The 72089-nt window shown below is 48.8% G+C and overlaps 1 long non-coding RNA gene across 1 annotated transcript; it reads right to left on the bottom strand.

The window, feature by feature from the left end:
- Window positions 1–35051: 35051 nt before the first annotated feature.
- Window positions 35052–56303, bottom strand: LOC309653610. Its single transcript, XR_014259274.1, has 3 exons — window positions 56272–56303; window positions 53233–53272; window positions 35052–35080 (listed from the first exon to the last, which is right to left on the bottom strand). It is a non-coding gene; the product is annotated as an uncharacterized lncRNA (long non-coding RNA).
- Window positions 56304–72089: the final 15786 nt, after the last annotated feature.

Raw genomic sequence — 72089 nt, 5'->3', positions numbered from 1 at the left:
CATGTTCGAAGGCCACAGGTTTCAACAATCAAACCTAAGTCATGTTCCCAGGACCCAGGTGTGCAGAATCAAACCTCAGTCATGTTCCCAGGGAACAGGCTTCCAGAAACAAACCTCAGTCATGTTCCCAGGCCAGAGGGGTCCAGTATCCAACAGATGTCATGTTCCCACTACACAAGTTTCCAGAAGCAAACCTCAGTCTTGTTCCCATGACACAGGTTTCCAGAATCAACCCGATATCATGTTCCCTGGCAACAGTCTTCCAGAATCAAACCTCAGTCATGTTACAAGGCCACAGGTTTCACAATCAAACCGCAGACATGTTCCAAAGGCCACAGGGTTAAAGAATCAAACCGTTCTCATGTTCCCAGGACACAGGGTTGCAGAATCCACCGAGGTCATGTTCCCAGGCCATAGCGTTCCAGAATCAATCCTCAGTTATGTGCCCAGGCTACAGGGTTGCAAAATAAAACCTCAGTCATGTTCCCAGTCCACAGGGTTCCAGAACCAAGGCTCAGTCAGGATCCCAGGGCACAGTATTCCACTATCTAAACAGATGTCATGTTTCCAGGCCACAGTTTTCCAGAATCACTCCTCAGTCATGTTCCCAGGCCACAGGGATCCAGAATCAAAACTCACTCTTGTTGCCAGGCCATAGGATACCACCATCAAACCTCAGTCATATACCCAGGCCACAGGTTTCCAGAATCAAACCGATTTCATGTTCCCAGGCAACAGGATTCCACAATCAAACATCAGTCATGTTCCCAGGCCAATGGTTTCCAGAATCAAACCTCAGTCATATTCCCAAGACACATGGTTCCAGAATCAAACCTCAGTCATATTCACAGGCCACAGGTTTCAACAATCAAACCGCAGTCTTGTTCCTAGGACACAGGTGTCCAGAATCAAATCTCTGTCATGTTCCCAGGCCACAGGGTTCCACAATCAAACCTCATTCATGTTCCCAGGCGACAGGGTTCCAGAATCAAGCCTCAGTCATGTTGCCAGTCCACAGGTTTCTGCAATCAAACCTCAGTCAAGTTCTCAGGCCACAGGGTTCCAGAATCAAGCCTTAGTCATTTTGCCAGGCCAGAGTGTTCCGCCATCAAACCACACACATGATTCCAGGACACATGTTTCCACAATGAAACCTCAGTCATTTTCCCAGGCCACAGGTTTCCAGAATCAAACCTCAGTCATATTCCCAGGACACATGGTTCCAGAATCAAACCTCAGTCATGTTCGCAGGCCACAGGTTTCAACAATCAAACCTCAGTCATGTTCCCAGGACACAGGTGTGCAGAATCAAAACTCAGTCATGTTCTCAGGGAACAGGGTTCCAGAAGCAAACCTCAGTCTTGTTCCCCGGACACAGGGTTCCAGAATCAACCCGATATCATATTCCCTGGCCACAGTCTTCCAGAATCAAACCTCAGTCTTGTTGCCAGGACATAGGGTACCACGGTCAAACCTCAGTCATATTCCCAGGCCACGGGTTTCCAGAATCAAAATGATTTCATGTTCCCAGGCAACAGGGTACCAAAATCCAAACCGATGTCATGTTCCCAGGCCACAGGATTCCACAATCTAACATCAGTCATGTTCCCAGGCCAATGGTTTCCATAATCAAATTTCAGTCATATTCCCAGGGCACATGGTTCCAGAATCAAACCTCAGTCATGTTCCCAGGCCATAGGTTTCAAAAATCAGACCTCAGTCATGTTCCCAAGAGACAGGTGTCCAGAATCAAACCTCAGTCATGTTCCCAGGGAACAGGCATCCAGAAAGAAACCTCAGTCATGTTCCCAGGCCAAAGGGTTCCAGAAGCAAACCTCAGTCTTGTTCCCAGGACACAGGTTTCCACAATCAACCCGATATCATGTTCCGTGGCAAGAGTCTTCCAGGATCAAACGTCAGTCATGTTGCCAGGCCACAAGTTTCCACCATCAAACCTCAGACATGTTCCCAGGCCACAGGGTTAAAGAATCAAACCGTTCTCATGTTTCCAGGCCACAGGGTTCCAGAATCCACCGATGTCATGTTCCCAGGCCACAGGATTCCACAATCTAACATCAGTCATGTTCCCAGGCCAATGGTTTCCAGAATCAAACCTCAGTCATATTCCCAGGACACATGGTTCCAGAATCAAACCTCAGTCATGTTCCCAGGGAACAGGCTTCCAGAAACAAACCTCAGTCATGTTCCCAGGCCACAGGGTTCCAGAATCCAACCGATGTCATGTTCCCAGCCCACAGGCGTCCAGAAGCAAACCTCAGTCTTGTTCCCAGGACACAGGGTTCCAGAATCAAACCGATATCATGTTCCTTGGCCACAGTCTTCCAGAATCAAACCTCAGTCATGTTACCAGGCCACAGGTTTCCACCATCAAACGCAGACATGTTCCAAAGGCCACAGGTTTGCAGAATCAAACCGTTCTCATGTTCCCAGGACACAGGGTTCCACCATCAAGCCTCAGTCATGTTCCCAGGCCTGAGTGTTCCACAATCAAACCTAAGTCATCTTGCCAGGCCATAGGGTACCACCATCAAACCTCAGTCATATTTCCAGGCCACAGGTTTCCAGAATCAAACCGATTTCATATTCCCAGGCAACAGGGTACCAGAATCCAAACCGATGTCATGTTCCCAGGCCACAGTATTCCACAATCTAACATCAGTCATGTTCACAGGTCAATGGTTTCCATAATCAAACCTCAGTCATATTCCCAGGACACAGGGTTCCAGAATAAAACCTCAGTCATGTTCCCTAGACACAGGTTTCAAAAATATATCCCAGTCATGTTCACAGCCCACAGGTTCCACAATTAAAGCTCAGTCATATTCCCAGGCCAGAGGGATCCACAATCAAACCTCAGTCCTATTGCCATGCCACGGTTTCACCATAAAGCCTCAGTCATGTTCCCAGTCCAGAGTGTTCCACAATCAAACCTAAGTCATCTTGCCAGGCAACAGGGTTCCACCATCAAACCTCAGTCCTGTTGCCAGGCCACAGGGTTCCACCATCAAGCCTCAGTCATGTTCCCTGCACACAGGGTTCCTCCATCAAACCTCAATCATGTTCCTAGGACACAGGGTTCCAGAATCAAACCAATGTCAAGTTCCCAGGCCATGGTTTTCAAGTACCAGACCACAGTCATGTTTCCAGGACACAGGGTTCCACAGTCAATCCTCAGTCATGTTGCCAGTCCACAGGTTTCTGCCATCAAACCTCAGTCAAGTTCCCAGGCCATAGGGTTCCAGAATCAAGCCTCAGTCATTTTGCCAGGCCAGGGTTTTCCACCATCAAACCTCAGTCATGATCCCAGGCCAAATGTTTCGACAATGAATCCTAAGTGATTTTCCCAGGCCACAGGTTTCCAGAATCAAACCTCAGTCATATTCCCAGGACACATGGATCCAGAATCAAACCTCAGTCATGTTCGCAGGCCAAAGGTTTCAACAATCAAACCTCAGACATATTCCCAGGCCACAGGTGTCCAGAATCAAACCTCAGTCATGTTCTCAGGGAACAGGCTTCCAGAAACAAATCTCTGTCATGTTCCCAGGCAACAGGGTTCCACAATGAAACCTCAGTCATATTCCCCGGCCAGAGGGTTCCACAATCAAGCCTCAGTCCTATTGCCAGGTCACGGTTCCACCATCAAGCCTCAGTCATGTTCCCAGGCCAGAGTGTTCCAGAATCAAACTTAAGTCATCTTGCCAGGCCACAGGGTTCCACCATCAAACCTCAGTCATGTTGCCAGGCCACAGGGTTCAACCATCAAACCTCAATCATGTTCCCAGGAAACAGGGTTCAAGAATCAAACCTCAGTCATGTTAGCAGGCCCAGGTTTCTACAATCAAACCTCAGTCATATTCCCAGGACACAGGTAACCAGAATCAAACCTAAGTCATTTTCTCAGGGAACAGGCTTTAAGAAACAAACCTCAGTCATGTTGCCAGGCCACAGGGTTCCACGATCAAGCCTCACTCATGTTCCCAAGCCTGAGGTTTCCACAGTGAAACCTCAATCATGTTGCCAGGCCACAGGGTTCAACCATCAAACCTCAGTCATATTCCCAGGAAAACCGATTCCAGAATCAAACCAATGACATGTTCCCACACCACGGGTTTCCACTCTCAGGCTCAGTCATGTTCCCACTGAACAGGGTTCCACCATCAAGCCTCAGTCATGTTGCCAGGCCACAGGATACCACCATCAAACCTCAGTCACGTTCCCAGGCCACAGGGTTCCTCCATCAAACCTCAATCATGTTCCCAGGACACAGGGTTCCAGAATCAAACCAATGTTAAGTTCCCAGACCATGGGTTTCCAGTACCAGGCCACAGTCATGTTTCCAGGGTACAGGGTTCAACAATCAACCCTCATTCATGTTGCCAATCCACAGGTTTCTGCCATCAAACCTCAGGCAAGTGCCCAGGCCACATGGTTCCAGAATCAATCTTCAGTCGTGTTCCCAGGACACAGGGTTCCAGAATAAAAAATCAGACATGTTCCCTGGACACAGGTTTCAAATATAAAATCCCAGTCATGTTCCCAGCTCACAGGTTTCCACAATTAAACCTCAGTCATATTCCCAGGCCAGAGGGTTCCACAATCAAACCTCAGTCCTATTGCCAGGCCACGGTTCCACCATCAAGCCTCAGTCATGTTCCCAGGCCAGAGTGTTCCACAATCAAACCTATGTCATCTTGCCAGGCAACAGGGTTCCACCATCAAACCTCAGTCATCTTCCCAGGCCACAGGGTTCCACCATCAAGCCTCAGTCATGTTCCCAAACCTGAGGGTTCCACAATCAAACCTCAATCATGTTGCCAGGCCACAGGGTTCAACCATCAAACCTCAGTCATGTTCCCAGGAAACAGGGTTCCAGAATCAAACCAATGGCATGTTCCCACGCCACGGGGTTCCAGTATCAGGCCTAAGTCATGTTCCCAGTGCACAGGGTTCCACCATCAAACCTCATTCATGTTGCCAGTCCACAGGTTTGTGCGATTAAACCACATTCAAGTTCCCAGGTCACAGGGTTCCAGATTCAAGCCTCAGTCATATTGCCAGGCCACAGGGTTCCTCCATCAAACCTCAGTCATGTTCCCAGGCCACAGGGTTCTTCCATCAAACCTCAATCATGTTCCCAGGACACAGGGTTCCAGAATCAAACCAATGTCAAGTTCCCAGGCCATGGTTTTCCAGTACCAGGCCACAGTCATGTTTCCAGGGCACAGGGTTCCACAATCAAACCTCACCCATGTTCCCAGGCCACAGGGTCCCAGAATACAATCGATGTCATGTTCCCAGGGCACAGGGTTCCAGAAGCAAACCTCAGTCATTTTGCCAGGCCACAGGTGTCCAGAATCAAACCTCAGTCATGTTTCCAGGGAACAGGCTTCCAGAAATAAATCTCTGTCATGTTCCCAGGCAACAGGGTTCCAGAATCCAAGCGAAGTCATGTTCCCAGGCCACAGGGCTCCACAATCAAACCTCAGTCATGTTCCCAGGCCACAGGCTTCCAGAATCCAACAGATGTCATGTTCACAGGCCACAGGTTTCCAGATTCAAACCACAGTCATGTTCAAAGGCCAGAGGTTTCCACAATCAAACCTCAGTTATGTTCCCAGGCAACAGGGATGCAGAACCAAACCTCAGGCATGTTGCCAGGCCATGGGGTACCACCATCAAACCTCAGTCATGTTGCCAGTCCACAGGTTTCTGCCGTCAAACCTCAGTCAAGTTCCCTGGCCACAGGGTTCCAGAATCAAGCCTCAGTCATTTTGCCAGGCCAGAGTGTTCTGCCATCAAACCTCAGTCATGATCCCAGGCCACATGTTTCCACAATGAAACCTCAGTCATTTTCCCAGGCCACAGGTTTCCAGAATCAAACCTCAGTCATATTCCCAGGACATATGGTTCCAGAATCAAACCTCAGTCATGTTCGAAGGCCACAGGTTTCAACAATCAAACCTAAGTCATGTTCCCAGGACCCAGGTGTGCAGAATCAAACCTCAGTCATGTTCCCAGGGAACAGGCTTCCAGAAACAAACCTCAGTCATGTTCCCAGGCCAGAGGGGTCCAGTATCCAACAGATGTCATGTTCCCACTACACAAGTTTCCAGAAGCAAACCTCAGTCTTGTTCCCATGACACAGGTTTCCAGAATCAACCCGATATCATGTTCCCTGGCAACAGTCTTCCAGAATCAAACCTCAGTCATGTTACAAGGCCACAGGTTTCACAATCAAACCGCAGACATGTTCCAAAGGCCACAGGGTTAAAGAATCAAACCGTTCTCATGTTCCCAGGACACAGGGTTGCAGAATCCACCGAGGTCATGTTCCCAGGCCATAGCGTTCCAGAATCAATCCTCAGTTATGTGCCCAGGCTACAGGGTTGCAAAATAAAACCTCAGTCATGTTCCCAGTCCACAGGGTTCCAGAACCAAGGCTCAGTCAGGATCCCAGGGCACAGTATTCCACTATCTAAACAGATGTCATGTTTCCAGGCCACAGTTTTCCAGAATCACTCCTCAGTCATGTTCCCAGGCCACAGGGATCCAGAATCAAAACTCACTCTTGTTGCCAGGCCATAGGATACCACCATCAAACCTCAGTCATATACCCAGGCCACAGGTTTCCAGAATCAAACCGATTTCATGTTCCCAGGCAACAGGATTCCACAATCAAACATCAGTCATGTTCCCAGGCCAATGGTTTCCAGAATCAAACCTCAGTCATATTCCCAAGACACATGGTTCCAGAATCAAACCTCAGTCATATTCACAGGCCACAGGTTTCAACAATCAAACCGCAGTCTTGTTCCTAGGACACAGGTGTCCAGAATCAAATCTCTGTCATGTTCCCAGGCCACAGGGTTCCACAATCAAACCTCATTCATGTTCCCAGGCGACAGGGTTCCAGAATCAAGCCTCAGTCATGTTGCCAGTCCACAGGTTTCTGCAATCAAACCTCAGTCAAGTTCTCAGGCCACAGGGTTCCAGAATCAAGCCTTAGTCATTTTGCCAGGCCAGAGTGTTCCGCCATCAAACCACACACATGATTCCAGGACACATGTTTCCACAATGAAACCTCAGTCATTTTCCCAGGCCACAGGTTTCCAGAATCAAACCTCAGTCATATTCCCAGGACACATGGTTCCAGAATCAAACCTCAGTCATGTTCGCAGGCCACAGGTTTCAACAATCAAACCTCAGTCATGTTCCCAGGACACAGGTGTGCAGAATCAAAACTCAGTCATGTTCCCAGGGAACAGGGTTCCAGAAGCAAACCTCAGTCTTGTTCCCCGGACACAGGGTTCCAGAATCAACCCGATATCATATTCCCTGGCCACAGTCTTCCAGAATCAAACCTCAGTCTTGTTGCCAGGACATAGGGTACCACGGTCAAACCTCAGTCATATTCCCAGGCCACGGGTTTCCAGAATCAAAATGATTTCATGTTCCCAGGCAACAGGGTACCAAAATCCAAACCGATGTCATGTTCCCAGGCCACAGGATTCCACAATCTAACATCAGTCATGTTCCCAGGCCAATGGTTTCCATAATCAAATTTCAGTCATATTCCCAGGGCACATGGTTCCAGAATCAAACCTCAGTCATGTTCCCAGGCCATAGGTTTCAAAAATCAGACCTCAGTCATGTTCCCAAGAGACAGGTGTCCAGAATCAAACCTCAGTCATGTTCCCAGGGAACAGGCATCCAGAAAGAAACCTCAGTCATGTTCCCAGGCCAAAGGGTTCCAGAAGCAAACCTCAGTCTTGTTCCCAGGACACAGGTTTCCACAATCAACCCGATATCATGTTCCGTGGCAAGAGTCTTCCAGGATCAAACGTCAGTCATGTTGCCAGGCCACAAGTTTCCACCATCAAACCTCAGACATGTTCCCAGGCCACAGGGTTAAAGAATCAAACCGTTCTCATGTTTCCAGGCCACAGGGTTCCAGAATCCACCGATGTCATGTTCCCAGGCCACAGGATTCCACAATCTAACATCAGTCATGTTCCCAGGCCAATGGTTTCCAGAATCAAACCTCAGTCATATTCCCAGGCAACATGGTTCCAGAATCAAACCTCAGTCATGTTCCCAGGGAACAGGCTTCCAGAAACAAACCTCAGTCATGTTCCCAGGCCACAGGGTTCCAGAATCCAACCGATGTCATGTTCCCAGCCCACAGGCGTCCAGAAGCAAACCTCAGTCTTGTTCCCAGGACACAGGGTTCCAGAATCAAACCGATATCATGTTCCTTGGCCACAGTCTTCCAGAATCAAACCTCAGTCATGTTACCAGGCCACAGGTTTCCACCATCAAACGCAGACATGTTCCAAAGGCCACAGGTTTGCAGAATCAAACCGTTCTCATGTTCCCAGGACACAGGGTTCCACCATCAAGCCTCAGTCATGTTCCCAGGCCTGAGTGTTCCACAATCAAACCTAAGTCATCTTGCCAGGCCATAGGGTACCACCATCAAACCTCAGTCATATTTCCAGGCCACAGGTTTCCAGAATCAAACCGATTTCATATTCCCAGGCAACAGGGTACCAGAATCCAAACCGATGTCATGTTCCCAGGCCACAGTATTCCACAATCTAACATCAGTCATGTTCACAGGTCAATGGTTTCCATAATCAAACCTCAGTCATATTCCCAGGACACAGGGTTCCAGAATAAAACCTCAGTCATGTTCCCTAGACACAGGTTTCAAAAATATATCCCAGTCATGTTCACAGCCCACAGGTTCCACAATTAAAGCTCAGTCATATTCCCAGGCCAGAGGGATCCACAATCAAACCTCAGTCCTATTGCCATGCCACGGTTTCACCATAAAGCCTCAGTCATGTTCCCAGTCCAGAGTGTTCCACAATCAAACCTAAGTCATCTTGCCAGGCAACAGGGTTCCACCATCAAACCTCAGTCCTGTTGCCAGGCCACAGGGTTCCACCATCAAGCCTCAGTCATGTTCCCTGCACACAGGGTTCCTCCATCAAACCTCAATCATGTTCCTAGGACACAGGGTTCCAGAATCAAACCAATGTCAAGTTCCCAGGCCATGGTTTTCAAGTACCAGACCACAGTCATGTTTCCAGGACACAGGGTTCCACAGTCAATCCTCAGTCATGTTGCCAGTCCACAGGTTTCTGCCATCAAACCTCAGTCAAGTTCCCAGGCCATAGGGTTCCAGAATCAAGCCTCAGTCATTTTGCCAGGCCAGGGTTTTCCACCATCAAACCTCAGTCATGATCCCAGGCCAAATGTTTCGACAATGAATCCTAAGTGATTTTCCCAGGCCACAGGTTTCCAGAATCAAACCTCAGTCATATTCCCAGGACACATGGATCCAGAATCAAACCTCAGTCATGTTCGCAGGCCAAAGGTTTCAACAATCAAACCTCAGACATATTCCCAGGCCACAGGTGTCCAGAATCAAACCTCAGTCATGTTCTCAGGGAACAGGCTTCCAGAAACAAATCTCTGTCATGTTCCCAGGCAACAGGGTTCCACAATGAAACCTCAGTCATATTCCCCGGCCAGAGGGTTCCACAATCAAGCCTCAGTCCTATTGCCAGGTCACGGTTCCACCATCAAGCCTCAGTCATGTTCCCAGGCCAGAGTGTTCCAGAATCAAACTTAAGTCATCTTGCCAGGCCACAGGGTTCCACCATCAAACCTCAGTCATGTTGCCAGGCCACAGGGTTCAACCATCAAACCTCAATCATGTTCCCAGGAAACAGGGTTCAAGAATCAAACCTCAGTCATGTTAGCAGGCCCAGGTTTCTACAATCAAACCTCAGTCATATTCCCAGGACACAGGTAACCAGAATCAAACCTAAGTCATTTTCTCAGGGAACAGGCTTTAAGAAACAAACCTCAGTCATGTTGCCAGGCCACAGGGTTCCACGATCAAGCCTCACTCATGTTCCCAAGCCTGAGGTTTCCACAGTGAAACCTCAATCATGTTGCCAGGCCACAGGGTTCAACCATCAAACCTCAGTCATATTCCCAGGAAAACCGATTCCAGAATCAAACCAATGACATGTTCCCACACCACGGGTTTCCACTCTCAGGCTCAGTCATGTTCCCACTGAACAGGGTTCCACCATCAAGCCTCAGTCATGTTGCCAGGCCACAGGATACCACCATCAAACCTCAGTCACGTTCCCAGGCCACAGGGTTCCTCCATCAAACCTCAATCATGTTCCCAGGACACAGGGTTCCAGAATCAAACCAATGTTAAGTTCCCAGACCATGGGTTTCCAGTACCAGGCCACAGTCATGTTTCCAGGGTACAGGGTTCAACAATCAACCCTCATTCATGTTGCCAATCCACAGGTTTCTGCCATCAAACCTCAGGCAAGTGCCCAGGCCACATGGTTCCAGAATCAATCTTCAGTCGTGTTCCCAGGACACAGGGTTCCAGAATAAAAAATCAGACATGTTCCCTGGACACAGGTTTCAAATATAAAATCCCAGTCATGTTCCCAGCTCACAGGTTTCCACAATTAAACCTCAGTCATATTCCCAGGCCAGAGGGTTCCACAATCAAACCTCAGTCCTATTGCCAGGCCACGGTTCCACCATCAAGCCTCAGTCATGTTCCCAGGCCAGAGTGTTCCACAATCAAACCTATGTCATCTTGCCAGGCAACAGGGTTCCACCATCAAACCTCAGTCATCTTCCCAGGCCACAGGGTTCCACCATCAAGCCTCAGTCATGTTCCCAAACCTGAGGGTTCCACAATCAAACCTCAATCATGTTGCCAGGCCACAGGGTTCAACCATCAAACCTCAGTCATGTTCCCAGGAAACAGGGTTCCAGAATCAAACCAATGGCATGTTCCCACGCCACGGGGTTCCAGTATCAGGCCTAAGTCATGTTCCCAGTGCACAGGGTTCCACCATCAAACCTCATTCATGTTGCCAGTCCACAGGTTTGTGCGATTAAACCACATTCAAGTTCCCAGGTCACAGGGTTCCAGATTCAAGCCTCAGTCATATTGCCAGGCCACAGGGTTCCTCCATCAAACCTCAGTCATGTTCCCAGGCCACAGGGTTCTTCCATCAAACCTCAATCATGTTCCCAGGACACAGGGTTCCAGAATCAAACCAATGTCAAGTTCCCAGGCCATGGTTTTCCAGTACCAGGCCACAGTCATGTTTCCAGGGCACAGGGTTCCACAATCAAACCTCACCCATGTTCCCAGGCCACAGGGTCCCAGAATACAATCGATGTCATGTTCCCAGGGCACAGGGTTCCAGAAGCAAACCTCAGTCATTTTGCCAGGCCACAGGTGTCCAGAATCAAACCTCAGTCATGTTTCCAGGGAACAGGCTTCCAGAAATAAATCTCTGTCATGTTCCCAGGCAACAGGGTTCCAGAATCCAAGCGAAGTCATGTTCCCAGGCCACAGGGCTCCACAATCAAACCTCAGTCATGTTCCCAGGCCACAGGCTTCCAGAATCCAACAGATGTCATGTTCACAGGCCACAGGTTTCCAGATTCAAACCACAGTCATGTTCAAAGGCCAGAGGTTTCCACAATCAAACCTCAGTTATGTTCCCAGGCAACAGGGATGCAGAACCAAACCTCAGGCATGTTGCCAGGCCATGGGGTACCACCATCAAACCTCAGTCATGTTGCCAGTCCACAGGTTTCTGCCGTCAAACCTCAGTCAAGTTCCCTGGCCACAGGGTTCCAGAATCAAGCCTCAGTCATTTTGCCAGGCCAGAGTGTTCTGCCATCAAACCTCAGTCATGATCCCAGGCCACATGTTTCCACAATGAAACCTCAGTCATTTTCCCAGGCCACAGGTTTCCAGAATCAAACCTCAGTCATATTCCCAGGACATATGGTTCCAGAATCAAACCTCAGTCATGTTCGAAGGCCACAGGTTTCAACAATCAAACCTAAGTCATGTTCCCAGGACCCAGGTGTGCAGAATCAAACCTCAGTCATGTTCCCAGGGAACAGGCTTCCAGAAACAAACCTCAGTCATGTTCCCAGGCCAGAGGGGTCCAGTATCCAACAGATGTCATGTTCCCACTCCACAAGTTTCCAGAAGCAAACCTCAGTCTTGTTCCCATGACACAGGTTTCCAGAATCAACCCGATATCATGTTCCCTGGCAACAGTCTTCCAGAATCAAACCTCAGTCATGTTACAAGGCCATAGGTTTCACAATCAAACCGCAGACATGTTCCAAAGGCCACAGGGTTAAAGAATCAAACCGTTCTCATGTTCCCAGGACACAGGGTTGCAGAATCCACCGAGGTCATGTTCCCAGGCCATAGCGTTCCAGAATCAATCCTCAGTTATGTGCCCAGGCTACAGGGTTGCAAAATAAAACCTCAGTCATGTTCCCAGTCCACAGGGTTCCAGAACCAAGGCTCAGTCAGGATCCCAGGGCACAGTATTCCACTATCTAAACAGATGTCATGTTTCCAGGCCACAGTTTTCCAGAATCACTCCTCAGTCATGTTCCCAGGCCACAGGGATCCAGAATCAAAACTCACTCTTGTTGCCAGGCCATAGGGTACCACCATCAAACCTCAGTCATATACCCAGGCCACAGGTTTCCAGAATCAAACCGATTTCATGTTCCCAGGCAACAGGATTCCACAATCAAACATCAGTCATGTTCCCAGGCCAATGGTTTCCAGAATCAAACCTCAGTCATATTCCCAAGACACATGGTTCCAGAATCAAACCTCAGTCATATTCACAGGCCACAGGTTTCAACAATCAAACCTCAGTCTTGTTCCTAGGACACAGGTGTCCAGAATGAAATCTCTGTCATGTTCCCAGGCCACAGGGTTCCACAATCAAACCTCATTCATGTTCCCAGGCGACAGGGTTCCAGAATCAAGCCTCAGTCATGTTGCCAGTCCACAGGTTTCTGCAATCAAACCTCAGTCAAGTTCTCAGGCCACAGGGTTCCAGAATCAAGCCTTAGTCATTTTGCCAGGCCAGAGTGTTCCGCCATCAAACCACACACATGATTCCAGGACACATGTTTCCACAATGAAACCTCAGTCATTTTCCCAGGCCACAGGTTTCCAGAATCAAACCTCAGTCATATTCCCAGGACACATGGTTCCAGAATCAAACCTCAGTCATGTTCGCAGGCCACAGGTTTCAACAATCAAACCTCAGTCATGTTCCCAGGACACAGGTGTGCAGAATCAAAACTCAGTCATGTTCCCAGGGAACAGGGTTCCAGAAGCAAACCTCAGTCTTGTTCCCCGGACACAGGGTTCCAGAATCAACCCGATATCATATTCCCTGGCCACAGTCTTCCAGAATCAAACCTCAGTCTTGTTGCCAGGACATAGGGTACCACGGTCAAACCTCAGTCATATTCCCAGGCCACGGGTTTCCAGAATCAAAATGATTTCATGTTCCCAGGCAACAGGGTACCAAAATCCAAACCGATGTCATGTTCCCAGGCCACAGGATTCCACAATCTAACATCAGTCATGTTCCCAGGCCAATGGTTTCCATAATCAAATTTCAGTCATATTCCCAGGGCACATGGTTCCAGAATCAAACCTCAGTCATGTTCCCAGGCCATAGGTTTCAAAAATCAGACCTCAGTCATGTTCCCAAGAGACAGGTGTCCAGAATCAAACCTCAGTCATGTTCCCAGGGAACAGGCATCCAGAAAGAAACCTCAGTCATGTTCCCAGGCCAAAGGGCTCCAGAAGCAAACCTCAGTCTTGTTCCCAGGACACAGGTTTCCACAATCAACCCGATATCATGTTCCGTGGCAAGAGTCTTCCAGGATCAAACGTCAGTCATGTTGCCAGGCCACAAGTTTCCACCCTCAAACCTCAGACATGTTCCCAGGCCACAGGGTTAAAGAATCAAACCGTTCTCATGTTTCCAGGCCACAGGGTTCCAGAATCCACCGATGTCATGTTCCCAGGCCACAGGATTCCACAATCTAACATCAGTCATGTTCCCAGGCCAATGGTTTCCAGAATCAAACCTCAGTCATATTCCCAGGCAACATGGTTCCAGAATCAAACCTCAGTCATGTTCCCAGGGAACAGGCTTCCAGAAACAAACCTCAGTCATGTTCCCAGGCCACAGGGTTCCAGAATCCAACCGATGTCATGTTCCCAGCCCACAGGCGTCCAGAAGCAAACCTCAGTCTTGTTCCCAGGACACAGGGTTCCAGAATCAAACCGATATCATGTTCCTTGGCCACAGTCTTCCAGACTCAAACCTCAGTCATCTTACCAGGCCACAGGTTTCCACCATCAAACCGCAGACATGTTCCAAAGGCCACAGGTTTCCAGAATCAAACCGTTCTCATGTTCGCAGGACACAGGGTTCCACCATCAAGCCTCAGTCATGTTCCCAGGCCTGAGTGTTCCACAATCAAACCTAAGTCATCTTGCCAGGCCATAGGGTACCACCATCAAACCTCAGTCATATTTCCAGGCCACAGGTTTCCAGAATCAAACCGATTTCATATTCCCAGGCAACAGGGTACCAGAATCCAAACCGATGTCATGTTCCCAGGCCACAGTATTCCACAATCTAACATCAGTCATGTTCACAGGTCAATGGTTTCCGTAATCAAACCTCAGTCATATTCCCAGGACACAGGGTTCCAGAATAAAACCTCAGTCATGTTCCCTAGTCACAGGTTTCAAAAATATATCCCAGTCATGTTCACAGCCCACAGGTTCCACAATTAAAGCTCAGTCATATTCCCAGGCCAGAGGGATCCACAATCAAACCTCAGTCCTATTGCCATGCCACGGTTTCACCATAAAGCCTCAGTCATGTTCCCAGGCCAGAGTGTTCCACAATCAAACCTAAGTCATCTTGCCAGGCAACAGGGTTCCACCATCAAACCTCAGTCCTGTTGCCAGGCCACAGGGTTCCACCATCAAGCCTCAGTCATGTTCCCTGCACACAGGGTTCCTCCATCAAACCTCAATCATGTTCCTAGGACACAGGGTTCCAGAATCAAACCAATGTCAAGTTCCCAGGCCATGGTTTTCAAGTACCAGACCACAGTCATGTTTCCAGGACACAGGGTTCCACAGTCAATCCTCAGTCATGTTGCCAGTCCACAGGTTTCTGCCATCAAACCTCAGTCATGTTCCCAGGCCATAGGGTTCCAGAATCAAGCCTCAGTCATTTTGCCAGGCCAGGGTTTTCCACCATCAAACCTCAGTCATGATCCCAGGCCAAATGTTTCGACAATGAATCCTAAGTGATTTTCCCAGGCCACAGGTTTCCAGAATCAAACCTCAGTCATATTCCCAGGACACATGGTTCCAGAATCAAACCTCAGTCATGTTCCCAGGCCATAGGTTTCAAAAATCAGACCTCAGTCATGTTCCCAAGAGACAGGTGTCCAGAATCAAACCTCAGTCATGTTCCCAGGGAACAGGCATCCAGAAAGAAACCTCAGTCATGTTCCCAGGCCAAAGGGCTCCAGAAGCAAACCTCAGTCTTGTTCCCAGGACACAGGTTTCCACAATCAACCCGATATCATGTTCCGTGGCAAGAGTCTTCCAGGATCAAACGTCAGTCATGTTGCCAGGCCACAAGTTTCCACCCTCAAACCTCAGACATGTTCCCAGGCCACAGGGTTAAAGAATCAAACCGTTCTCATGTTTCCAGGCCACAGGGTTCCAGAATCCACCGATGTCATGTTCCCAGGCCACAGGATTCCACAATCTAACATCAGTCATGTTCCCAGGCCAATGGTTTCCAGAATCAAACCTCAGTCATATTCCCAGGCAACATGGTTCCAGAATCAAACCTCAGTCATGTTCCCAGGGAACAGGCTTCCAGAAACAAACCTCAGTCATGTTCCCAGGCCACAGGGTTCCAGAATCCAACCGATGTCATGTTCCCAGCCCACAGGCGTCCAGAAGCAAACCTCAGTCTTGTTCCCAGGACACAGGGTTCCAGAATCAAACCGATATCATGTTCCTTGGCCACAGTCTTCCAGAATCAAACCTCAGTCATGTTACCAGGCCACAGGTTTCCACCATCAAACGCAGACATGTTCCAAAGGCCACAGGTTTCCAGAATCAAACCGTTCTCATGTTCCCAGGACACAGGGTTCCACCATCAAGCCTCAGTCATGTTCCCAGTCCTGAGTGTTCCACAATCAAACCTAAGTCATCTTTTCAGGCCATAGGGTACCACCATCAAACCTCAGTCATATTTCCAGGCCACAGGTTTCCAGAATCAAACCGATTTCATATTCCCAGGCAACAGGGTACCAGAATCCAAACCGATGTCATGTTCCCAGGCCACAGTTTTCCACAATCTAACATCAGTCATGTTCACAGGTCAATGGTTTCCATAATCAAACCTCAGTCATATTCCCAGGACACAGGGTTCCAGAATAAAACCTCAGTCATGTTCCCTAGACACAGGTTTCAAAAATATATCCCAGTCATGTTCACAGCCCACAGGTTCCACAATTAAAGCTCAGTCATATTCCCAGGCCAGAGGGATCCACAATCAAACCTCAGTCCTATTGCCATGCCACGGTTTCACCATAAAGCCTCAGTCATGTTCCCAGGCCAGAGTGTTCCACAATCAAACCTAAGTCATCTTGCCAGGCAACAGGGTTCCACCATCAAACCTCAGTCCTGTTGCCAGGCCACAGGGTTCCACCATCAAGCCTCAGTCATGTTCCCTGCACACAGGGTTCCTCCATCAAACCTCAATCATGTTCCTAGGACACAGGGTTCCAGAATCAAACCAATGTCAAGTTCCCAGGCCATGGTTTTCAAGTACCAGACCACAGTCATGTTTCCAGGACACAGGGTTCCACAGTCAATCCTCAGTCATGTTGCCAGTCCACAGGTTTCTGCCATCAAACCTCAGTCAAGTTCCCAGGCCATAGGGTTCCAGAATCAAGCCTCAGTCATTTTGCCAGGCCAGGGTTTTCCACCATCAAACCTCAGTCATGATCCCAGGCCAAATGTTTCGACAATGAATCCTAAGTGATTTTCCCAGGCCACAGGTTTCCAGAATCAAACCTCAGTCATATTCCCAGGACACATGGATCCAGAATCAAACCTCAGTCATGTTCGCAGGCCAAAGGTTTCAACAATCAAACCTCAGACATATTCCCAGGCCACAGGTGTCCAGAATCAAACCTCAGTCATGTTCTCAGGGAACAGGCTTCCAGAAACAAATCTCTGTCATATTCCCAGGCAACAGGGTTCCACAATCAAACCTCAGTCATGTTCCCACGTTACAGGGTTCCAAAATCCAACCGATGTCATGTTCCGAGGCCACAGAGTTCCACAAGCAAACCTCAGTCTTGTTCCCAGGATAAAGGTTTCCAGAATCAACCCAATATCATGTTCCCTGGCCACAGTCTTCCAGACTCAAACCTCAGTCATGTTGCCAGCCCACAGGTTTCCACCATCAAACCTCAGACATGTTCGCAGGCCACAGGGTTCCAGAGTCAAACCGTTCTCATGTTCCCAGGCCACAGGATTCCAGAATCCACCGAGGTCATGTTCCCAGGCCATAGCGTTCCAGAATCAATCCTCAGTTATGTTCCCAGGCTACAGGGTTCCAAAATAAAACCTCAGTCATGTTCCCAGTCCACAGGGTTCCAGAACCAAGGCTCAGTCAGGATCCCAGGGCACAGTATTCCACTATCTAAACAGATGTCATGTTTCCAGGCCACAGTTTTCCAGAATCACGCCTCAGTCATGTTCCCAGGCCACAGGGATCCAGAATCAAAACTCACTCTTGTTGCCAGGCCATAGGGTACCACCATCAAACCTCAGTCATATACCAAGGCCACAGGTTTCCAAAATCAAACCGATTTCATGTTCCCAGGCAACAGGGTACCAGGATCCAAACCGATGTCATGTTCCAAGGCCACAGGATTCCACAATCTAACATCAGTCATGTTCCCAGGCCAATGGTTTCCAGAATCAAACCTCAGTCATATTCCCAAGACACATGGTTCCAGAATCAAACCTCAGTCATATTCGCAGGCCACAGGTTTCAACAATCAAACCTCAGTCTTGTTCCTAGGACACAGGTGTCCAGAATCAAATCTCTGTCATGTTCCCAGGCCACAGGGTTCCACAATCAAACCTCAGTCTTTTTCCTAGGACACAGGTGTCCAGAATCAAATCTCTGTCATGTTCCCAGGCCACAGGGTTCCACAATCAAACCTCATTCATGTTCCCAGGCGACAGGGTTCCAGATTCAAGCCTCAGTCATGTTGCCAGTCCACAGGTTTCTGCAATCAAACCTCAGTCAAGTTCTCAGGCCACAGGGTTCCAGAATGAAGCCTTAGTCATTTTGCCAGGCCAGAGTGTTCCGCCACCAAACCACACACATGATTCCAGGACACATGTTTCCACAATGAAACCTCAGTCATTTTCCCAGGCCACAGGTTTCCAGAATCAAACCTCAGTCATATTCCCAGGACACATGGTTCCAGAATCAAACCTCAGTCATGTTCGCAGGCCACAGGTTTCAACAATCAAACCTCAGTCATGTTCCCAGGACACAGGTGTGCAGAATCAAAACTCAGTCATGTTCCCAGGGAACAGGGTTCCAGAAGCAAACCTCAGTCTTGTTCCCCGGACACAGGGTTCCAGAATCAACCCGATATCATATTCCCTGGCCACAGTCTTCCAGAATCAAACCTCAGTCTTGTTGCCAGGACATAGGGTACCACGGTCAAACCTCAGTCATATTCCCAGGCCACGGGTTTCCAGAATCAAAACGATTTCATGTTCCCAGGCAACAGGGTACCAAAATCCAAACCAATGTCATGTTCCCAGGCCACAGGATTCCACAATCTAACATCAGTCATGTTCCCAGGCCAATGGTTTCCATAATCAAATTTCAGTCATATTCCCAGGGCACATGGTTCCAGAATCAAACCTCAGTCATGTTCCCAGGCCATAGGTTTCAAAAATCAGACCTCAGTCATGCTGCCAAGAGACAGGTGTCCAGAATCAAACCTCAGTCATGTTCCCAGGGAACAGGCATCCAGAAAGAAACCTCAGTCATGTTCCCAGGCCACAGGGTTCCAGAAGCAAACCTCAGTCTTGTTCCCAGGACACAGGTTTCCACAATCAACCCGATATCATGTTCCGTGGCAAGAGTCTTCCAGGATCAAACGTCAGTCATGTTGCCAGGCCACAAGTTTCCACCATCAAACCTCAGACATGTTCCCAGGCCACAGGCTTAAAGAATCAAACCGTTCTCATGTTTCCAGGCCACAGGGTTCCAGAATCCACCGATGTCATGTTCCCAGGCCACAGGATTCCACAATCTAACATCAGTCATGTTCCCAGGCCAATGGTTTCCAGAATCAAACCTCAGTCATATTCCCAGGACACATGGTTCCAGAATCAAACCTCAGTCATGTTCCCAGGGAACAGACTTCCAGAAACAAACCTCAGTCATGTTCCCAGGCCACAGGGTTCCAGAATCCAACCGATGTCATGTTCCCAGCCCACAGGCGTCCAGAAGCAAACCTCAGTCTTGTTCCCAGGACACAGGGTTCCAGAATCAAACCGATATCATGTTCCTTGGCCACAGTCTTCCAGACTCAAACCTCAGTCATCTTACCAGGCCACAGGTTTCCACCATCAAACCGCAGACATGTTCCAAAGGCCACAGGTTTCCAGAATCAAACCGTTCTCATGTTCGCAGGACACAGGGTTCCACCATCAAGCCTCAGTCATGTTCCCAGGCCTGAGTGTTCCACAATCAAACCTAAGTCATCTTGCCAGGCCATAGGGTACCACCATCAAACCTCAGTCATATTTCCAGGCCACAGGTTTCCAGAATCAAACCGATTTCATATTCCCAGGCAACAGGGTACCAGAATCCAAACCGATGTCATGTTCCCAGGCCACAGTATTCCACAATCTAACATCAGTCATGTTCACAGGTCAATGGTTTCCGTAATCAAACCTCAGTCATATTCCCAGGACACAGGGTTCCAGAATAAAACCTCAGTCATGTTCCCTAGTCACAGGTTTCAAAAATATATCCCAGTCATGTTCACAGCCCACAGGTTCCACAATTAAAGCTCAGTCATATTCCCAGGCCAGAGGGATCCACAATCAAACCTCAGTCCTATTGCCATGCCACGGTTTCACCATAAAGCCTCAGTCATGTTCCCAGGCCAGAGTGTTCCACAATCAAACCTAAGTCATCTTGCCAGGCAACAGGGTTCCACCATCAAACCTCAGTCCTGTTGCCAGGCCACAGGGTTCCACCATCAAGCCTCAGTCATGTTCCCTGCACACAGGGTTCCTCCATCAAACCTCAATCATGTTCCTAGGACACAGGGTTCCAGAATCAAACCAATGTCAAGTTCCCAGGCCATGGTTTTCAAGTACCAGACCACAGTCATGTTTCCAGGACACAGGGTTCCACAGTCAATCCTCAGTCATGTTGCCAGTCCACAGGTTTCTGCCATCAAACCTCAGTCATGTTCCCAGGCCATAGGGTTCCAGAATCAAGCCTCAGTCATTTTGCCAGGCCAGGGTTTTCCACCATCAAACCTCAGTCATGATCCCAGGCCAAATGTTTCGACAATGAATCCTAAGTGATTTTCCCAGGCCACAGGTTTCCAGAATCAAACCTCAGTCATATTCCCAGGACACATGGTTCCAGAATCAAACCTCAGTCATGTTCCCAGGCCATAGGTTTCAAAAATCAGACCTCAGTCATGTTCCCAAGAGACAGGTGTCCAGAATCAAACCTCAGTCATGTTCCCAGGGAACAGGCATCCAGAAAGAAACCTCAGTCATGTTCCCAGGCCAAAGGGCTCCAGAAGCAAACCTCAGTCTTGTTCCCAGGACACAGGTTTCCACAATCAACCCGATATCATGTTCCGTGGCAAGAGTCTTCCAGGATCAAACGTCAGTCATGTTGCCAGGCCACAAGTTTCCACCCTCAAACCTCAGACATGTTCCCAGGCCACAGGGTTAAAGAATCAAACCGTTCTCATGTTTCCAGGCCACAGGGTTCCAGAATCCACCGATGTCATGTTCCCAGGCCACAGGATTCCACAATCTAACATCAGTCATGTTCCCAGGCCAATGGTTTCCAGAATCAAACCTCAGTCATATTCCCAGGCAACATGGTTCCAGAATCAAACCTCAGTCATGTTCCCAGGGAACAGGCTTCCAGAAACAAACCTCAGTCATGTTCCCAGGCCACAGGGTTCCAGAATCCAACCGATGTCATGTTCCCAGCCCACAGGCGTCCAGAAGCAAACCTCAGTCTTGTTCCCAGGACACAGGGTTCCAGAATCAAACCGATATCATGTTCCTTGGCCACAGTCTTCCAGAATCAAACCTCAGTCATGTTACCAGGCCACAGGTTTCCACCATCAAACGCAGACATGTTCCAAAGGCCACAGGTTTCCAGAATCAAACCGTTCTCATGTTCCCAGGACACAGGGTTCCACCATCAAGCCTCAGTCATGTTCCCAGTCCTGAGTGTTCCACAATCAAACCTAAGTCATCTTTTCAGGCCATAGGGTACCACCATCAAACCTCAGTCATATTTCCAGGCCACAGGTTTCCAGAATCAAACCGATTTCATATTCCCAGGCAACAGGGTACCAGAATCCAAACCGATGTCATGTTCCCAGGCCACAGTTTTCCACAATCTAACATCAGTCATGTTCACAGGTCAATGGTTTCCATAATCAAACCTCAGTCATATTCCCAGGACACAGGGTTCCAGAATAAAACCTCAGTCATGTTCCCTAGACACAGGTTTCAAAAATATATCCCAGTCATGTTCACAGCCCACAGGTTCCACAATTAAAGCTCAGTCATATTCCCAGGCCAGAGGGATCCACAATCAAACCTCAGTCCTATTGCCATGCCACGGTTTCACCATAAAGCCTCAGTCATGTTCCCAGGCCAGAGTGTTCCACAATCAAACCTAAGTCATCTTGCCAGGCAACAGGGTTCCACCATCAAACCTCAGTCCTGTTGCCAGGCCACAGGGTTCCACCATCAAGCCTCAGTCATGTTCCCTGCACACAGGGTTCCTCCATCAAACCTCAATCATGTTCCTAGGACACAGGGTTCCAGAATCAAACCAATGTCAAGTTCCCAGGCCATGGTTTTCAAGTACCAGACCACAGTCATGTTTCCAGGACACAGGGTTCCACAGTCAATCCTCAGTCATGTTGCCAGTCCACAGGTTTCTGCCATCAAACCTCAGTCATGTTCCCAGGCCATAGGGTTCCAGAATCAAGCCTCAGTCATTTTGCCAGGCCAGGGTTTTCCACCATCAAACCTCAGTCATGATCCCAGGCCAAATGTTTCGACAATGAATCCTAAGTGATTTTCCCAGGCCACAGGTTTCCAGAATCAAACCTCAGTCATATTCCCAGGACACATGGATCCAGAATCAAACCTCAGTCATGTTCGCAGGCCAAAGGTTTCAACAATCAAACCTCAGACATATTCCCAGGCCACAGGTGTCCAGAATCAAACCTCAGTCATGTTCTCAGGGAACAGGCTTCCAGAAACAAATCTCTGTCATATTCCCAGGCAACAGGGTTCCACAATCAAACCTCAGTCATGTTCCCAGGCTACAGGGTTCCAAAATCCAACCGATGTCATGTTCCGAGGCCACAGGGTTCCACCAGCAAACCTCAGTCTTGTTCCCAGGATACAGGTTTCCAGAATCAACCCAATATCATGTTCCCTGGCCACAGTCTTCCAGACTCAAACCTCAGTCATGTTGCCAGCCCACAGGTTTCCACCAACAAACCTCAGACATGTTCCCAGGCCACAGGGTTCCAGAGTCAAACCGTTCTCATGTTCCCAGGCCACAGGATTCCAGAATCCACCGAGGTCATGTTCCCAGGCCATAGCGTTCCAGAATCAATCCTCAGTTATGTTCCCAGGCTACAGGGTTCCAAAATAAAACCTCAGTCATGTTCCCAGTCCACAGGGTTCCAGAACCAAGGCTCAGTCAGGATCCCAGGGCACAGTATTCCACTATCTAAACAGATGTCATGTTTCCAGGCCACAGTTTTCCAGAATCACGCCTCAGTCATGTTCCCAGGCCACAGGGATCCAGAATCAAAACTCACTCTTGTTCCCAGGCCATAGGGTACCACCATCAAACCTCAGTCATATACCCAGGCCACAGGTTTCCAGAATCAAACCGATTTCATGTTCCCAGGCAACAGGGTACCAGGATCCAAACCGATGTCATGTTCCAAGGCCACAGGATTCCACAACCTAACATCAGTCATGTTCCCAGGCCAATGGTTTCCAGAATCAAACCTCAGTCATATTCCCAAGACACATGGTTCCAGAATCAAACCTCAGTCATATTCGCAGGCCACAGGTTTCAACAATCAAACCTCAGTCTTGTTCCTAGGACACAGGTGTCCAGAATCAAATATCTGTCATGTTCCCAGGCCACAGGGTTCCACAATCAAACCTCATTCATGTTCCAAGGCGACAGGGTTCCAGAATCAAGCCTCAGTCATGTTGCCAGTCCACAGGTTTCTGCAATCAAACCTCAGTCAAGTTCTCAGGCCACAGGGTTCCAGAATCAAGCCTTAGTCATTTTGCCAGGCCAGAGTGTTCCGCCATCAAACCACACACATGATTCCAGGACACATGTTTCCACAATGAAACCTCAGTCATTTTCCCAGGCCACAGGTTTCCAGAATCAAACCTCAGTCATATTCCCAGGACACATGTTCCAGAATCAAACCTCAGTCATGTTCGCAGGCCACAGGTTTCAACAATCAAACCTCAGTCATGTTCCCAGGACACAGGTGTGCAGAATCAAAACTCAGTCATGTTCCCAGGGAACAGGGTTCCAGAAGCAAACCTCAGTCTTGTTCCCCGGACACAGGGTTCCAGAATCAACCCGATATCATATTCCCTGGCCACAGTCTTCCAGAATCAAACCTCAGTCTTGTTGCCAGGACATAGGGTACCACGGTCAAACCTCAGTCATATTCCCAGGCCACGGGTTTCCAGAATCAAAACGATTTCATGTTCCCAGGCAACAGGGTACCAAAATCCAAACCAATGTCATGTTCCCAGGCCACAGGATTCCACAATCTAACATCAGTCATGTTCCCAGGCCAATGGTTTCCATAATCAAATTTCAGTCATATTCCCAGGGCACATGGTTCCAGAATCAAACCTCAGTCATGTTCCCAGGCCATAGGTTTCAAAAATCAGACCTCAGTCATGCTGCCAAGAGACAGGTGTCCAGAATCAAACCTCAGTCATGTTCCCAGGGAACAGGCATCCAGAAAGAAACCTCAGTCATGTTCCCAGGCCACAGGGTTCCAGAAGCAAACCTCAGTCTTGTTCCCAGGACACAGGTTTCCACAATCAACCCGATATCATGTTCCGTGGCAAGAGTCTTCCAGGATCAAACGTCAGTCATGTTGCCAGGCCACAAGTTTCCACCCTCAAACCTCAGACATGTTCCCAGGCTACAGGGTTAAAGAATCAAACCGTTCTCATGTTTCCAGGCCACAGGGTTCCAGAATCCACCGATGTCATGTTCCCAGGCCACAGGATTCCACAATCTAACATCCGTCATATTCCCAGGCCAATGGTTTCCAGAATCAAACCTCAGTCATATTCCCAGGACACATGGTTCCAGAATCAAACCTCAGTCATGTTCCCAGGGAACAGGCTTCCAGAAACAAACCTCAGTCATGTTCCCAGGCCACAGGGTTCCAGAATCCAACCGATGTCATGTTCCCAGCCCACAGGCGTCCAGAAGCAAACCTCAGTCTTGTTCCCAGGACACAGGGTTCCAGAATCAAACCGATATCATGTTCCTTGGCCACAGTCTTCCAGACTCAAACCTCAGTCATGTTACCAGGCCACAGGTTTCCACCATCAAACCGCAGACATGTTCCAAAGGCCACAGGTTTCCAGAATCAAACCGTTCTCATGTTCCCAGGACACAGGGTTCCACCATCAAGCCTCAGTCATGTTCCCAGGCCTGAGTGTTCCACAATCAAACCTAAGTCATCTTGCCAGGCCATAGGGTACCACCATCAAACCTCAGTCATATTTCCAGGCCACAGGTTTCCAGAATCAAACCGATTTCATATTCCCAGGCAACAGGGTACCAGAATCCAAACCGATGTCATGTTCCCAGGCCACAGTATTCCACAATCTAACATCAGTCATGTTCACAGGTCAATGGTTTCCGTAATCAAACCTCAGTCATATTCCCAGGACACAGGGTTCCAGAATAAAACCTCAGTCATGTTCCCTAGTCACAGGTTTCAAAAATATATCCCAGTCATGTTCACAGCCCACAGGTTCCACAATTAAAGCTCAGTCATATTCCCAGGCCAGAGGGATCCACAATCAAACCTCAGTCCTATTGCCATGCCACGGTTTCACCATAAAGCCTCAGTCATGTTCCCAGGCCAGAGTGTTCCACAATCAAACCTAAGTCATCTTGCCAGGCAACAGGGTTCCACCATCAAACCTCAGTCCTGTTGCCAGGCCACAGGGTTCCACCATCAAGCCTCAGTCATGTTCCCTGCACACAGGGTTCCTCCATCAAACCTCAATCATGTTCCTAGGACACAGGGTTCCAGAATCAAACCAATGTCAAGTTCCCAGGCCATGGTTTTCAAGTACCAGACCACAGTCATGTTTCCAGGACACAGGGTTCCACAGTCAATCCTCAGTCATGTTGCCAGTCCACAGGTTTCTGCCATCAAACCTCAGTCAAGTTCCCAGGCCATAGGGTTCCAGAATCAAGCCTCAGTCATTTTGCCAGGCCAGGGTTTTCCACCATCAAACCTCAGTCATGATCCCAGGCCAAATGTTTCGACAATGAATCCTAAGTGATTTTCCCAGGCCACAGGTTTCCAGAATCAAACCTCAGTCATATTCCCAGGACACATGGATCCAGAATCAAACCTCAGTCATGTTCGCAGGCCAAAGGTTTCAACAATCAAACCTCAGACATATTCCCAGGCCACAGGTGTCCAGAATCAAACCTCAGTCATGTTCTCAGGGAACAGGCTTCCAGAAACAAATCTCTGTCATGTTCCCAGGCAACAGGGTTCCACAATCAAACCTCAGTCATGTTCCCAGGCTACAGGGTTCCAAAATCCAACCGATGTCATGTTCCGAGGCCACAGGGTTCCACCAGCAAACCTCAGTCTTGTTCCCAGGATACAGGTTTCCAGAATCAACCCAATATCATGTTCCCTGGACACAGTCTTCCAGACTCAAACCTCAGTCATGTTGCCAGCCCACAGGTTTCCACCAACAAACCTCAGACATGTTCCCAGGCCACAGGGTTCCAGAGTCAAACCGTTCTCATGTTCCCAGGCCACAGGATTCCAGAATCCACCGAGGTCATGTTCCCAGGCCATAGCGTTCCAGAATCAATCCTCAGTTATGTTCCCAGGCTACAGGGTTCCAAAATAAAACCTCAGTCATGTTCCCAGTCCACAGGGTTCCAGAACCAAGGCTCAGTCAGGATCCCAGGGCACAGTATTCCACTATCTAAACAGATGTCATGTTTCCAGGCCACAGTTTTCCAGAATCACGCCTCAGTCATGTTCCCAGGCCACAGGGATCCAGAATCAAAACTCACTCTTTTTCCCAGGCCATAGGGTACCACCATCAAACCTCAGTCATATACCCAGGCCACAGGTTTCCAGAATCAAACCGATTTCATGTTCCCAGGCAACAGGGTACCAGGATCCAAACCGATGTCATGTTCCAAGGCCACAGGATTCCACAATCTAACATCAGTCATGTTCCCAGGCCAATGGTTTCCAGAATCAAACCTCAGTCATATTCCCAAGACAAATGGTTACAGAATCAAACCTCAGTCATATTCGCAGGCCACAGGTTTCAACAATCAAACCTCAGTCTTGTTCCTAGGACACAGGTGTCCAGAATCAAATATCTGTCATGTTCCCAGGCCACAGGGTTCCACAATCAAACCTCATTCATGTTCCCAGGCGACAGGGTTCCAGAATCAAGCCTCAGTCATGTTGCCAGTCCACAGGTTTCTGCTATCAAACCTCAGTCAAGTTCTCAGGCCACAGGGTTCCAGAATCAAGCCTTAGTCATTTTGCCAGGCCAGAGTGTTCCGCCATCAAACCACACACATGATTCCAGGACACATGTTTCCACAATGAAACCTCAGTCATTTTCCCAGGCCACAGGTTTCCAGAATCAAACCTCAGTCATATTCCCAGGACACATGGTTCCAGAATCAAACCTCAGTCATGTTCGCAGGCCACAGGTTTCAACAATCAAACCTCAGTCATGTTCCCAGGACACAGGTGTGCAGAATCAAAACTCAGTCATGTTCCCAGGGAACAGGGTTCCAGAAGCAAACCTCAGTCTTGTTCCCCGGACACAGGGTTCCAGAATCAACCCGATATCATATTCCCTGGCCACAGTCTTCCAGAATCAAACCTCAGTCTTGTTGCCAGGACATAGGGTACCACGGTCAAACCTCAGTCATATTCCCAGGCCACGGGTTTCCAGAATCAAAACGATTTCATGTTCCCAGGCAACAGGGTACCAAAATCCAAACCAATGTCATGTTCCCAGGCCACAGGATTCCACAATCTAACATCAGTCATGTTCCCAGGCCAATGGTTTCCATAATCAAATTTCAGTCATATTCCCAGGGCACATGGTTCCAGAATCAAACCTCAGTCATGTTCCCAGGCCATAGGTTTCAAAAATCAGACCTCAGTCATGCTGCCAAGAGACAGGTGTCCAGAATCAAACCTCAGTCATGTTCCCAGGGAACAGGCATCCAGAAAGAAACCTCAGTCATGTTCCCAGGCCACAGGGTTCCAGAAGCAAACCTCAGTCTTGTTCCCAGGACACAGGTTTCCACAATCAACCCGATATCATGTTCCGTGGCAAGAGTCTTCCAGGATCAAACGTCAGTCATGTTGCCAGGCCACAAGTTTCCACCATCAAACCTCAGACATGTTCCCAGGCCACAGGGTTAAAGAATCAAACCGTTCTCTTGTTCCCAGGACACAGTTTTCCACAATCAACCCGATATCATGTTCCGTGGCAAGAGTCTTCCAGGATCAAACGTCAGTCATGTTGCCAGGCCACAAGTTTCCACCATCAAACCTCAGACATGTTCCCAGGCCACAGGGTTAAAGAATCAAACCGTTCTCATGTTTCCAGGCCACAGGCTTCCAGAATCCACCGATGTCATGTTCCCAGGCCACAGGATTCCACAATCTAACATCAGTCATGTTCCCAGGCCAATGGTTTCCAGAATCAAACCTCAGTCATATTCCCAGGACACATGGTTCCAGAATCAAACCTCAGTCATGTTCCCAGGGAACAGGCTTCCAGAAACAAACCTCAGTCATGTTCCCAGGCCACAGGGTTCCAGAATCCAACCGATGTCATGTTCCCAGCCCACAGGCGTCCAGAAGCAAACCTCAGTCTTGTTCCCAGGACACAGGGTTCCAGAATCAAACCGATATCATGTTCCTTGGCCACAGTCTTCCAGACTCAAACCTCAGTCATCTTACCAGGCCACAGGTTTCCACCATCAAACCGCAGACATATTCCAAAGGCCACAGGTTTCCAGAATCAAACCGTTCTCATGTTCCCAGGACACAGGGTTCCACCATCAAGCCTCAGTCATGTTCCCAGGCCTGAGTGTTCCACAATCAAACCTAAGTCATCTTGCCAGGCCATAGGGTACCACCATCAAACCTCAGTCATATTTCCAGGCCACAGGTTTCCAGAATCAAACCGATTTCATATTCCCAGGCAACAGGGTACCAGAATCCAAACCGATGTCATGTTCCCAGGCCACAGTATTCCACAATCTAACATCAGTCATGTTCACAGGTCAATGGTTTCCGTAATCAAACCTCAGTCATATTCCCAGGACACAGGGTTCCAGAATAAAACCTCAGTCATGTTCCCTAGTCACAGGTTTCAAAAATATATCCCAGTCATGTTCACAGCCCACAGGTTCCACAATTAAAGCTCAGTCATATTCCCAGGCCAGAGGGATCCACAATCAAACCTCAGTCCTATTGCCATGCCACGGTTTCACCATAAAGCCTCAGTCATGTTCCCAGGCCAGAGTGTTCCACAATCAAACCTAAGTCATCTTGCCAGGCAACAGGGTTCCACCATCAAACCTCAGTCCTGTTGCCAGGCCACAGGGTTCCACCATCAAGCCTCAGTCATGTTCCCTGCACACAGGGTTCCTCCATCAAACCTCAATCATGTTCCTAGGACACAGGGTTCCAGAATCAAACCAATGTCAAGTTCCCAGGCCATGGTTTTCAAGTACCAGACCACAGTCATGTTTCCAGGACACAGGGTTCCACAGTCAATCCTCAGTCATGTTGCCAGTCCACAGGTTTCTGCCATCAAACCTCAGTCAAGTTCCCAGGCCATAGGGTTCCAGAATCAAGCCTCAGTCATTTTGCCAGGCCAGGGTTTTCCACCATCAAACCTCAGTCATGATCCCAGGCCAAATGTTTCGACAATGAATCCTAAGTGATTTTCCCAGGCCACAGGTTTCCAGAATCAAACCTCAGTCATATTCCCAGGACACATGGATCCAGAATCAAACCTCAGTCATGTTCGCAGGCCAAAGGTTTCAACAATCAAACCTCAGACATATTCCCAGGCCACAGGTGTCCAGAATCAAACCTCAGTCATGTTCTCAGGGAACAGGCTTCCAGAAACAAATCTCTGTCATGTTCCCAGGCAACAGGGTTCCACAATCAAACCTCAGTCATGTTCCCAGGCTACAGGGTTCCAAAATCCAACCGATGTCATGTTCCGAGGCCACAGGGTTCCACCAGCAAACCTCAGTCTTGTTCCCAGGATACAGGTTTCCAGAATCAACCCAATATCATGTTCCCTGGACACAGTCTTCCAGACTCAAACCTCAGTCATGTTGCCAGCCCACAGGTTTCCACCAACAAACCTCAGACATGTTCCCAGGCCACAGGGTTCCAGAGTCAAACCGTTCTCATGTTCCCAGGCCACAGGATTCCAGAATCCACCGAGGTCATGTTCCCAGGCCATAGCGTTCCAGAATCAATCCTCAGTTATGTTCCCAGGCTACAGGGTTCCAAAATAAAACCTCAGTCATGTTCCCAGTCCACAGGGTTCCAGAACCAAGGCTCAGTCAGGATCCCAGGGCACAGTATTCCACTATCTAAACAGATGTCATGTTTCCAGGCCACAGTTTTCCAGAATCACGCCTCAGTCATGTTCCCAGGCCACAGGGATCCAGAATCAAAACTCACTCTTGTTCCCAGGCCATAGGGTACCACCATCAAACCTCAGTCATATACCCAGGCCACAGGTTTCCAGAATCAAACCGATTTCATGTTCCCAGGCAACAGGGTACCAGGATCCAAACCGATGTCATGTTCCAAGGCCACAGGATTCCACAATCTAACATCAGTCATGTTCCCAGGCCAATGGTTTCCAGAATCAAACCTCAGTCATATTCCCAAGACAAATGGTTACAGAATCAAACCTCAGTCATATTCGCAGGCCACAGGTTTCAACAATCAAACCTCAGTCTTGTTCCTAGGACACAGGTGTCCAGAATCAAATATCTGTCATGTTCCCAGGCCACAGGGTTCCACAATCAAACCTCATTCATGTTCCCAGGCGACAGGGTTCCAGAATCAAGCCTCAGTCATGTTGCCAGTCCACAGGTTTCTGCAATCAAACCTCAGTCAAGTTCTCAGGCCACAGGGTTCCAGAATCAAGCCTTAGTCATTTTGCCAGGCCAGAGTGTTCCGCCATCAAACCACACACATGATTCCAGGACACATGTTTCCACAATGAAACCTCAGTCATTTTCCCAGGCCACAGGTTTCCAGAATCAAACCTCAGTCATATTCCCAGGACACATGTTCCAGAATCAAACCTCAGTCATGTTCGCAGGCCACAGGTTTCAACAATCAAACCTCAGTCATGTTCCCAGGACACAGGTGTGCAGAATCAAAACTCAGTCATGTTCCCAGGGAACAGGGTTCCAGAAGCAAACCTCAGTCTTGTTCCCCGGACACAGGGTTCCAGAATCAACCCGATATCATATTCTCTGGCCCCAGTCTTCCAGAATCAAACCTCAGTCTTGTTGCCAGGACATAGGGTACCACGGTCAAACCTCAGTCATATTCCCAGGCCACGGGTTTCCAGAATCAAAACGATTTCATGTTCCCAGGCAACAGGGTACCAAAATCCAAACCAATGTCATGTTCCCAGGCCACAGGATTCCACAATCTAACATCAGTCATGTTCCCAGGCCAATGGTTTCCATAATCAAATTTCAGTCATATTCCCAGGGCACATGGTTCCAGAATCAAACCTCAGTCATGTTCCCAGGCCATAGGTTTCAAAAATCAGACCTCAGTCATGCTGCCAAGAGACAGGTGTCCAGAATCAAACCTCAGTCATGTTCCCAGGGAACAGGCATCCAGAAAGAAACCTCAGTCATGTTCCCAGGCCACAGGGTTCCAGAAGCAAACCTCAGTCTTGTTCCCAGGACACAGGTTTCCACAATCAACCCGATATCATGTTCCGTGGCAAGAGTCTTCCAGGATCAAACGTCAGTCATGTTGCCAGGCCACAAGTTTCCACCATCAAACCTCAGACATGTTCCCAGGCCACAGGGTTAAAGAATCAAACCGTTCTCATGTTTCCAGGCCACAGGCTTCCAGAATCCACCGATGTCATGTTCCCAGGCCACAGGATTCCACAATCTAACATCAGTCATGTTCCCAGGCCAATGGTTTCCAGAATCAAACCTCAGTCATATTCCCAGGACACATGGTTCCAGAATCAAACCTCAGTCATGTTCCCAGGGAACAGGCTTCCAGAAACAAACCTCAGTCATGTTCCCAGGCCACAGGGTTCCAGAATCCAACCGATGTCATGTTCCCAGCCCACAGGCGTCCAGAAGCAAACCTCAGTCTTGTTCCCAGGACACAGGGTTCCAGAATCAAACCGATATCATGTTCCTTGGCCACAGTCTTCCAGACTCAAACCTCAGTCATCTTACCAGGCCACAGGTTTCCACCATCAAACCGCAGACATATTCCAAAGGCCACAGGTTTCCAGAATCAAACCGTTCTCATGTTCCCAGGACACAGGGTTCCACCATCAAGCCTCAGTCATGTTCCCAGGCCTGAGTGTTCCACAATCAAACCTAAGTCATCTTGCCAGGCCATAGGGTACCACCATCAAACCTCAGTCATATTTCCAGGCCACAGGTTTCCAGAATCAAACCGATTTCATATTCCCAGGCAACAGGGTACCAGAATCCAAACCGATGTCATGTTCCCAGGCCACAGTATTCCACAATCTAACATCAGTCATGTTCACAGGTCAATGGTTTCCATAATCAAACCTCAGTCATATTCCCAGGACACAGGGTTCCAGAATAAAACCTCAGTCATGTTCCCTAGACACAGGTTTCAAAAATATATCCCAGTCATGTTCACAGCCCACAGGTTCCACAATTAAAGCTCAGTCATATTCCCAGGCCAGAGGGATCCACAATCAAACCTCAGTCCTATTGCCATGCCACGGTTTCACCATAAAGCCTCAGTCATGTTCCCAGGCCAGAGTGTTCCACAATCAAACCTAAGTCATCTTGCCAGGCAACAGGGTTCCACCATCAAACCTCAGTCCTGTTGCCAGGCCACAGGGTTCCACCATCAAGCCTCAGTCATGTTCTCTGCACACAGGGTTCCTCCATCAAACCTCAATCATGTTCCTAGGACACAGGGTTCCAGAATCAAACCAATGTCAAGTTCCCAGGCCATGGTTTTCAAGTACCAGACCACAGTCATGTTTCCAGGACACAGGGTTCCACAGTCAATCCTCAGTCATGTTGCCAGTCCACAGGTTTCTGCCATCAAACCTCAGTCATGTTCCCAGGCCATAGGGTTCCAGAATCAAGCCTCAGTCATTTTGCCAGGCCAGGGTTTTCCACCATCAAACCTCAGTCATGATCCCAGGCCAAATGTTTCGACAATGAATCCTAAGTGATTTTCCCAGGCCACAGGTTTCCAGAATCAAACCTCAGTCATATTCCCAGGACACATGGATCCAGAATCAAACCTCAGTCATGTTCGCAGGCCAAAGGTTTCAACAATCAAACCTCAGACATATTCCCAGGCCACAGGTGTCCAGAATCAAACCTCAGTCATGTTCTCAGGGAACAGGCTTTCAGAAACAAATCTCTGTCATGTTCCCAGGCAACAGGGTTCCACAATCAAACCTCAGTCATGTTCCCAGGCTACAGGGTTCCAAAATCCAACCGATGTCATGTTCCGAGGCCACAGGGTTCCACCAGCAAACCTCAGTCTTGTTCCCCGGACACAGGGTTCCAGAATCAACCCGATATCATATTCCCTGGCCACAGTCTTCCAGAATCAAACCTCAGTCTTGTTGCCAGGACATAGGGTACCACGGTCAAACCTCAGTCATATTCCCAGGCCACGGGTTTCCAGAATCAAAACGATTTCATGTTCCCAGGCAACAGGGTACCAAAATCCAAACCGATGTCATGTTCCCAGGCCACAGGATTCCACAATCTAACATCAGTCATGTTCCCAGGCCAATGGTTTCCATAATCAAATTTCAGTCATATTCCCAGTGCACATGGTTCCAGAATCAAACCTCAGTCATGTTCCCAGGCCATAGGTTTCAAAAATCAGACCTCAGTCATGCTCCCAAGAGACAGGTGTCCAGAATCAAACCTCAGTCATGTTCCCAGGGAACAGGCATCCAGAAAGAAACCTCAGTCATGTTCCCAGGCCACAGGGTTCCAGAAGCAAACCTCAGTCTTGTTCCCAGGACACAGGTTTCCACAATCAACCCGATATCATGTTCCGTGGCAAGAGTCTTCCAGGATCAAACGTCAGTCATGTTGCCAGCCCACAGGTTTCCACCAACAAACCTCAGACATGTTCCCAGGCCACAGGGTTCCAGAGTCAAACCGTTCTCATGTTCCCAGGCCACAGGATTCCAGAATCCACCGAGGTCATGTTCCCAGGCCATAGCGTTCCAGAATCAATCCTCAGTTATGTTCCCAGGCTACAGGGTTCCAAAATAAAACCTCAGTCATGTTCCCAGTCCACAGGGTTCCAGAACCAAGGCTCAGTCAGGATCCCAGGGCACAGTATTCCACTATCTAAACAGATGTCATGTTTCCAGGCCACAGTTTTCCAGAATCACGCTTCAGTCATGTTCCCAGGCCACAGGGATCCAGAATCAAAACTCACTCTTGTTGCCAGGCCATAGGGTACCACCATCAAACCTCAGTCATATACCCAGGCCACAGGTTTCCAGAATCAAACCGATTTCATGTTCCCAGGCAACAGGGTACCAGGATCCAAACCGATGTCATGTTCCAAGGCCACATGTTTCCACAATGAAACCTCAGTCATGTTCCCAGGCCACAGGTTTCCAGAATCAAACCTCAGTCATATTCCCAAGACACATGGTTCCAGAATCAAACCTCAGTCATATTCGCAGGCCACAGGTTTCAACAATCAAACCTCAGTCTTGTTCCTAGGACACAGGTGTCCAGAATCAAATCTGTCATGTTCCCAGGCCACAGGGTTCCACAATCAAACCTCATTCATGTTCCCAGGCGACAGGGTTCCAGAATCAAGCCTCAGTCATGTTGCCAGTCCACAGGTTTCTGCAATCAAACCTCAGTCAAGTTCTCAGGCCACAGGGTTCCAGAATCAAGCCTTAGTCATTTTGCCAGGCCAGAGTGTTCCGCCATCAAACCACACACATGATTCCAGGACACATGTTTCCACAATGAAACCTCAGTCATTTTCCCAGGCCACAGGTTTCCAGAATCAAACCTCAGTCATATTCCCAGGACACATGGTTCCAGAATCAAACCTCAGTCATGTTCGCAGGCCACAGGTTTCAACAATCAAACCTCAGTCATGTTCCCAGGACACAGGTGTGCAGAATCAAAACTCAGTAATGTTCCCAGGGAACAGGGTTCCAGAATCAAACCTCAGTCATGTTCCCAGGCCATAGGTTTCAAAAATCAGACCTCAGTCATGCTCCCAAGAGACAGGTGTCCAGAATCAAACCTCAGTCATGTTCCCAGGGAACAGGCATCCAGAAAGAAACCTCAGTCATGTTCCCAGGCCACAGGGTTCCAGAAGGAAACCTCAGTCTTGTTCCCAGGACACAGGTTTCCACAATCAACCCGATATCATGTTCCGTGGCAAGAGTCTTCCAGGATCAAACGTCAGTCATGTTGCCAGGCCACAAGTTTCCACCATCAAACCTCAGACATGTTCCCAGGCCACAGGGTTAAAGAATCAAACCGTTCTCATGTTTCCAGGCCACAGGGTTCCAGAATCTACCGATGTCATGTTCCCAGGCCACAGGATTCCACAATCTAACATCAGTCATGTTCCCAGGCCAATGGTTTCCAGAATCAAACCTCAGTCATATTCCCAGGACACATGGTTCCAGAATCAAACCTCAGTCATGTTCCCAGGGAACAGGCTTCCAGAAACAAACCTCAGTCATATTCCCAGGCCACAGGGTTCCAGAATCCAACCGATGTCATGTTCCCAGCCCACAGGCGTCCAGAAGCAAACCTCAGTCTTGTTCCCAGGACACAGGGTTCCAGAATCAAACCGATATCATGTTCCTTGGCCACAGTCTTCCAGAATCAAACCTCAGTCATGTTACCAGGCCACAGGTTTCCACCATCAAACCGCAGACATGTTCCAAAGGCCACAGGTTTCCAGAATCAAACCGTTCTCATGTTCCCAGGACACAGGGTTCCACCATCAAGCCTCAGTCATGTTCCCAGGCCTGAGTGTTCCACAATCAAACCTAAGTCATCTTGCCAGGCCATAGGGTACCACCATCAAACCTCAGTCATATTTCCAGGCCACAGGTTTCCAGAATCAAACCGATTTCATATTCCCAGGCAACAGGGTACCAGAATCCAAACCGATGTCATGTTCCCAGGCCACAGTATTCCACAATCTAACATCAGTCATGTTCACAGGTCAATGGTTTCCTTAATCAAACCTCAGTCATATTCCCAGGACACAGGGTTCCAGAATAAAACCTCAGTCATGTTCCCTAGTCACAGGTTTCAAAAATATATCCCAGTCATGTTCACAGCCCACAGGTTCCACAATTAAAGCTCAGTCATATTCCCAGGCCAGAGGGATCCACAATCAAACCTCAGTCCTATTGCCATGCCACGGTTTCACCATAAAGCCTCAGTCATGTTCCCAGGCCAGAGTGTTCCACAATCAAACCTAAGTCATCTTGCCAGGCAACAGGGTTCCACCATCAAACCTCAGTCCTGTTGCCAGGCCACAGGGTTCCACCATCAAGCCTCAGTCATGTTCCCTGCACACAGGGTTCCTCCATCAAACCTCAATCATGTTCCTAGGACACAGGGTTCCAGAATCAAACCAATGTCAAGTTCCCAGGCCATGGTTTTCAAGTACCAGACCACAGTCATGTTTCCAGGACACAGGGTTCCACAGTCAATCCTCAGTCATGTTGCCAGTCCACAGGTTTCTGCCATCAAACCTCAGTCATGTTCCCAGGCCATAGGGTTCCAGAATCAAGCCTCAGTCATTTTGCCAGGCCAGGGTTTTCCACCATCAAACCTCAGTCATGATCCCAGGCCAAATGTTTCGACAATGAATCCTAAGTGATTTTCCCAGGCCACAGGTTTCCAGAATCAAACCTCAGTCATATTCCCAGGACACATGGATCCAGAATCAAACCTCAGTCATGTTCGCAGGCCAAAGGTTTCAACAATCAAACCTCAGACATATTCCCAGGCCACAGGTGTCCAGAATCAAACCTCAGTCATGTTCTCAGGGAACAGGCTTCCAGAAACAAATCTCTGTCATGTTCCCAGGCAACAGGGTTCCACAATCAAACCTCAGTCATGTTCCCAGGCTACAGGGTTCCAAAATCCAACCGATGTCATGTTCCGAGGCCACAGGGTTCCACCAGCAAACCTCAGTCTTGTTCCCAGGATACAGGTTTCCAGAATCAACCCAATATCATGTTCCCTGGCCACAGTCTTCCAGACTCAAACCTCAGTCATGTTGCCAGCCCACAGGTTTCCACCAACAAACCTCAGACATGTTCCCAGGCCACAGGGTTCCAGAGTCAAACCGTTCTCATGTTCCCAGGCCACAGGATTCCAGAATCCACCGAGGTCATGTTCCCAGGCCATAGCGTTCCAGAATCAATCCTCAGTTATGTTCCCAGGCTACAGGGTTCCAAAATAAAACCTCAGTCATGTTCCCAGTCCACAGGGTTCCAGAGCCAAGGCTCAGTCAGGATCCCAGGGCACAGTATTCCACTATCTAAACAGATGTCATGTTTCCAGGCCACAGTTTTCCAGAATCACGCCTCAGTCATGTTCCCAGGCCACAGGGATCCAGAATCAAAACTCACTCTTGTTGCCAGGCCATAGGGTACCACCATCAAACCTCAGTCATATACCCAGGCCACAGGTTTCCAGAATCAAACCGATTTCATGTTCCCAGGCAACAGGGTACCAGGATCCAAACTGATGTCATGTTCCAAGGCCACAGGATTCCACAATCTAACATCAGTCATGTTCCCAGGCCAATGGTTTCCAGAATCAAACCTCAGTCATATTCCCAAGACACATGGTTCCAGAATCAAACCTCAGTCATATTCGCAGGCCACAGGTTTCAACAATCAAACCTCAGTCTTGTTCCTAGGACACAGGTGTCCAGAATCAAATCTCTGTCATGTTCCCAGGCCACAGGGTTCCACAATCAAACCTCATTCATGTTCCCAGGCGACAGGGTTCCAGAATCAAGCCTCAGTCATGGTGCCAGTCCACAGGTTTCTGCAATCAAACCTCAGTCAAGTTCTCAGGCCACAGGGTTCCAGAATCAAGCCTTAGTCATTTTGCCAGGCCAGAGTGTTCCGCCATCAAACCACACACATGATTCCAGGACACATGTTTCCACAATGAAACCTCAGTCATTTTCCCAGGCCACAGGTTTCCAGAATCAAACCTCAGTCATATTCCCAGGACACATGGTTCCAGAATCAAACCTCAGTCATGTTCGCAGGCCACAGGTTTCAACAATCAAACCTCAGTCATGTTCCCAGGACACAGGTGTGCAGAATCAAAACTCAGTCATGTTCCCAGGGAACAGCGTTCCAGAAGCAAACCTCAGTCTTGTTCCCCGGACACAGGGTTCCAGAATCAACCCGATATCATATTCCCTGGCCACAGTCTTCCAGAATCAAACCTCAGTCTTGTTGCCAGGACATAGGGTACCACGGTCAAACCTCAGTCATATTCCCAGGCCACGGGTTTCCAGAATCAAAACGATTTCATGTTCCCAGGCAACAGGGTACCAAAATCCAAACCGATGTCATGTTCCCAGGCCACAGGATTCCACAATCTAACATCAGTCATGTTCCCAGGCCAATGGTTTCCATAATCAAATTTCAGTCATATTCCCAGTGCACATGGTTCCAGAATCAAACCTCAGTCATGTTCCCAGGCCATAGGTTTCAAAAATCAGACCTCAGTCATGCTCCCAAGAGACAGGTGTCCAGAATCAAACCTCAGTCATGTTCCCAGGGAACAGGCATCCAGAAAGAAACCTCAGTCATGTTCCCAGGCCACAGGGTTCCAGAAGCAAACCTCAGTCTTGTTCCCAGGACACAGGTTTCCACAATCAACCCGATATCATGTTCCGTGGCAAGAGTCTTCCAGGATCAAACGTCAGTCATGTTGCCAGCCCACAGGTTTCCACCAACAAACCTCAGACATGTTCCCAGGCCACAGGGTTCCAGAGTCAAACCGTTCTCATGTTCCCAGGCCACAGGATTCCAGAATCCACCGAGGTCATGTTCCCAGGCCATAGCGTTCCAGAATCAATCCTCAGTTATGTTCCCAGGCTACAGGGTTCCAAAATAAAACCTCAGTCATGTTCCCAGTCCACAGGGTTCCAGAACCAAGGCTCAGTCAGGATCCCAGGGCACAGTATTCCACTATCTAAACAGATGTCATGTTTCCAGGCCACAGTTTTCCAGAATCACGCTTCAGTCATGTTCCCAGGCCACAGGGATCCAGAATCAAAACTCACTCTTGTTGCCAGGCCATAGGGTACCACCATCAAACCTCAGTCATATACCCAGGCCACAGGTTTCCAGAATCAAACCGATTTCATGTTCCCAGGCAACAGGGTACCAGGATCCAAACCGATGTCATGTTCCAAGGCCACAGGATTCCACAATCTAACATCAGTCATGTTCCCAGGCCAATGGTTTCCAGAATCAAACCTCAGTCATATTCCCAAGACACATGGTTCCAGAATCAAACCTCAGTCATATTCGCAGGCCACAGGTTTCAACAATCAAACCTCAGTCTTGTTCCTAGGACACAGGTGTCCAGAATCAAATCTCTGTCATGTTCCCAGGCCACAGGGTTCCACAATCAAACCTCATTCATGTTCCCAGGCGACAGGGTTCCAGAATCAAGCCTCAGTCATGGTGCCAGTCCACAGGTTTCTGCAATCAAACCTCAGTCAAGTTCTCAGGCCACAGGGTTCCAGAATCAAGCCTTAGTCATTTTGCCAGGCCAGAGTGTTCTGCCATCAAACCACACACATGATTCCAGGACACATGTTTCCACAATGAAACCTCAGTCATTTTCCCAGGCCACAGGTTTCCAGAATCAAACCTCAGTCATATTCCCAGGACACATGGTTCCAGAATCAAACCTCAGTCATGTTCGCAGGCCACAGGTTTCAACAATCAAACCTCAGTCATGTTCCCAGGACACAGGTGTGCAGAATCAAAACTCAATCATATTCCCAGGGAACAGCGTTCCAGAAGCAAACCTCAGTCTTGTTCCCCGGACACAGGGTTCCAGAATCAACCCGATATCATATTCCCTGGCCACAGTCTTCCAGAATCAAACCTCAGTCTTGTTGCCAGGACATAGGTTACCACGGTCAAACCTCAGTCATATTCCCAGGCCACGGGTTTCCAGAATCAAAACAATTTCATGTTCCCAGGCAACAGGGTACCAAAATCCAAACCAATGTCATGTTCCCAGGCCACAGGATTCCACAATCTAACATCAGTCATGTTCCCAGGCCAATGGTTTCCATAATCAAATTTCAGTCATATTCCCATTGCACATGGTTCCAGAATCAAACCTCAGTCATGTTCCCAGGCCATAGGTTTCAAAAATCAGACCTCAGTCATGCTGCCAAGAGACAGGTGTCCAGAATCAAACCTCAGTCATGTTCCCAGGGAACAGGCATCCAGAAAGAAACCTCAGTCATGTTCCCAGGCCACAGGGTTCCAGAAGCAAACCTCAGTCTTGTTCCCAGGACACAGGTTTCCACAATCAACCCGATATCATGTTCCGTGGCAAGAGTCTTCCAGGATCAAACGTCAGTCATGTTGCCAGGCCACAAGTTTCCACCATCAAACCTCAGACATGTTCCCAGGCCACAGGGTTAAAGAATCAAACCGTTCTCATGTTTCCAGGCCACAGGGTTCCAGAATCCACCGATGTCATGTTCCCAGGCCACAGGATTCCACAATCTAACATCAGTCATGTTCCCAGGCCAATGGTTTCCAGAATCAAACCTCAGTCATATTCCCAGGACACATGGTTCCAGAATCAAACCTCAGTCATGTTCCCAGGGAACAGGCTTCCAGAAACAAACCTCAGTCATGTTCCCAGGCCACAGGGTTCCAGAATCCAACCGATGTCATGTTCCCAGCCCACAGGCGTCCAGAAGCAAACCTCAGTCTTGTTCCCAGGACACAGGGTTCCAGAATCAAACCGATATCATGTTCCTTGGCCACAGTCTTCCAGACTCAAACCTCAGTCATCTTACCAGGCCACAGGTTTCCACCATCAAACCGCAGACATATTCCAAAGGCCACAGGTTTCCAGAATCAAACCGTTATGTTCCCAGGACACAGGGTTCCACCATCAAGCCTCAGTCATGTTCCCAGGCCTGAGTGTTCCACAATCAAACCTAAGTCATCTTGCCAGGCCATAGGGTACCACCATCAAACCTCAGTCATATTTCCAGGCCACAGGTTTCCAGAATCAAACCGATTTCATATTCCCAGGCAACAGGGTACCAGAATCCAAACCGATGTCATGTTCCCAGGCCACAGTATTCCACAATCTAACATCAGTCATGTTCACAGGTCAATGGTTTCCATAATCAAACCTCAGTCATATTCCCAGGACACAGGGTTCCAGAATAAAACCTCAGTCATGTTCCCTAGACACAGGTTTCAAAAATATATCCCAGTCATGTTCACAGCCCACAGGTTCCACAATTAAAGCTCAGTCATATTCCCAGGCCAGAGGGATCCACAATCAAACCTCAGTCCTATTGCCATGCCACGGTTTCACCATAAAGCCTCAGTCATGTTCCCAGGCCAGAGTGTTCCACAATCAAACCTCAGTCCTGTTGCCAGGCAACAGGGTTCCACCATCAAACCTCAGTCCTGTTGCCAGGCCACAGGGTTCCACCATCAAGCCTCAGTCATGTTCCCTGCACACAGGGTTCCTCCATCAAACCTCAATCATGTTCCTAGGACACAGGGTTCCAGAATCAAACCAATGTCAAGTTCCCAGGCCATGGTTTTCAAGTACCAGACCACAGTCATGTTTCCAGGACACAGGGTTCCACAGTCAATCCTCAGTCATGTTGCCAGTCCACAGGTTTCTGCCATCAAACCTCAGTCATGTTCCCAGGCCATAGGGTTCCAGAATCAAGCCTCAGTCATTTTGCCAGGCCAGGGTTTTCCACCATCAAACCTCAGTCATGATCCCAGGCCAAATGTTTCGACAATGAATCCTAAGTGATTTTCCCAGGCCACAGGTTTCCAGAATCAAACCTCAGTCATATTCCCAGGACACATGGATCCAGAATCAAACCTCAGTCATGTTCGCAGGCCAAAGGTTTCAACAATCAAACCTCAGACATATTCCCAGGCCACAGGTGTCCAGAATCAAACCTCAGTCATGTTCTCAGGGAACAGGCTTTCAGAAACAAATCTCTGTCATGTTCCCAGGCAACAGGGTTCCACAATCAAACCTCAGTCATGTTCCCAGGCTACAGGGTTCCAAAATCCAACCGATGTCATGTTCCGAGGCCACAGGGTTCCACCAGCAAACCTCAGTCTTGTTCCCCGGACACAGGGTTCCAGAATCAACCCGATATCATATTCCCTGGCCACAGTCTTCCAGAATCAAACCTCAGTCTTGTTGCCAGGACATAGGGTACCACGGTCAAACCTCAGTCATATTCCCAGGCCACGGGTTTCCAGAATCAAAACGATTTCATGTTCCCAGGCAACAGGGTACCAAAATCCAAACCGATGTCATGTTCCCAGGCCACAGGATTCCACAATCTAACATCAGTCATGTTCCCAGGCCAATGGTTTCCATAATCAAATTTCAGTCATATTCCCAGTGCACATGGTTCCAGAATCAAACCTCAGTCATGTTCCCAGGCCATAGGTTTCAAAAATCAGACCTCAGTCATGCTCCCAAGAGACAGGTGTCCAGAATCAAACCTCAGTCATGTTCCCAGGGAACAGGCATCCAGAAAGAAACCTCAGTCATGTTCCCAGGCCACAGGGTTCCAGAAGCAAACCTCAGTCTTGTTCCCAGGACACAGGTTTCCACAATCAACCCGATATCATGTTCCGTGGCAAGAGTCTTCCAGGATCAAACGTCAGTCATGTTGCCAGCCCACAGGTTTCCACCAACAAACCTCAGACATGTTCCCAGGCCACAGGGTTCCAGAGTCAAACCGTTCTCATGTTCCCAGGCCACAGGATTCCAGAATCCACCGAGGTCATGTTCCCAGGCCATAGCGTTCCAGAATCAATCCTCAGTTATGTTCCCAGGCTACAGGGTTCCAAAATAAAACCTCAGTCATGTTCCCAGTCCACAGGGTTCCAGAACCAAGGCTCAGTCAGGATCCCAGGGCACAGTATTCCACTATCTAAACAGATGTCATGTTTCCAGGCCACAGTTTTCCAGAATCACGCTTCAGTCATGTTCCCAGGCCACAGGGATCCAGAATCAAAACTCACTCTTGTTGCCAGGCCATAGGGTACCACCATCAAACCTCAGTCATATACCCAGGCCACAGGTTTCCAGAATCAAACCGATTTCATGTTCCCAGGCAACAGGGTACCAGGATCCAAACCGATGTCATGTTCCAAGGCCACAGGATTCCACAATCTAACATCAGTCATGTTCCCAGGCCAATGGTTTCCAGAATCAAACCTCAGTCATATTCCCAAGACACATGGTTCCAGAATCAAACCTCAGTCATATTCGCAGGCCACAGGTTTCAACAATCAAACCTCAGTCTTGTTCCTAGGACACAGGTGTCCAGAATCAAATCTCTGTCATGTTCCCAGGCCACAGGGTTCCACAATCAAACCTCATTCATGTTCCCAGGCGACAGGGTTCCAGAATCAAGCCTCAGTCATGGTGCCAGTCCACAGGTTTCTGCAATCAAACCTCAGTCAAGTTCTCAGGCCACAGGGTTCCAGAATCAAGCCTTAGTCATTTTGCCAGGCCAGAGTGTTCTGCCATCAAACCACACACATGATTCCAGGACACATGTTTCCACAATGAAACCTCAGTCATTTTCCCAGGCCACAGGTTTCCAGAATCAAACCTCAGTCATATTCCCAGGACACATGGTTCCAGAATCAAACCTCAGTCATGTTCGCAGGCCACAGGTTTCAACAATCAAACCTCAGTCATGTTCCCAGGACACAGGTGTGCAGAATCAAAACTCAATCATGTTCCCAGGGAACAGCGTTCCAGAAGCAAACCTCAGTCTTGTTCCCCGGACACAGGGTTCCAGAATCAACCCGATATCATATTCCCTGGCCACAGTCTTCCAGAATCAAACCTCAGTCTTGTTGCCAGGACATAGGTTACCACGGTCAAACCTCAGTCATATTCCCAGGCCACGGGTTTCCAGAATCAAAACGATTTCATGTTCCCAGGCAACAGGGTACCAAAATCCAAACCAATGTCATGTTCCCAGGCCACAGGATTCCACAATCTAACATCAGTCATGTTCCCAGGCCAATGGTTTCCATAATCAAATTTCAGTCATATTCCCAGGGCACATGGTTCCAGAATCAAACCTCAGTCATGTTCCCAGGCCATAGGTTTCAAAAATCAGACCTCAGTCATGCTGCCAAGAGACAGGTGTCCAGAATCAAACCTCAGTCATGTTCCCAGGGAACAGGCATCCAGAAAGAAACCTCAGTCATGTTCCCAGGCCACAGGGTTCCAGAAGCAAACCTCAGTCTTGTTCCCAGGACACAGGTTTCCACAATCAACCCGATATCATGTTCCGTGGCAAGAGTCTTCCAGGATCAAACGTCAGTCATGTTGCCAGGCCACAAGTTTCCACCATCAAACCTCAGACATGTTCCCAGGCCACAGGGTTAAAGAATCAAACCGTTCTCATGTTTCCAGGCCACAGGGTTCCAGAATCCACCGATGTCATGTTCCCAGGCCACAGGATTCCACAATCTAACATCAGTCATGTTCCCAGGCCAATGGTTTCCAGAATCAAACCTCAGTCATATTCCCAGGACACATGGTTCCAGAATCAAACCTCAGTCATGTTCCCAGGGAACAGGCTTCCAGAAACAAACCTCAGTCATGTTCCCAGGCCACAGGGTTCCAGAATCCAACCGATGTCATGTTCCCAGCCCACAGGCGTCCAGAAGCAAACCTCAGTCTTGTTCCCAGGACACAGGGTTCCAGAATCAAACCGATATCATGTTCCTTGGCCACAGTCTTCCAGACTCAAACCTCAGTCATCTTACCAGGCCACAGGTTTCCACCATCAAACCGCAGACATATTCCAAAGGCCACAGGTTTCCAGAATCAAACCGTTATGTTCCCAGGACACAGGGTTCCACCATCAAGCCTCAGTCATGTTCCCAGGCCTGAGTGTTCCACAATCAAACCTAAGTCATCTTGCCAGGCCATAGGGTACCACCATCAAACCTCAGTCATATTTCCAGGCCACAGGTTTCCAGAATCAAACCGATTTCATATTCCCAGGCAACAGGGTACCAGAATCCAAACCGATGTCATGTTCCCAGGCCACAGTATTCCACAATCTAACATCAGTCATGTTCACAGGTCAATGGTTTCCATAATCAAACCTCAGTCATATTCCCAGGACACAGGGTTCCAGAATAAAACCTCAGTCATGTTCCCTAGACACAGGTTTCAAAAATATATCCCAGTCATGTTCACAGCCCACAGGTTCCACAATTAAAGCTCAGTCATATTCCCAGGCCAGAGGGATCCACAATCAAACCTCAGTCCTATTGCCATGCCACGGTTTCACCATAAAGCCTCAGTCATGTTCCCAGGCCAGAGTGTTCCACAATCAAACCTAAGTCATCTTGCCAGGCAACAGGGTTCCACCATCAAACCTCAGTCCTGTTGCCAGGCCACAGGGTTCCACCATCAAGCCTCAGTCATGTTCCCTGCACACAGGGTTCCTCCATCAAACCTCAATCATGTTCCTAGGACACAGGGTTCCAGAATCAAACCAATGTCAAGTTCCCAGGCCATGGTTTTCAAGTACCAGACCACAGTCATGTTTCCAGGACACAGGGTTCCACAGTCAATCCTCAGTCATGTTGCCAGTCCACAGGTTTCTGCCATCAAACCTCAGTCATGTTCCCAGGCCATAGGGTTCCAGAATCAAGCCTCAGTCATTTTGCCAGGCCAGGGTTTTCCACCATCAAACCTCAGTCATGATCCCAGGCCAAATGTTTCGACAATGAATCCTAAGTGATTTTCCCAGGCCACAGGTTTCCAGAATCAAACCTCAGTCATATTCCCAGGACACATGGATCCAGAATCAAACCTCAGTCATGTTCGCAGGCCAAAGGTTTCAACAATCAAACCTCAGACATATTCCCAGGCCACAGGTGTCCAGAATCAAACCTCAGTCATGTTCTCAGGGAACAGGCTTCCAGAAACAAATCTCTGTCATGTTCCCAGGCAACAGGGTTCCACAATCAAACCTCAGTCATGTTCCCAGGCTACAGGGTTCCAAAATCCAACCGATGTCATGTTCCGAGGCCACAGGGTTCCACCAGCAAACCTCAGTCTTGTTCCCAGGATACAGGTTTCCAGAATCAACCCAATATCATGTTCCCTGGCCACAGTCTTCCAGACTCAAACCTCAGTCATGTTGCCAGCCCACAGGTTTCCACCAACAAACCTCAGACATGTTCCCAGGCCACAGGGTTCCAGAGTCAAACCGTTCTCATGTTCCCAGGCCACAGGATTCCAGAATCCACCGAGGTCATGTTCCCAGGCCATAGCGTTCCAGAATCAATCCTCAGTTATGTTCCCAGGCTACAGGGTTCCAAAATAAAACCTCAGTCATGTTCCCAGTCCACAGGGTTCCAGAGCCAAGGCTCAGTCAGGATCCCAGGGCACAGTATTCCACTATCTAAACAGATGTCATGTTTCCAGGCCACAGTTTTCCAGAATCACGCCTCAGTCATGTTCCCAGGCCACAGGGATCCAGAATCAAAACTCACTCTTGTTGCCAGGCCATAGGGTACCACCATCAAACCTCAGTCATATACCCAGGCCACAGGTTTCCAGAATCAAACCGATTTCATGTTCCCAGGCAACAGGGTACCAGGATCCAAACTGATGTCATGTTCCAAGGCCACAGGATTCCACAATCTAACATCAGTCATGTTCCCAGGCCAATGGTTTCCAGAATCAAACCTCAGTCATATTCCCAAGACACATGGTTCCAGAATCAAACCTCAGTCATATTCGCAGGCCACAGGTTTCAACAATCAAACCTCAGTCTTGTTCCTAGGACACAGGTGTCCAGAATCAAATCTCTGTCATGTTCCCAGGCCACAGGGTTCCACAATCAAACCTCATTCATGTTCCCAGGCGACAGGGTTCCAGAATCAAGCCTCAGTCATGGTGCCAGTCCACAGGTTTCTGCAATCAAACCTCAGTCAAGTTCTCAGGCCACAGGGTTCCAGAATCAAGCCTTAGTCATTTTGCCAGGCCAGAGTGTTCCGCCATCAAACCACACACATGATTCCAGGACACACGTTTCCACAATGAAACCTCAGTCATTTTCCCAGGCCACAGGTTTCCAGAATCAAACCTCAGTCATATTCCCAGGACACATGGTTCCAGAATCAAACCTCAGTCATGTTCGCAGGCCACAGGTTTCAACAATCAAACCTCAGTCATGTTCCCAGGACACAGGTGTGCAGAATCAAAACTCAGTCATGTTCCCAGGGAACAGCGTTCCAGAAGCAAACCTCAGTCTTGTTCCCCGGACACAGGGTTCCAGAATCAACCCGATATCATATTCCCTGGCCACAGTCTTCCAGAATCAAACCTCAGTCTTGTTGCCAGGACATAGGGTACCACGGTCAAACCTCAGTCATATTCCCAGGCCACGGGTTTCCAGAATCAAAACGATTTCATGTTCCCAGGCAACAGGGTACCAAAATCCAAACCGATGTCATGTTCCCAGGCCACAGGATTCCACAATCTAACATCAGTCATGTTCCCAGGCCAATGGTTTCCATAATCAAATTTCAGTCATATTCCCAGTGCACATGGTTCCAGAATCAAACCTCAGTCATGTTCCCAGGCCATAGGTTTCAAAAATCAGACCTCAGTCATGCTCCCAAGAGACAGGTGTCCAGAATCAAACCTCAGTCATGTTCCCAGGGAACAGGCATCCAGAAAGAAACCTCAGTCATGTTCCCAGGCCACAGGGTTCCAGAAGCAAACCTCAGTCTTGTTCCCAGGACACAGGTTTCCACAATCAACCCGATATCATGTTCCGTGGCAAGAGTCTTCCAGGATCAAACGTCAGTCATGTTGCCAGCCCACAGGTTTCCACCAACAAACCTCAGACATGTTCCCAGGCCACAGGGTTCCAGAGTCAAACCGTTCTCATGTTCCCAGGCCACAGGATTCCAGAATCCACCGAGGTCATGTTCCCAGGCCATAGCGTTCCAGAATCAATCCTCAGTTATGTTCCCAGGCTACAGGGTTCCAAAATAAAACCTCAGTCATGTTCCCAGTCCACAGGGTTCCAGAACCAAGGCTCAGTCAGGATCCCAGGGCACAGTATTCCACTATCTAAACAGATGTCATGTTTCCAGGCCACAGTTTTCCAGAATCACGCTTCAGTCATGTTCCCAGGCCACAGGGATCCAGAATCAAAACTCACTCTTGTTGCCAGGCCATAGGGTACCACCATCAAACCTCAGTCATATACCCAGGCCACAGGTTTCCAGAATCAAACCGATTTCATGTTCCCAGGCAACAGGGTACCAGGATCCAAACCGATGTCATGTTCCAAGGCCACAGGATTCCACAATCTAACATCAGTCATGTTCCCAGGCCAATGGTTTCCAGAATCAAACCTCAGTCATATTCCCAAGACACATGGTTCCAGAATCAAACCTCAGTCATATTCGCAGGCCACAGGTTTCAACAATCAAACCTCAGTCTTGTTCCTAGGACACAGGTGTCCAGAATCAAATCTCTGTCATGTTCCCAGGCCACAGGGTTCCACAATCAAACCTCATTCATGTTCCCAGGCGACAGGGTTCCAGAATCAAGCCTCAGTCATGGTGCCAGTCCACAGGTTTCTGCAATCAAACCTCAGTCAAGTTCTCAGGCCACAGGGTTCCAGAATCAAGCCTTAGTCATTTTGCCAGGCCAGAGTGTTCTGCCATCAAACCACACACATGATTCCAGGACACATGTTTCCACAATGAAACCTCAGTCATTTTCCCAGGCCACAGGTTTCCAGAATCAAACCTCAGTCATATTCCCAGGACACATGGTTCCAGAATCAAACCTCAGTCATGTTCGCAGGCCACAGGTTTCAACAATCAAACCTCAGTCATGTTCCCAGGACACAGGTGTGCAGAATCAAAACTCAATCATGTTCCCAGGGAACAGCGTTCCAGAAGCAAACCTCAGTCTTGTTCCCCGGACACAGGGTTCCAGAATCAACCCGATATCATATTCCCTGGCCACAGTCTTCCAGAATCAAACCTCAGTCTTGTTGCCAGGACATAGGTTACCACGGTCAAACCTCAGTCATATTCCCAGGCCACGGGTTTCCAGAATCAAAACGATTTCATGTTCCCAGGCAACAGGGTACCAAAATCCAAACCAATGTCATGTTCCCAGGCCACAGGATTCCACAATCTAACATCAGTCATGTTCCCAGGCCAATGGTTTCCATAATCAAATTTCAGTCATATTCCCAGGGCACATGGTTCCAGAATCAAACCTCAGTCATGTTCCCAGGCCATAGGTTTCAAAAATCAGACCTCAGTCATGCTGCCAAGAGACAGGTGTCCAGAATCAAACCTCAGTCATGTTCCCAGGGAACAGGCATCCAGAAAGAAACCTCAGTCATGTTCCCAGGCCACAGGGTTCCAGAAGCAAACCTCAGTCTTGTTCCCAGGACACAGGTTTCCACAATCAACCCGATATCATGTTCCGTGGCAAGAGTCTTCCAGGATCAAACGTCAGTCATGTTGCCAGGCCACAAGTTTCCACCATCAAACCTCAGACATGTTCCCAGGCCACAGGGTTAAAGAATCAAACCGTTCTCATGTTTCCAGGCCACAGGGTTCCAGAATCCACCGATGTCATGTTCCCAGGCCACAGGATTCCACAATCTAACATCAGTCATGTTCCCAGGCCAATGGTTTCCAGAATCAAACCTCAGTCATATTCCCAGGACACATGGTTCCAGAATCAAACCTCAGTCATGTTCCCAGGGAACAGGCTTCCAGAAACAAACCTCAGTCATGTTCCCAGGCCACAGGGTTCCAGAATCCAACCGATGTCATGTTCCCAGCCCACAGGCGTCCAGAAGCAAACCTCAGTCTTGTTCCCAGGACACAGGGTTCCAGAATCAAACCGATATCATGTTCCTTGGCCACAGTCTTCCAGACTCAAACCTCAGTCATCTTACCAGGCCACAGGTTTCCACCATCAAACCGCAGACATATTCCAAAGGCCACAGGTTTCCAGAATCAAACCGTTATGTTCCCAGGACACAGGGTTCCACCATCAAGCCTCAGTCATGTTCCCAGGCCTGAGTGTTCCACAATCAAACCTAAGTCATCTTGCCAGGCCATAGGGTACCACCATCAAACCTCAGTCATATTTCCAGGCCACAGGTTTCCAGAATCAAACCGATTTCATATTCCCAGGCAACAGGGTACCAGAATCCAAACCGATGTCATGTTCCCAGGCCACAGTATTCCACAATCTAACATCAGTCATGTTCACAGGTCAATGGTTTCCATAATCAAACCTCAGTCATATTCCCAGGACACAGGGTTCCAGAATAAAACCTCAGTCATGTTCCCTAGACACAGGTTTCAAAAATATATCCCAGTCATGTTCACAGCCCACAGGTTCCACAATTAAAGCTCAGTCATATTCCCAGGCCAGAGGGATCCACAATCAAACCTCAGTCCTATTGCCATGCCACGGTTTCACCATAAAGCCTCAGTCATGTTCCCAGGCCAGAGTGTTCCACAATCAAACCTAAGTCATCTTGCCAGGCAACAGGGTTCCACCATCAAACCTCAGTCCTGTTGCCAGGCCACAGGGTTCCACCATCAAGCCTCAGTCATGTTCCCTGCACACAGGGTTCCTCCATCAAACCTCAATCATGTTCCTAGGACACAGGGTTCCAGAATCAAACCAATGTCAAGTTCCCAGGCCATGGTTTTCAAGTACCAGACCACAGTCATGTTTCCAGGACACAGGGTTCCACAGTCAATCCTCAGTCATGTTGCCAGTCCACAGGTTTCTGCCATCAAACCTCAGTCATGTTCCCAGGCCATAGGGTTCCAGAATCAAGCCTCAGTCATTTTGCCAGGCCAGGGTTTTCCACCATCAAACCTCAGTCATGATCCCAGGCCAAATGTTTCGACAATGAATCCTAAGTGATTTTCCCAGGCCACAGGTTTCCAGAATCAAACCTCAGTCATATTCCCAGGACACATGGATCCAGAATCAAACCTCAGTCATGTTCGCAGGCCAAAGGTTTCAACAATCAAACCTCAGACATATTCCCAGGCCACAGGTGTCCAGAATCAAACCTCAGTCATGTTCTCAGGGAACAGGCTTTCAGAAACAAATCTCTGTCATGTTCCCAGGCAACAGGGTTCCACAATCAAACCTCAGTCATGTTCCCAGGCTACAGGGTTCCAAAATCCAACCGATGTCATGTTCCGAGGCCACAGGGTTCCACCAGCAAACCTCAGTCTTGTTCCCCGGACACAGGGTTCCAGAATCAACCCGATATCATATTCCCTGGCCACAGTCTTCCAGAATCAAACCTCAGTCTTGTTGCCAGGACATAGGGTACCACGGTCAAACCTCAGTCATATTCCCAGGCCACGGGTTTCCAGAATCAAAACGATTTCATGTTCCCAGGCAACAGGGTACCAAAATCCAAACCGATGTCATGTTCCCAGGCCACAGGATTCCACAATCTAACATCAGTCATGTTCCCAGGCCAATGGTTTCCATAATCAAATTTCAGTCATATTCCCAGTGCACATGGTTCCAGAATCAAACCTCAGTCATGTTCCCAGGCCATAGGTTTCAAAAATCAGACCTCAGTCATGCTCCCAAGAGACAGGTGTCCAGAATCAAACCTCAGTCATGTTCCCAGGGAACAGGCATCCAGAAAGAAACCTCAGTCATGTTCCCAGGCCACAGGGTTCCAGAAGGAAACCTCAGTCTTGTTCCCAGGACACAGGTTTCCACAATCAACCCGATATCATGTTCCGTGGCAAGAGTCTTCCAGGATCAAACGTCAGTCATGTTGCCAGCCCACAGGTTTCCACCAACAAACCTCAGACATGTTCCCAGGCCACAGGGTTCCAGAGTCAAACCGTTCTCATGTTCCCAGGCCACAGGATTCCAGAATCCACCGAGGTCATGTTCCCAGGCCATAGCGTTCCAGAATCAATCCTCAGTTATGTTCCCAGGCTACAGGGTTCCAAAATAAAACCTCAGTCATGTTCCCAGTCCACAGGGTTCCAGAACCAAGGCTCAGTCAGGATCCCAGGGCACAGTATTCCACTATCTAAACAGATGTCATGTTTCCAGGCCACAGTTTTCCAGAATCACGCTTCAGTCATGTTCCCAGGCCACAGGGATCCAGAATCAAAACTCACTCTTGTTGCCAGGCCATAGGGTACCACCATCAAACCTCAGTCATATACCCAGGCCACAGGTTTCCAGAATCAAACCGATTTCATGTTCCCAGGCAACAGGGTACCAGGATCCAAACTCATGTCATGTTCCAAGGCCACAGGATTCCACAATCTAACATCAGTCATGTTCCCAGGCCAATGGTTTCCAGAATCAAACCTCAGTCATATTCCCAAGACACATGGTTCCAGAATCAAACCTCAGTCATATTCGCAGGCCACAGGTTTCAACAATCAAACCTCAGTCTTGTTCCTAGGACACAGGTGTCCAGAATCAAATCTCTGTCATGTTCCCAGGCCACAGGGTTCCACAATCAAACCTCATTCATGTTCCCAGGCGACAGGGTTCCAGAATCAAGCCTCAGTCATGGTGCCAGTCCACAGGTTTCTGCAATCAAACCTCAGTCAAGTTCTCAGGCCACAGGGTTCCAGAATCAAGCCTTAGTCATTTTGCCAGGCCAGAGTGTTCCGCCATCAAACCACACACATGATTCCAGGACACATGTTTCCACAATGAAACCTCAGTCATTTTCCCAGGCCACAGGTTTCCAGAATCAAACCTCAGTCATATTCCCAGGACACATGGTTCCAGAATCAAACCTCAGTCATGTTCGCAGGCCACAGGTTTCAACAATCAAACCTCAGTCATGTTCCCAGGACACAGGTGTGCAGAATCAAAACTCAGTCATGTTCCCAGGGAACAGCGTTCCAGAAGCAAACCTCAGTCTTGTTCCCCGGACACAGGGTTCCAGAATCAACCCGATATCATATTCCCTGGCCACAGTCTTCCAGAATCAAACCTCAGTCATGTTGCCAAGCCACAGGTTTCCACCATCAAACCTCATACATGTTCCCAGGCCACAGGGTTACAGAATCAAACCGTTCTCATGTTCCCAGGACATAGCGTTCCAGAATACAAAGATGTCATGTTCCCAGACCACAGGGTTACAGAATCAATCCTCACTTATGTTCCAGGCTACAGGGTTCAAGAATAAAACCTCCGTCATGTTCCCAGTCCACAGTGTTCCAGAACCAAGGCTCAGTCAGGTTCCCAGGGCACAGTATTCCACTATCTAAACAGATGTCATGTTCCCAGGCCACAGTTTTCCAGAATCACGCCTCAGTCATGTTCCCAGGCCACAGGGATCCAGAATCAAAACTCACTCTTGTTGCCAGGCCATAGGGTACCACCATCAAACCTCTGTCATATACCAAGGCCACAGGTTTCCAGAATCAAACCGATTTCATGTTCCCAGGCAACAGGGTACCAGGATCCAAACCGATGTCATGTTCCAAGGCCACAGGATTCCACAATCTAACATCAGTCATGTTCCCAGGCCAATGGTTTCCAGAATCAAACCTCAGTCATATTCCCAAGACACATGGTTCCAGAATCAAACCTCAGTCATATTCGCAGGCCACAGGTTTCAACAATCAAACCTCAGTCTTGTTCCTAGGACACAGGTGTCCAGAATCAAATCTCTGTCATGTTCCCAGGCCACAGGGTTCCACAATCAAACCTCATTCATGTTCCCAGGCGACAGGGTTCCAGATTGAAGCCTCAGTCATGTTGCCAGTCCACAGGTTTCTGCAATCAAACCTCAGTCAAGTTCTCAGGCCACAGGGTTCCAGAATGAAGCCTTAGTCATTTTGCCAGGCCAGAGTGTTCCGCCACCAAACCACACACATGATTCCAGGACACATGTTTCCACAATGAAACCTCAGTCATTTTCCAAGGCCACAGGTTTCCAGAATCAAACCTCAGTCATATTCCCAGGACACATGGTTCCAGAATCAAACCTCAGTCATGTTCCCAGGACACAGGTGTGCAGAATCAAAACTCAGTCATGTTCCCAGGGAACAGGGTTCCAGAAGCAAACCTCAGTCTTGTTCCCCGGACACAGGGTTCCAGAATCAACCCGATATCATATTCCCTGGCCACAGTCTTCCAGAATCAAACATCAGTCTTGTTGCCAGGACATAGGGTACCACGGTCAAACCTCAGTCATATTCCCAGGCCACGGGTTTCCAGAATCAAAACGATTTCATGTTCCCAGGCAACAGGGTACCAAAATCCAAACCAATGTCATGTTCCCAGGCCACAGGATTCCACAATCTAACATCAGTCATGTTCCCAGGCCAATGGTTTCCAGAATCAAACCTCAGTCATATTCCCAGGACACATGGTTCCAGAATCAAACCTCAGTCATGTTCCCAGGGAACAGGCTTCCAGAAACAAACCTCAGTCATGTTCCCAGGCCACAGGGTTCCAGAATCCAACCGATGTCATGTTCCCAGCCCACAGGCGTCCAGAAGCAAACCTCAGTCTTGTTCCCAGGACACAGGGTTCCAGAATCAAACCGATATCATGTTCCTTGGCCACAGTCTTCCAGACTCAAACCTCAGTCATGTTACCAGGCCACAGGTTTCCACCATCAAACCGCAGACATGTTCCAAAGGCCACAGGTTTCCAGAATCAAACCGTTCTCATGTTCCCAGGACACAGGGTTCCACCATCAAGCCTCAGTCATGTTCCCAGGCCTGAGTGTTCCACAATCAAACCTAAGTCATCTTGCCAGGCCATAGGGTACCACCATCAAACCTCAGTCATATTTCCAGGCCACAGGTTTCCAGAATCAAACCGATTTCATATTCCCAGGCAACAGGGTACCAGAATCCAAACCGATGTCATGTTCCCAGGCCACAGTATTCCACAATCTAACATCAGTCATGTTCACAGGTCAATGGTTTCCATAATCAAACCTCAGTCATATTCCCAGGACACAGGGTTCCAGAATAAAACCTCAGTCATGTTCCCTAGTCACAGGTTTCAAAAATATATCCCAGTCATGTTCACAGCCCACAGGTTCCACAATTAAAGCTCAGTCATATTCCCAGGCCAGAGGGATCCACAATCAAACCTCAGTCCTATTGCCATGCCACGGTTTCACCATAAAGCCTCAGTCATGTTCCCAGGCCAGAGTGTTCCACAATCAAACCTAAGTCATCTTGCCAGGCAACAGGGTTCCACCATCAAACCTCAGTCCTGTTGCCAGGCCACAGGGTTCCACCATCAAGCCTCAGTCATGTTCCCTGCACACAGGGTTCCTCCATCAAACCTCAATCATGTTCCTAGGACACAGGGTTCCAGAATCAAACCAATGTCAAGTTCCCAGGCCATGGTTTTCAAGTACCAGACCACAGTCATGTTTCCAGGACACAGGGTTCCACAGTCAATCCTCAGTCATGTTGCCAGTCCACAGGTTTCTGCCATCAAACCTCAGTCATGTTCCCAGGCCATAGGGTTCCAGAATCAAGCCTCAGTCATTTTGCCAGGCCAGGGTTTTCCACCATCAAACCTCAGTCATGATCCCAGGCCAAATGTTTCGACAATGAATCCTAAGTGATTTTCCCAGGCCACAGGTTTCCAGAATCAAACCTCAGTCATATTCCCAGGACACATGGATCCAGAATCAAACCTCAGTCATGTTCGCAGGCCAAAGGTTTCAACAATCAAACCTCAGACATATTCCCAGGCCACAGGTGTCCAGAATCAAACCTCAGTCATGTTCTCAGGGAACAGGCTTCCAGAAACAAATCTCTGTCATGTTCCCAGGCAACAGGGTTCCACAATCAAACCTCAGTCATGTTCCCAGGCTACAGGGTTCCAAAATCCAACCGATGTCATGTTCCGAGGCCACAGGGTTCCACCAGCAAACCTCAGTCTTGTTCCCAGGATACAGGTTTCCAGAATCAACCCAATATCATGTTCCCTGGCCACAGTCTTCCAGACTCAAACCTCAGTCATGTTGCCAGCCCACAGGTTTCCACCAACAAACCTCAGACATGTTCCCAGGCCACAGGGTTCCAGAGTCAAACCGTTCTCATGTTCCCAGGCCACAGGATTCCAGAATCCACCGAGGTCATGTTCCCAGGCCATAGCGTTCCAGAATCAATCCTCAGTTATGTTCCCAGGCTACAGGGTTCCAAAATAAAACCTCAGTCATGTTCCCAGTCCACAGGGTTCCAGAGCCAAGGCTCAGTCAGGATCCCAGGGCACAGTATTCCACTATCTAAACAGATGTCATGTTTCCAGGCCACAGTTTTCCAGAATCACGCCTCAGTCATGTTCCCAGGCCACAGGGATCCAGAATCAAAACTCACTCTTGTTGCCAGGCCATAGGGTACCACCATCAAACCTCAGTCATATACCCAGGCCACAGGTTTCCAGAATCAAACCGATTTCATGTTCCCAGGCAACAGGGTACCAGGATCCAAACTGATGTCATGTTCCAAGGCCACAGGATTCCACAATCTAACATCAGTCATGTTCCCAGGCCAATGGTTTCCAGAATCAAACCTCAGTCATATTCCCAAGACACATGGTTCCAGAATCAAACCTCAGTCATATTCGCAGGCCACAGGTTTCAACAATCAAACCTCAGTCTTGTTCCTAGGACACAGGTGTCCAGAATCAAATCTCTGTCATGTTCCCAGGCCACAGGGTTCCACAATCAAACCTCATTCATGTTCCCAGGCGACAGGGTTCCAGAATCAAGCCTCAGTCATGGTGCCAGTCCACAGGTTTCTGCAATCAAACCTCAGTCAAGTTCTCAGGCCACAGGGTTCCAGAATCAAGCCTTAGTCATTTTGCCAGGCCAGAGTGTTCCGCCATCAAACCACACACATGATTCCAGGACACATGTTTCCACAATGAAACCTCAGTCATTTTCCCAGGCCACAGGTTTCCAGAATCAAACCTCAGTCATATTCCCAGGACACATGGTTCCAGAATCAAACCTCAGTCATGTTCGCAGGCCACAGGTTTCAACAATCAAACCTCAGTCATGTTCCCAGGACACAGGTGTGCAGAATCAAAACTCAGTCATGTTCCCAGGGAACAGCGTTCCAGAAGCAAACCTCAGTCTTGTTCCCCGGACACAGGGTTCCAGAATCAACCCGATATCATATTCCCTGGCCACAGTCTTCCAGAATCAAACCTCAGTCTTGTTGCCAGGACATAGGGTACCACGGTCAAACCTCAGTCATATTCCCAGGCCACGGGTTTCCAGAATCAAAACGATTTCATGTTCCCAGGCAACAGGGTACCAAAATCCAAACCGATGTCATGTTCCCAGGCCACAGGATTCCACAATCTAACATCAGTCATGTTCCCAGGCCAATGGTTTCCATAATCAAATTTCAGTCATATTCCCAGTGCACATGGTTCCAGAATCAAACCTCAGTCATGTTCCCAGGCCATAGGTTTCAAAAATCAGACCTCAGTCATGCTCCCAAGAGACAGGTGTCCAGAATCAAACCTCAGTCATGTTCCCAGGGAACAGGCATCCAGAAAGAAACCTCAGTCATGTTCCCAGGCCACAGGGTTCCAGAAGCAAACCTCAGTCTTGTTCCCAGGACACAGGTTTCCACAATCAACCCGATATCATGTTCCGTGGCAAGAGTCTTCCAGGATCAAACGTCAGTCATGTTGCCAGCCCACAGGTTTCCACCAACAAACCTCAGACATGTTCCCAGGCCACAGGGTTCCAGAGTCAAACCGTTCTCATGTTCCCAGGCCACAGGATTCCAGAATCCACCGAGGTCATGTTCCCAGGCCATAGCGTTCCAGAATCAATCCTCAGTTATGTTCCCAGGCTACAGGGTTCCAAAATAAAACCTCAGTCATGTTCCCAGTCCACAGGGTTCCAGAACCAAGGCTCAGTCAGGATCCCAGGGCACAGTATTCCACTATCTAAACAGATGTCATGTTTCCAGGCCACAGTTTTCCAGAATCACGCTTCAGTCATGTTCCCAGGCCACAGGGATCCAGAATCAAAACTCACTCTTGTTGCCAGGCCATAGGGTACCACCATCAAACCTCAGTCATATACCCAGGCCACAGGTTTCCAGAATCAAACCGATTTCATGTTCCCAGGCAACAGGGTACCAGGATCCAAACCGATGTCATGTTCCAAGGCCACATGTTTCCACAATGAAACCTCAGTCATGTTCCCAGGCCACAGGTTTCCAGAATCAAACCTCACTCATATTCCCAAGACACATGGTTCCAGAATCAAACCTCAGTCATATTCGCAGGCCACAGGTTTCAACAATCAAACCTCAGTCTTGTTCCTAGGACACAGGTGTCCAGAATCAAATCTGTCATGTTCCCAGGCCACAGGGTTTCACAATCAAACCTCATTCATGTTCCCAGGCGACAGGGTTCCAGAATCAAGCCTCAGTCATGTTGCCAGTCCACAGGTTTCTGCAATCAAACCTCAGTCAAGTTCTCAGGCCACAGGGTTCCAGAATCAAGCCTTAGTCATTTTGCCAGGCCAGAGTGTTCCGCCATCAAACCACACACATGATTCCAGGACACATGTTTCCACAATGAAACCTCAGTCATTTTCCCAGGCCAGAGGGTTCCACAATAAAACCTCAGTCCTATTGCCAGGCTACGTTTCCACCATCAAGCCTCAGTCATGTTCCCAGGACAGAGTGTTCCCCAATTAAACCTAAGTCATCTTGCCAGGCCACAGGGTTCCACCATCAAACCTCAGTCATGTTGATAGGCCACAAGGTTCAACCATCAAACCTCAGTCATATTCCCAGGAAACCCGATTCCAGAATCAAACCAATGACATGTTCTCACACCACGGAGTTCCACTGTCAGGCTCAGTCATGTTCCCACTGAACAGGGTTCCACCATCAAGCCTCAGTCATGTTGCCAGGCCACAGGATACCACCATCAAACCTCAGTCACGTTCCCAGGCCACAGGGTTCCTCCATCAAACCTCAATCATGTTCCCAGGACACAGGGTTCCAGAATCAAACCAATGTTAAGTTCCCAGACCATGGGTTTCCAGTACCAGGCCACAGTCATGTTTCCAGGGTACAGGGTTCAACAATCAACCCTCATTCATGTTGCCAATCCACAGGTTTCTGCCATCAAACCTCAGGCAAGTGCCCAGGCCACATGGTTCCAGAATCAATCTTCAGTCGTGTTCCCAGGACACAGGGTTCCAGAATAAAAAATCAGACATGTTCCCTGGACACAGGTTTCAAATATAAAATCCCAGTCATGTTCCCAGCTCACAGGTTTCCACAATTAAACCTCAGTCATATTCCCAGGCCAGAGGGTTCCACAATCAAACCTCAGTCCTATTGCCAGGCCACGGTTCCACCATCAAGCCTCAGTCATGTTCCCAGGCCAGAGTGTTCCACAATCAAACCTATGTCATCTTGCCAGGCAACAGGGTTCCACCATCAAACCTCAGTCATCTTCCCAGGCCACAGGGTTCCACCATCAAGCCTCAGTCATGTTCCCAAACCTGAGGGTTCCACAATCAAACCTCAATCATGTTGCCAGGCCACAGGGTTCAACCATCAAACCTCAGTCATGTTCCCAGGAAACAGGGTTCCAGAATCAAACCAATGGCATGTTCCCACGCCACGGGGTTCCAGTATCAGGCCTAAGTCATGTTCCCAGTGCACAGGGTTCCACCATCAAACCTCATTCATGTTGCCAGTCCACAGGTTTGTGCGATTAAACCACATTCAAGTTCCCAGGTCACAGGGTTCCAGATTCAAGCCTCAGTCATATTGCCAGGCCACAGGGTTCCTCCATCAAACCTCAGTCATGTTCCCAGGCCACAGGGTTCTTCCATCAAACCTCAATCATGTTCCCAGGACACAGGGTTCCAGAATCAAACCAATGTCAAGTTCCCAGGCCATGGTTTTCCAGTACCAGGCCACAGTCATGTTTCCAGGGCACAGGGTTCCACAATCAAACCTCACCCATGTTCCCAGGCCACAGGGTCCCAGAATACAATCGATGTCATGTTCCCAGGGCACAGGGTTCCAGAAGCAAACCTCAGTCATTTTGCCAGGCCACAGGTGTCCAGAATCAAACCTCAGTCATGTTTCCAGGGAACAGGCTTCCAGAAATAAATCTCTGTCATGTTCCCAGGCAACAGGGTTCCAGAATCCAAGCGAAGTCATGTTCCCAGGCCACAGGGCTCCACAATCAAACCTCAGTCATGTTCCCAGGCCACAGGCTTCCAGAATCCAACAGATGTCATGTTCACAGGCCACAGGTTTCCAGATTCAAACCACAGTCATGTTCAAAGGCCAGAGGTTTCCACAATCAAACCTCAGTTATGTTCCCAGGCAACAGGGATGCAGAACCAAACCTCAGGCATGTTGCCAGGCCATGGGGTACCACCATCAAACCTCAGTCATGTTGCCAGTCCACAGGTTTCTGCCGTCAAACCTCAGTCAAGTTCCCTGGCCACAGGGTTCCAGAATCAAGCCTCAGTCATTTTGCCAGGCCAGAGTGTTCTGCCATCAAACCTCAGTCATGATCCCAGGCCACATGTTTCCACAATGAAACCTCAGTCATTTTCCCAGGCCACAGGTTTCCAGAATCAAACCTCAGTCATATTCCCAGGACATATGGTTCCAGAATCAAACCTCAGTCATGTTCGAAGGCCACAGGTTTCAACAATCAAACCTAAGTCATGTTCCCAGGACCCAGGTGTGCAGAATCAAACCTCAGTCATGTTCCCAGGGAACAGGCTTCCAGAAACAAACCTCAGTCATGTTCCCAGGCCAGAGGGGTCCAGTATCCAACAGATGTCATGTTCCCACTACACAAGTTTCCAGAAGCAAACCTCAGTCTTGTTCCCATGACACAGGTTTCCAGAATCAACCCGATATCATGTTCCCTGGCAACAGTCTTCCAGAATCAAACCTCAGTCATGTTACAAGGCCACAGGTTTCACAATCAAACCGCAGACATGTTCCAAAGGCCACAGGGTTAAAGAATCAAACCGTTCTCATGTTCCCAGGACACAGGGTTGCAGAATCCACCGAGGTCATGTTCCCAGGCCATAGCGTTCCAGAATCAATCCTCAGTTATGTGCCCAGGCTACAGGGTTGCAAAATAAAACCTCAGTCATGTTCCCAGTCCACAGGGTTCCAGAACCAAGGCTCAGTCAGGATCCCAGGGCACAGTATTCCACTATCTAAACAGATGTCATGTTTCCAGGCCACAGTTTTCCAGAATCACTCCTCAGTCATGTTCCCAGGCCACAGGGATCCAGAATCAAAACTCACTCTTGTTGCCAGGCCATAGGATACCACCATCAAACCTCAGTCATATACCCAGGCCACAGGTTTCCAGAATCAAACCGATTTCATGTTCCCAGGCAACAGGATTCCACAATCAAACATCAGTCATGTTCCCAGGCCAATGGTTTCCAGAATCAAACCTCAGTCATATTCCCAAGACACATGGTTCCAGAATCAAACCTCAGTCATATTCACAGGCCACAGGTTTCAACAATCAAACCGCAGTCTTGTTCCTAGGACACAGGTGTCCAGAATCAAATCTCTGTCATGTTCCCAGGCCACAGGGTTCCACAATCAAACCTCATTCATGTTCCCAGGCGACAGGGTTCCAGAATCAAGCCTCAGTCATGTTGCCAGTCCACAGGTTTCTGCAATCAAACCTCAGTCAAGTTCTCAGGCCACAGGGTTCCAGAATCAAGCCTTAGTCATTTTGCCAGGCCAGAGTGTTCCGCCATCAAACCACACACATGATTCCAGGACACATGTTTCCACAATGAAACCTCAGTCATTTTCCCAGGCCACAGGTTTCCAGAATCAAACCTCAGTCATATTCCCAGGACACATGGTTCCAGAATCAAACCTCAGTCATGTTCGCAGGCCACAGGTTTCAACAATCAAACCTCAGTCATGTTCCCAGGACACAGGTGTGCAGAATCAAAACTCAGTCATGTTCCCAGGGAACAGGGTTCCAGAAGCAAACCTCAGTCTTGTTCCCCGGACACAGGGTTCCAGAATCAACCCGATATCATATTCCCTGGCCACAGTCTTCCAGAATCAAACCTCAGTCTTGTTGCCAGGACATAGGGTACCACGGTCAAACCTCAGTCATATTCCCAGGCCACGGGTTTCCAGAATCAAAACGATTTCATGTTCCCAGGCAACAGGGTACCAAAATCCAAACCGATGTCATGTTCCTAGGCCACAGGATTCCACAATCTAACATCAGTCATGTTCCCAGGCCAATGGTTTCCATAATCAAATTTCAGTCATATTCCCAGTGCACATGGTTCCAGAATCAAACCTCAGTCATGTTCCCAGGCCATAGGTTTCAAAAATCAGACCTCAGTCATGCTCCCAAGAGACAGGTGTCCAGAATCAAACCTCAGTCATGTTCCCAGGGAACAGGCATCCAGAAAGAAACCTCAGTCATGTTCCCAGGCCACAGGGTTCCAGAAGCAAACCTCAGTCTTGTTCCCAGGACACAGGTTTCCACAATCAACCCGATATCATGTTCCGTGGCAAGAGTCTTCCAGGATCAAACGTCAGTCATGTTGCCAGCCCACAGGTTTCCACCAACAAACCTCAGACATGTTCCCAGGCCACAGGGTTCCAGAGTCAAACCGTTCTCATGTTCCCAGGCCACAGGATTCCAGAATCCACCGAGGTCATGTTCCCAGGCCATAGCGTTCCAGAATCAATCCTCAGTTATGTTCCCAGGCTACAGGGTTCCAAAATAAAACCTCAGTCATGTTCCCAGTCCACAGGGTTCCAGAACCAAGGCTCAGTCAGGATCCCAGGGCACAGTATTCCACTATCTAAACAGATGTCATGTTTCCAGGCCACAGTTTTCCAGAATCACGCTTCAGTCATGTTCCCAGGCCACAGGGATCCAGAATCAAAACTCACTCTTGTTGCCAGGCCATAGGGTACCACCATCAAACCTCAGTCATATACCCAGGCCACAGGTTTCCAGAATCAAACCGATTTCATGTTCCCAGGCAACAGGGTACCAGGATCCAAACCGATGTCATGTTCCAAGGCCACATGTTTCCACAATGAAACCTCAGTCATGTTCCCAGGCCACAGGTTTCCAGAATCAAACCTCAGTCATATTCCCAAGACACATGGTTCCAGAATCAAACCTCAGTCATATTCGCAGGCCACAGGTTTCAACAATCAAACCTCAGTCTTGTTCCTAGGACACAGGTGTCCAGAATCAAATCTGTCATGTTCCCAGGCCACAGGGTTTCACAATCAAACCTCATTCATGTTCCCAGGCGACAGGGTTCCAGAATCAAGCCTCAGTCATGTTGCCAGTCCACAGGTTTCTGCAATCAAACCTCAGTCAAGTTCTCAGGCCACAGGGTTCCAGAATCAAGCCTTAGTCATTTTGCCAGGCCAGAGTGTTCCGCCATCAAACCACACACATGATTCCAGGACACATGTTTCCACAATGAAACCTCAGTCATTTTCCCAGGCCAGAGGGTTCCACAATAAAACCTCAGTCCTATTGCCAGGCTACGTTTCCACCATCAAGCCTCAGTCATGTTCCCAGGACAGAGTGTTCCCCAATTAAACCTAAGTCATCTTGCCAGGCCACAGGGTTCCACCATCAAACCTCAGTCATGTTGATAGGCCACAAGGTTCAACCATCAAACCTCAGTCATATTCCCAGGAAACCCGATTCCAGAATCAAACCAATGACATGTTCTCACACCACGGAGTTCCACTGTCAGGCTCAGTCATGTTCCCACTGAACAGGGTTCCACCATCAAGCCTCAGTCATGTTGCCAGGCCACAGGATACCACCATCAAACCTCAGTCACGTTCCCAGGCCACAGGGTTCCTCCATCAAACCTCAATCATGTTCCCAGGACACAGGGTTCCAGAATCAAACCAATGTTAAGTTCCCAGACCATGGGTTTCCAGTACCAGGCCACAGTCATGTTTCCAGGGTACAGGGTTCAACAATCAACCCTCATTCATGTTGCCAATCCACAGGTTTCTGCCATCAAACCTCAGGCAAGTGCCCAGGCCACATGGTTCCAGAATCAATCTTCAGTCGTGTTCCCAGGACACAGGGTTCCAGAATAAAAAATCAGACATGTTCCCTGGACACAGGTTTCAAATATAAAATCCCAGTCATGTTCCCAGCTCACAGGTTTCCACAATTAAACCTCAGTCATATTCCCAGGCCAGAGGGTTCCACAATCAAACCTCAGTCCTATTGCCAGGCCACGGTTCCACCATCAAGCCTCAGTCATGTTCCCAGGCCAGAGTGTTCCACAATCAAACCTATGTCATCTTGCCAGGCAACAGGGTTCCACCATCAAACCTCAGTCATCTTCCCAGGCCACAGGGTTCCACCATCAAGCCTCAGTCATGTTCCCAAACCTGAGGGTTCCACAATCAAACCTCAATCATGTTGCCAGGCCACAGGGTTCAACCATCAAACCTCAGTCATGTTCCCAGGAAACAGGGTTCCAGAATCAAACCAATGGCATGTTCCCACGCCACGGGGTTCCAGTATCAGGCCTAAGTCATGTTCCCAGTGCACAGGGTTCCACCATCAAACCTCATTCATGTTGCCAGTCCACAGGTTTGTGCGATTAAACCACATTCAAGTTCCCAGGTCACAGGGTTCCAGATTCAAGCCTCAGTCATATTGCCAGGCCACAGGGTTCCTCCATCAAACCTCAGTCATGTTCCCAGGCCACAGGGTTCTTCCATCAAACCTCAATCATGTTCCCAGGACACAGGGTTCCAGAATCAAACCAATGTCAAGTTCCCAGGCCATGGTTTTCCAGTACCAGGCCACAGTCATGTTTCCAGGGCACAGGGTTCCACAATCAAACCTCACCCATGTTCCCAGGCCACAGGGTCCCAGAATACAATCGATGTCATGTTCCCAGGGCACAGGGTTCCAGAAGCAAACCTCAGTCATTTTGCCAGGCCACAGGTGTCCAGAATCAAACCTCAGTCATGTTTCCAGGGAACAGGCTTCCAGAAATAAATCTCTGTCATGTTCCCAGGCAACAGGGTTCCAGAATCCAAGCGAAGTCATGTTCCCAGGCCACAGGGCTCCACAATCAAACCTCAGTCATGTTCCCAGGCCACAGGCTTCCAGAATCCAACAGATGTCATGTTCACAGGCCACAGGTTTCCAGATTCAAACCACAGTCATGTTCAAAGGCCAGAGGTTTCCACAATCAAACCTCAGTTATGTTCCCAGGCAACAGGGATGCAGAACCAAACCTCAGGCATGTTGCCAGGCCATGGGGTACCACCATCAAACCTCAGTCATGTTGCCAGTCCACAGGTTTCTGCCGTCAAACCTCAGTCAAGTTCCCTGGCCACAGGGTTCCAGAATCAAGCCTCAGTCATTTTGCCAGGCCAGAGTGTTCTGCCATCAAACCTCAGTCATGATCCCAGGCCACATGTTTCCACAATGAAACCTCAGTCATTTTCCCAGGCCACAGGTTTCCAGAATCAAACCTCAGTCATATTCCCAGGACATATGGTTCCAGAATCAAACCTCAGTCATGTTCGAAGGCCACAGGTTTCAACAATCAAACCTAAGTCATGTTCCCAGGACCCAGGTGTGCAGAATCAAACCTCAGTCATGTTCCCAGGGAACAGGCTTCCAGAAACAAACCTCAGTCATGTTCCCAGGCCAGAGGGGTCCAGTATCCAACAGATGTCATGTTCCCACTACACAAGTTTCCAGAAGCAAACCTCAGTCTTGTTCCCATGACACAGGTTTCCAGAATCAACCCGATATCATGTTCCCTGGCAACAGTCTTCCAGAATCAAACCTCAGTCATGTTACAAGGCCACAGGTTTCACAATCAAACCGCAGACATGTTCCAAAGGCCACAGGGTTAAAGAATCAAACCGTTCTCATGTTCCCAGGACACAGGGTTGCAGAATCCACCGAGGTCATGTTCCCAGGCCATAGCGTTCCAGAATCAATCCTCAGTTATGTGCCCAGGCTACAGGGTTGCAAAATAAAACCTCAGTCATGTTCCCAGTCCACAGGGTTCCAGAACCAAGGCTCAGTCAGGATCCCAGGGCACAGTATTCCACTATCTAAACAGATGTCATGTTTCCAGGCCACAGTTTTCCAGAATCACTCCTCAGTCATGTTCCCAGGCCACAGGGATCCAGAATCAAAACTCACTCTTGTTGCCAGGCCATAGGATACCACCATCAAACCTCAGTCATATACCCAGGCCACAGGTTTCCAGAATCAAACCGATTTCATGTTCCCAGGCAACAGGATTCCACAATCAAACATCAGTCATGTTCCCAGGCCAATGGTTTCCAGAATCAAACCTCAGTCATATTCCCAAGACACATGGTTCCAGAATCAAACCTCAGTCATATTCACAGGCCACAGGTTTCAACAATCAAACCGCAGTCTTGTTCCTAGGACACAGGTGTCCAGAATCAAATCTCTGTCATGTTCCCAGGCCACAGGGTTCCACAATCAAACCTCATTCATGTTCCCAGGCGACAGGGTTCCAGAATCAAGCCTCAGTCATGTTGCCAGTCCACAGGTTTCTGCAATCAAACCTCAGTCAAGTTCTCAGGCCACAGGGTTCCAGAATCAAGCCTTAGTCATTTTGCCAGGCCAGAGTGTTCCGCCATCAAACCACACACATGATTCCAGGACACATGTTTCCACAATGAAACCTCAGTCATTTTCCCAGGCCACAGGTTTCCAGAATCAAACCTCAGTCATATTCCCAGGACACATGGTTCCAGAATCAAACCTCAGTCATGTTCGCAGGCCACAGGTTTCAACAATCAAACCTCAGTCATGTTCCCAGGACACAGGTGTGCAGAATCAAAACTCAGTCATGTTCCCAGGGAACAGGGTTCCAGAAGCAAACCTCAGTCTTGTTCCCCGGACACAGGGTTCCAGAATCAACCCGATATCATATTCCCTGGCCACAGTCTTCCAGAATCAAACCTCAGTCTTGTTGCCAGGACATAGGGTACCACGGTCAAACCTCAGTCATATTCCCAGGCCACGGGTTTCCAGAATCAAAATGATTTCATGTTCCCAGGCAACAGGGTACCAAAATCCAAACCGATGTCATGTTCCCAGGCCACAGGATTCCACAATCTAACATCAGTCATGTTCCCAGGCCAATGGTTTCCATAATCAAATTTCAGTCATATTCCCAGGGCACATGGTTCCAGAATCAAACCTCAGTCATGTTCCCAGGCCATAGGTTTCAAAAATCAGACCTCAGTCATGTTCCCAAGAGACAGGTGTCCAGAATCAAACCTCAGTCATGTTCCCAGGGAACAGGCATCCAGAAAGAAACCTCAGTCATGTTCCCAGGCCAAAGGGTTCCAGAAGCAAACCTCAGTCTTGTTCCCAGGACACAGGTTTCCACAATCAACCCGATATCATGTTCCGTGGCAAGAGTCTTCCAGGATCAAACGTCAGTCATGTTGCCAGGCCACAAGTTTCCACCATCAAACCTCAGACATGTTCCCAGGCCACAGGGTTAAAGAATCAAACCGTTCTCATGTTTCCAGGCCACAGGGTTCCAGAATCCACCGATGTCATGTTCCCAGGCCACAGGATTCCACAATCTAACATCAGTCATGTTCCCAGGCCAATGGTTTCCAGAATCAAACCTCAGTCATATTCCCAGGCAACATGGTTCCAGAATCAAACCTCAGTCATGTTCCCAGGGAACAGGCTTCCAGAAACAAACCTCAGTCATGTTCCCAGGCCACAGGGTTCCAGAATCCAACCGATGTCATGTTCCCAGCCCACAGGCGTCCAGAAGCAAACCTCAGTCTTGTTCCCAGGACACAGGGTTCCAGAATCAAACCGATATCATGTTCCTTGGCCACAGTCTTCCAGAATCAAACCTCAGTCATGTTACCAGGCCACAGGTTTCCACCATCAAACGCAGACATGTTCCAAAGGCCACAGGTTTGCAGAATCAAACCGTTCTCATGTTCCCAGGACACAGGGTTCCACCATCAAGCCTCAGTCATGTTCCCAGGCCTGAGTGTTCCACAATCAAACCTAAGTCATCTTGCCAGGCCATAGGGTACCACCATCAAACCTCAGTCATATTTCCAGGCCACAGGTTTCCAGAATCAAACCGATTTCATATTCCCAGGCAACAGGGTACCAGAATCCAAACCGATGTCATGTTCCCAGGCCACAGTATTCCACAATTTAACATCAGTCATGTTCACAGGTCAAAGGTTTCCATAATCAAACCTCAGTCATATTCCCAGGACACAGGGTTCCAGAATAAAACCTCAGTCATGTTCCCTAGACACAGGTTTCAAAAATATATCCCAGTCATGTTCACAGCCCACAGGTTCCACAATTAAAGCTCAGTCATATTCCCAGGCCAGAGGGATCCACAATCAAACCTCAGTCCTATTGCCATGCCACGGTTTCACCATAAAGCCTCAGTCATGTTCCCAGGCCAGAGTGTTCCACAATCAAACCTAAGTCATCTTGCCAGGCAACAGGGTTCCACCATCAAACCTCAGTCCTGTTGCCAGGCCACAGGGTTCCACCATCAAGCCTCAGTCATGTTCCCTGCACACAGGGTTCCTCCATCAAACCTCAATCATGTTCCTAGGACACAGGGTTCCAGAATCAAACCAATGTCAAGTTCCCAGGCCATGGTTTTCAAGTACCAGACCACAGTCATGTTTCCAGGACACAGGGTTCCACAGTCAATCCTCAGTCATGTTGCCAGTCCACAGGTTTCTGCCATCAAACCTCAGTCAAGTTCCCAGGCCATAGGGTTCCAGAATCAAGCCTCAGTCATTTTGCCAGGCCAGGGTTTTCCACCATCAAACCTCAGTCATGATCCCAGGCCAAATGTTTCGACAATGAATCCTAAGTGATTTTCCCAGGCCACAGGTTTCCAGAATCAAACCTCAGTCATATTCCCAGGACACATGGATCCAGAATCAAACCTCAGTCATGTTCGCAGGCCAAAGGTTTCAACAATCAAACCTCAGACATATTCCCAGGCCACAGGTGTCCAGAATCAAACCTCAGTCATGTTCTCAGGGAACAGGCTTCCAGAAACAAATCTCTGTCATGTTCCCAGGCAACAGGGTTCCACAATGAAACCTCAGTCATATTCCCCGGCCAGAGGGTTCCACAATCAGGCCTCAGTCCTATTGCCAGGTCACGGTTCCACCATCAAGCCTCAGTCATGTTCCCAGGCCAGAGTGTTCCAGAATCAAACTTAAGTCATCTTGCCAGGCCACAGGGTTCCACCATCAAACCTCAGTCATGTTGCCAGGCCACAGGGTTCAACCATCAAACCTCCATCATGTTCCCAGGAAACAGGGTTCAAGAATCAAACCTCAGTCATGTTAGCAGGCCCAGGTTTCTACAATCAAACCTCAGTCATATTCCCAGGACACAGGTAACCAGAATCAAACCTAAGTCATTTTCTCAGGGAACAGGCTTTAAGAAACAAACCTCAGTCATGTTGCCAGGCCACAGGGTTCCACGATCAAGCCTCACTCATGTTCCCAAGCCTGAGGTTTCCACAGTGAAACCTCAATCATGTTGCCAGGCCACAGGGTTCAACCATCAAACCTCAGTCATATTCCCAGGAAAACCGATTCCAGAATCAAACCAATGACATGTTCCCACACCACGGGTTTCCACTCTCAGGCTCAGTCATGTTCCCACTGAACAGGGTTCCACCATCAAGCCTCAGTCATGTTGCCAGGCCACAGGATACCACCATCAAACCTCAGTCACGTTCCCAGGCCACAGGGTTCCTCCATCAAACCTCAATCATGTTCCCAGGACACAGGGTTCCAGAATCAAACCAATGTTAAGTTCCCAGACCATGGGTTTCCAGTACCAGGCCACAGTCATGTTTCCAGGGTACAGGGTTCAACAATCAACCCTCATTCATGTTGCCAATCCACAGGTTTCTGCCATCAAACCTCAGGCAAGTGCCCAGGCCACATGGTTCCAGAATCAATCTTCAGTCGTGTTCCCAGGACACAGGGTTCCAGAATAAAAAATCAGACATGTTCCCTGGACACAGGTTTCAAATATAAAATCCCAGTCATGTTCCCAGCTCACAGGTTTCCACAATTAAACCTCAGTCATATTCCCAGGCCAGAGGGTTCCACAATCAAACCTCAGTCCTATTGCCAGGCCACGGTTCCACCATCAAGCCTCAGTCATGTTCCCAGGCCAGAGTGTTCCACAATCAAACCTATGTCATCTTGCCAGGCAACAGGGTTCCACCATCAAACCTCAGTCATCTTCCCAGGCCACAGGGTTCCACCATCAAGCCTCAGTCATGTTCCCAAACCTGAGGGTTCCACAATCAAACCTCAATCATGTTGCCAGGCCACAGGGTTCAACCATCAAACCTCAGTCATGTTCCCAGGAAACAGGGTTCCAGAATCAAACCAATGGCATGTTCCCACGCCACGGGGTTCCAGTATCAGGCCTAAGTCATGTTCCCAGTGCACAGGGTTCCACCATCAAACCTCATTCATGTTGCCAGTCCACAGGTTTGTGCGATTAAACCACATTCAAGTTCCCAGGTCACAGGGTTCCAGATTCAAGCCTCAGTCATATTGCCAGGCCACAGGGTTCCTCCATCAAACCTCAGTCATGTTCCCAGGCCACAGGGTTCTTCCATCAAACCTCAATCATGTTCCCAGGACACAGGGTTCCAGAATCAAACCAATGTCAAGTTCCCAGGCCATGGTTTTCCAGTACCAGGCCACAGTCATGTTTCCAGGGCACAGGGTTCCACAATCAAACCTCACCCATGTTCCCAGGCCACAGGGTCCCAGAATACAATCGATGTCATGTTCCCAGGGCACAGGGTTCCAGAAGCAAACCTCAGTCATTTTGCCAGGCCACAGGTGTCCAGAATCAAACCTCAGTCATGTTTCCAGGGAACAGGCTTCCAGAAATAAATCTCTGTCATGTTCCCAGGCAACAGGGTTCCAGAATCCAAGCGAAGTCATGTTCCCAGGCCACAGGGCTCCACAATCAAACCTCAGTCATGTTCCCAGGCCACAGGCTTCCAGAATCCAACAGATGTCATGTTCACAGGCCACAGGTTTCCAGATTCAAACCACAGTCATGTTCAAAGGCCAGAGGTTTCCACAATCAAACCTCAGTTATGTTCCCAGGCAACAGGGATGCAGAACCAAACCTCAGGCATGTTGCCAGGCCATGGGGTACCACCATCAAACCTCAGTCATGTTGCCAGGCCACAGGGTTCCACCATCAAGCCTCAGTCATGTTCCCTGCACACAGGGTTCCTCCATCAAACCTCAATCATGTTCCTAGGACACAGGGTTCCAGAATCAAACCAATGTCAAGTTCCCAGGCCATGGTTTTCAAGTACCAGACCACAGTCATGTTTCCAGGACACAGGGTTCCACAGTCAATCCTCAGTCATGTTGCCAGTCCACAGGTTTCTGCCATCAAACCTCAGTCAAGTTCCCAGGCCATAGGGTTCCAGAATCAAGCCTCAGTCATTTTGCCAGGCCAGGGTTTTCCACCATCAAACCTCAGTCATGATCCCAGGCCAAATGTTTCGACAATGAATCCTAAGTGATTTTCCCAGGCCACAGGTTTCCAGAATCAAACCTCAGTCATATTCCCAGGACACATGGATCCAGAATCAAACCTCAGTCATGTTCGCAGGCCAAAGGTTTCAACAATCAAACCTCAGACATATTCCCAGGCCACAGGTGTCCAGAATCAAACCTCAGTCATGTTCTCAGGGAACAGGCTTCCAGAAAC

The sequence above is a fragment of the Balaenoptera physalus genome (assembly GCF_965194825.1).
Source record: "Balaenoptera physalus genome assembly, contig: HAP1_SCAFFOLD_677, whole genome shotgun sequence".
In the NCBI taxonomy this organism is placed as follows: domain Eukaryota; kingdom Metazoa; phylum Chordata; class Mammalia; order Artiodactyla; family Balaenopteridae; genus Balaenoptera; species Balaenoptera physalus.
Note: the sequence above shows the minus strand (reverse complement) of the source record. Positions and strands in the feature narration are given on the sequence as shown.